Source organism: Rhineura floridana, chromosome 1, assembly GCF_030035675.1.
Source record: "Rhineura floridana isolate rRhiFlo1 chromosome 1, rRhiFlo1.hap2, whole genome shotgun sequence".
Classification (NCBI taxonomy): Eukaryota; Metazoa; Chordata; class Lepidosauria; order Squamata; family Rhineuridae; genus Rhineura; species Rhineura floridana.
In genome coordinates, this window is record NC_084480.1 from 168,135,220 (window position 1) to 168,206,151 (window position 70,932).

General features: G+C 44.4%; 3 protein-coding genes across 6 annotated transcripts in view; 2 read left to right on the forward strand and 1 right to left on the reverse strand.

Moving 5' to 3' along the window:
* Positions 1 to 1,134, forward strand: part of LOC133364369 (mitotic-spindle organizing protein 2A-like) — a 15,213-nt gene extending 14,079 nt beyond the window's left edge. For both annotated transcript variants that reach the window (XM_061584787.1, XM_061584795.1), the window contains exon 4: positions 795 to 1,134. In XM_061584787.1, the coding sequence (XP_061440771.1) occupies positions 795 to 937 (143 nt within the window). In that variant the 3' untranslated portion in view covers positions 938 to 1,134. The remainder of the gene's footprint in view (positions 1 to 794) is intronic.
* Positions 1,135 to 15,846: 14,712 nt separating this feature from the next.
* Positions 15,847 to 41,207, forward strand: HMGCS2 (3-hydroxy-3-methylglutaryl-CoA synthase 2). 2 transcript variants are annotated; one of them, XM_061584839.1, is made up of 10 exons: positions 15,847 to 16,016; positions 19,063 to 19,520; positions 25,229 to 25,354; positions 27,869 to 28,033; positions 29,775 to 29,943; positions 31,923 to 32,093; positions 33,388 to 33,494; positions 36,801 to 36,926; positions 37,515 to 37,647; positions 41,065 to 41,207. In XM_061584839.1, the coding sequence occupies exons 1-9, from the start codon at positions 15,913 to 15,915 to the stop codon at positions 37,619 to 37,621; spliced, it is 1,533 nt and encodes a 510-aa protein (XP_061440823.1). In that variant the 5' UTR covers positions 15,847 to 15,912; the 3' UTR covers positions 37,622 to 37,647; positions 41,065 to 41,207. The 2 variants fall into 2 exon arrangements, with proteins under 2 accessions (XP_061440823.1, XP_061440815.1); XM_061584831.1 differs by lacking the exon at positions 41,065 to 41,207 and adding an exon at positions 39,672 to 40,017.
* Positions 41,208 to 41,907: 700 nt separating this feature from the next.
* On the reverse strand, positions 41,908 to 58,300 carry PHGDH (phosphoglycerate dehydrogenase). 2 transcript variants are annotated; one of them, XM_061584811.1, is made up of 12 exons: positions 58,106 to 58,300; positions 51,091 to 51,242; positions 49,075 to 49,140; positions 48,059 to 48,113; positions 47,857 to 47,955; positions 47,529 to 47,661; positions 46,656 to 46,804; positions 45,943 to 46,095; positions 44,926 to 45,058; positions 43,382 to 43,509; positions 42,890 to 43,112; positions 41,908 to 42,119 (listed from the first exon to the last, which is right to left on the reverse strand). In XM_061584811.1, the coding sequence occupies exons 1-12, from the start codon at positions 58,244 to 58,246 to the stop codon at positions 41,965 to 41,967; spliced, it is 1,587 nt and encodes a 528-aa protein (XP_061440795.1). In that variant the 5' UTR covers positions 58,247 to 58,300; the 3' UTR covers positions 41,908 to 41,964. The 2 variants fall into 2 exon arrangements, with proteins under 2 accessions (XP_061440795.1, XP_061440806.1); XM_061584822.1 differs by lacking the exons at positions 51,091 to 51,242; positions 58,106 to 58,300 and adding an exon at positions 49,508 to 49,660.
* Between the last annotated feature and the right edge of the window lie 12,632 nt (positions 58,301 to 70,932).

The window sequence follows — 70,932 nt, forward strand, 5'->3', positions numbered from 1 at the left end:
CAACCCACACCCTCCCCAAAACTGCTCCAGAGGGTTGGGGGAACCCCTAGAACAGATTTAGGAGGCACACAGGGGGAGGAGAGGGGTAAAAAGTGACATGAGCATTCACTTAGGGCTACCTTAGATTCCACTAATTAATAAATATGATATGGATCAGAGAAGGAAGGTGAGACAATAAGTGCATAGAGATATTGAATCTTTTTATTTCTTTTTGAAACAACAAAGTTAATGATACAATAATTAGTCATACTCAAAGTCATACTCAAAGTAGTCCATGAGTCTCATTGGGCTTCCCTTTGGGGCACCTGGTTGGCCGCTGTGAGAACAGGATGCTGGACTAGATGGGCCACTGGCCTGATCCAGCAGGCTCTTCTTATGTTCTTATTAGCCTACTCTATTACTAATGCTGGATATCACCCATTTACTTTACTGGGTGAAGTATAATTTTGACTATGACCCCCACTAAGACAGAACTAAAGATAGTAACCATGTCTAAGATTTTGATAAATAGTAATAGTGATATATATACATTACTATGTTAACTACCAATCTGTCAAATTATATTCATTTTACATATGGCAACTCATTTTTAATGTTCAACTTAATACTTAAAATAAAAAACAAAAGCAGAGGCTACATACTTTTAAGAACATATTGCCAACAATCTATTTAAATATTATATATATAATCACCTAGACAAAACTTAGACGAATTCTAAGTATTTGAGCAACTGTAGCAATGGATAGTTTGTCATCATAAAGCTCTGAACCTAGCATATCTTTGTTTTCCCCTAGGGAGAACAAGAGCCACTTCTGCAGCAACTGGGAACCAAGCTCTGTTAGATCATAGCAACCGTGAAGGCTGTGTTCAACGAGTACCTCGGCAGCCAAGTGCCAGCAGGCTGCAGAAGGCTGGGTGTCCTGTGAAAAGTACCTAAATGCTTGGAAAGAGAAGAGCAGAAAAAATGGTTGTTCCAGTACTGCTGTGAAATTACAATGTAGCAAGTGTACCTAGTCAAGACTAATTAGTAATGTTTCAAAATGTCATATATAGCTCATACTGAGAAAATGTGCCAGGAATGGAATGAAGGTTGGTGTTTACATAACATGCTAATAAAAATTCTAATGAACCCATCATGATTGGTTTGGTTTTCTAATTTAAAATGTCTGGTTATAGTAGATGATATAAGATATACTTTTGCAACTCCCCTTTTCTTACTATTACATGTTTGTGTTACGTCATAAACATATTGTTAATGTGTATCTCTGTCTCATTTCTTAGTTTCCTTTTGGGGAGTTTAGCAATTAAACAAAACATACCACATTTTATATAGCATGCAGCTCAATCCTACGCATGTTCACTGAATCCCACTGACTTCATTCAGGCTTACTCCCAACCTTAGTAGCACTACCGTTCAGTACCACCAAGAGGGACTACAGGTAAACCTGCTATACTAGGCAAACTCCAACAGGGGGCCTGAGCTTTGAGCTTCCCTAAGAGAAAAAAGTTTATTACAATATTTTGAAGAAGGTAATATTCAAACAAAAAATAAAGGGAGCAAGCTGCTTAGAAAAGCTAGAAAGTGTGGGTCTCGCTGTGTGGTTTGAAAATGCTTGTTAAATGGTCCAGGAAGTCAGCATATGTCATTATGTACTGTGCCTTCCTGTGTATTTGTATGAAATAAAGATTGCTGCCCTTCGACCACATAGCAAGCATTTGCATAAAATGCAGCAAGTGCCATGCTATTTAGCTGTTCCAAGCAGCTTGGAAGCTGTAAAGAAATAAATAAAGAGCAGTCCTCAGATCACCAAATCTGGGAGAAATGCTAATTCCAGGTTGTACCATACTGTGACCCGCACTTTGCTTTGGAAGCTGCAGATTGGATGAATTGTCCCTGAAATGCATGCCACCTCCAAATCCCTTTCCATGCATATTGTCCAGTCTTTTAGTGTATGGAAGGGGGGGGGAAATTGAGTAGTAGGGGCGGATCTGTTAACTTGATTGTAGCAGAAATAGAAAGGGAAGTGTGACTAACTGCTTTCCCACTCAGAGTTGCTGCTAGTATAATATTATTATTATTATTACTCTATTTTTACCCCGCCCTTTTTCCAAAACTGGAACTCAGGGCGGCTTACAAATAAAAACCACACATAGGTAAAAAACATACAAAAATATACAATTAAAATAGAATTAAACTATTCGTAACATTAAAACCATGAAACATACACTTAAAATACTAAGACAATTTAAAACATTAAGAATAGGACCATAGAACAATACAACAGACTTTATGAGGTCCTATCTTAAACAGCTTCTAGTCCAAAAGCCTGTCGGAATAAAAAAGTCTTTGCCTGCCGACAGAAAGATAGCAAGGAAGGGGCCATTCGTGCTTCCCTAGGAAGAGAGTTCCAGAACCTGGGGGCAACCACCGAGAAGGCCCTATCTCGTGTCCCCACCAATCGCACTTGCGGAGGTGTTGGGACTGAGAGAAGGGCCTCTCCTGAGGATCTCAACGCCCGGGCAGGCTCATATGGGGAGATACGGTCTGACAAATAGCCTGGACCTAGGCCGTATAGAGCTTTATAGGTCAAAACCAGCACTTTGAATTGTGACCGGAAACAAACTGGCAGCTAGTGGAGCTGTCGCAACAAGGGGGTTGTATGGTCCCTGTAACCAGCTCCAGTTAGCTCTCTGACTGCAGCTCTTTGTACCAGTTTGTTTCCGAACAGTCTTCAAAGGCAGCCCCACGTAGAGCGTGTTACAGTAATCTAAATGGGATGTAACTAAGGCATGCATCACTGTAGTCAAATCAGGCGTCTCCAGGAACGGGCGCAGCTGGCGCACCAGTCTTAGCTGGGCAAAAGCACTCCTGGCCACTGCAGAGACCTGGGCCTCCATGTTCAAAGCTGAGTCCAGGAGCACACCCAAACTGCGAACCTGTGTCTTCAGGGGGAGTGTGACCCCATCCAGCACAGGCTGAATCCCTATTCCCTGATTTGCCCTTCGACTAACCAGGAGCGTCTCTCTCTTTACTGGATTTAATTTCAATTTGTTTGCCCTCATCCAGTCCATCACTGATGCCAGGCACCGGTTCAGGACCAGGACAGCTTCCTTGGCTTTAGGTGGAAAGGAAAAATAGAGTTGGGTGTCATCTGCATACTGATGACACCGAACCCCAAACCCCCGGACAACCTCACCCAGCGGTTTTATGTAGATGTTAAATAACTTGGGGGACAAAACTGAGCCCTGAGGGACCCCATATGTCAACGGTCAAGGAGTCGAACAGGAATCCCCCAGCACCACCTTCTGGGTTCGTCCCTCCAGGAAGGAGCCGAGCCACCGCAACCCAGTGCCCCCAAGTCCCATCCTGGCAAGGCGGCCCAGAAGGATACCATGGTCGATGGTATCGAAAGCCGCTGAGAGGTCCAGTAGAACCAACAGGGACACACTCCCCCTGTCCGGTTCTCTGCGAAGGTCATCCACCAAGGCGACCAAAGCCATCTCTGTCCCGTAGCCGGGCCTGAAACCAGAATGAAATGGGTCAAGATAATCCGTTTCATCCAAGAATCTCTGGAGCTGGGCAGCCACCACACGCTCTATTACCTTACCCAGAAATGGAATGTTGGAGACTGGCCGATAGTTACCCATTATAGAGGGATCCAGGGAGGGCTTTTTCAACAGAGGTCTTACAACTGCCTGTTTTAGGCACATTGGAATTCTACCTTGTTGTAAAGAGGCATTTACCACTCCCCTCACCCAGTCGGCCAGTCCCCCTCTGGCACTCTTAATGAGCCAGGAAGGGCAAGGGTCTAGCAAATATGTGGTGGCTCTCGCCTCTCCAAGGATCTTGTCCACATCCTCGGGCTGTACAAATTGAAAATAATCCATTGTTATTGGACAAGCAGGAGCCAAAGTTACATCCCTTGAGACTGTATCAATTTTAGCATCCAAGTCAGAGCGAATCTGAGCAACTTTATCTGCAAAGTGCCGTGCAAATTCTTGACAGCGGGCTGTTGAGTGGTCTATATTACCCTCTCGGGGGCCTGAATGTAAAAGACCCCTGACCACTCGAAACAGCTCTGCTGGACGGCTCCCTGCAGACGCAATGGTGGCAGAAAAGAAAAGTTTCTTCTTTACCCGCACTGCCACGGAGTAGGCCTTCAAATAGGCTCTAGCCCGTGTTCGGTCAGATTCATTCCGAATCTTCTGCCAACGTCGCTCTAGTCCCCGTCTTATTCGTTTCATCGCCGCCAGCTCCCTGGTAAACCAAGGAGCTGGTTTGGCTCCACTCCGTGAGAGGGGACACTCCGGGACAATCGTGTCCACCGCCCTGGCCATTTCCCCATTCCAGAGGTCAACCAGGGCTTTGACAGAATCGCCTGCCGAGGTGACAGGAAAATCCCCAAGAGCCATCAGGAAACCATCCGGATCCATCAGTCTCCTGGGGCGGACCATCCTAATTGGTCCCCCACCCCTGCAGAGGTTCTGAGTCCCAGTGAGTCTAAACCCAACCAGGTAGTGATCTGTCCATGGCAACGGTACTACAGAGAGTTCCTCCACACCAAGATCACCATCATCCCAACCCGCACAAAAAACAAGGTCCAAAGTGTGGCCAGCGGCATGAGTGGGCCAGATAATACTTGGGACAGTAAGCATTTAAATTAATATATTAACATCAGAGGCTCAAATCCTTAATCATAGAATCAGAATAGTAGAGTGGGAAGGGGCCTATGAGGCCATCAAGTCCAACCCCCTGCTCAATGGAGGAATCCAAATCAAAGCATTCCCGACAAATGGCTGTCCAGCTGCCTCTTGAATGCCTCCAGTGTCAGAGAGCCCCCTACCTCTCTAGGTAATTGGTTCCATTGTCGTATGGCTCTAACAGATAGGAAGTTTTTCTTGATGTTCAGTCGAAATCTGGCTTCTGCAACTTGAGCCGATTATTCAGTGTCCTGCACTCAGGATGATCGAGAAGAGATCCCGGCACTCCTCTGTGTGACAACTTTCATGTACTTGGAGAGTGCTATCATACCTCCCCTCAGTCTTCTCCAGGCTAAACATGCCCAATTCTTTCATTCTCTCCTCATAGGGCTTTGTCTCCAGTTCTCTGATCATCCTTGTTGCCCTCTGAACCTGTTCCAGTTTGTCTGCATCCTTCTTGAAGTGTGGAGACCAGAAGTGGACGCAGTACTCAAGATGAGGCCTAACCAGTGCTGAATAGAGGGGAACTAATGCTTCACACGATTTGGAAACAATACTTCTGTTAATGCAGCCTAATATAGCATTTGCCTTTTTTGCAGCCACATCGCACTGTTGGCTCATATTCAGCTTGTGATCAATGACAATTCCAAGATCACATGTTGTATTGCTGAGCCAAGTATCCCCCATCTTATAACTGTGCATTTGATTTTTTTCCTAAGTGTAGAACTTTGCATTTATCCCTGTTGAATTTCATTCTGTTGTTTTCAGCCCAATGCTCCAGCCTATCAAGGTCCCTTTGAATTTTGTTTCTGTCTTCCATTGTATTAGCTGGCCCCCCCAATTTTGTATCATCTGCAAATTTGATAAGCATGCTCTGTACCTCCTCATCCAAGTCGTTAATAAAAATTTTGAACAGCACTGGGCCCAGGACCGAGCCCTGTGGTACCCCACTTGTTTCTCCCAGTTTGAGAAGGAACCATTGATAAGCACTCTTTGAGTACGATTCTGGAGCCAACTGTGGATCCACCTGATAGTTGTTCCATCCAGTCCACATTTAGCTAGTTTGCTAATCAGAATATCATGGGACACTTTGTCAAAAGCTTTGCTGAAGTTGAGATGTATTATCTCCACAGCATTCCCACAGTCTACCTCAAAAAACAAGATAAGATTAGTTTGGCAGGATTTGTTCTTCATAAGTCCATGTTGGCTCCTAGTAATCACTGCATTGTTTTCAAAGCCCTTACAGACTGACTGCTTTATAATCTGCTCCAGAGTTTTTCCAGGGATTGATGTTAGAGTGACTGGTCTAGTTCCCCAGTTCCTCCTTTTTGCCCTTTTTGAAGACAGGGAGGGTCACAGACACTTTTTTGGGAGAAGACTGAGCCAAAGTAGGAATTGAGCACTTCTGCCTTTTCTTTGTCATCTGTTATCATTTTGCCATCCTCATGGAGTAGCTGTGCCACCATTTCTTTTCTCTGTCTTTTACTATGGACCTACCTGAAGAAAGCTTTTCTGTTGCTTTTAGCATCTCCCGTTAACCTCAGCTCATTCTCAGCTTTAGCCTTCCTGACACCATCCCTGCAATTCCGCGATACCTGCCTGTCCTCTTCCTTTGTGACCTGGCCTTCTTTCCACTTCCTGTATGCATCCTTTTTTGTTTTCAGGTCATCTCTAAGCTTTTTGTGAAGCCACATTAGCTTCTTCTGCTGTTTTCCCCGTTTTCCCTTGTTGGAATTGCTTGCCATTGCGCTTTTAAAATTTCCTTTTTTTAGAAACTCCCACCCATCTTGGACTCCTCATTAGGGTTGCTTGCCATGGAACCGTACTTACAATTGTTCTGAGTTTATTAGACTCAGCTTTCCTGAAGTCCAGGGTGCGTGTATGGCTACTCTCAGCTTTTGATTCTGTTAAAATCAAGAATCAAGTATGGTGTAGTCACTTTCCCTCAAAGTTCCCGTAACTGCCACTTCATCCACCCGATCATCTTTATTGGTTAGAATCAAGTCCAGGATAGCTGATCCTCTGGTTGCTTCCTCCACTTTCTGTAGGAGAAAGTTATCTCCAACACAAGTCAGAAATTTCTTGGAGGGGCCTTGTTTGGCAGAATTTGTCTCCCAACAGATATCGGGATAGTTGAAGTCCCCCATTACTACTACATCATGCCTCCTTGAACCATTGGCAATTTGCTTTTCAAAAGTTATATTCTCGTCTTCTCCTTGATTGGGGGTTGGTAGTAGACGCCAAGCACCATGTTCCTTTTATTACTTGCCCTACTAATTTTAATCCAGATACTCTCAGTGCAGCTACCAAGCTCATCTTCCTGTATTTCTGTGCAGGGATATATATTTTTAACATATAGCATGACTCCACCTCCCTTTTTATTCCTTCTGTTCTTTTTGAACAAGTTATATCCTTCAATTGCTGTATTCCAGTCATGGGAGTCATCCCACCAAGTTTCAGTTATACCTATCAAGTTGTAATTGTCCTCCTGTATTAAGAGTTCAAGTTCGTCCTGCTTGTTTCCCATGCTCTGTGCATTAGTATACAGGCATCGAAGACCATGTGATTTACAGCTTGGCTTCCTTACTACATTTTTCTGAGGACTGTTCCTGCACCCTATTAGAGCCGATCTCTCTGTTTCCGTTACTGTGCACAATCCATCCATCGTTACCACCAAGGTTACGTCTCCCTCCCCCTTAGGGTTCAGTTTAAAGCCCTCCTGATGCACTCTCTCCCTCTCTCTATAGATAGATATATGACCTGTGCTGATAATATTGGCATATTTCTATTAGGTGTAAATAAATGACCACAGCAAATGATCTTAGAATATATTGCTTGCTTCATTAACAGTTCTTTAATTTATCTAGGCATGGTCATCTTATAATAATATAGTAATAAACATTATTTCTACCCCGCCCTTTTTCCAGTAGGACTCAGAGCAGCTTACAGCTAAAAGATAACACACCATTAAAACATAGAAATGTATACAATTAAAAATAGAATTAAACTATGAGAAAAATTAAAAACTATAAAACATACGTTTAAGAACAGCAATAATAAGATCACAATGTAGTCACCCATCCTATGACACTTAATCCTGGCCGTTCTCTATCCCAAATGCCCATTGAAATAAAACAGTCTTTACTTGTCGCCGGAAAGATGGCAAGTAGGGAGCTAATCGCAGCTAACTCGGAAGGGAGTTCCATAGCCTAGGGGCAGCCACCGAAAAGTCCCTATCTCGTGTCCCCGTCATATGTACTTGCGAAGGTGTGGGGAGCACAAGCTATATAAAATCTTTTTTGATACCCCATCTCTCCAACTCATGGAACTTGAGTTATTTCCTTTGTTTAGGGTTGGCATTAGGGGAGTGAGCAAGGTTCTTGAGTCTTTAGCTGCAGTGTGGCAGGCAGAAAGTCAACAGACCAAGCCTTTTCTAGTATTGAAATACAGTTATGGTTATGACATTCTGTCTGTCAGACTTATTGTTTGTGATCTCTGGCTTTTTTTTTCTTTGTGTAAATGGTCCTATATAGAAAAAGGTTTCCCACCACTGTTTACCAAAGCAGAGAGGTCCAGATGGGAGTAAGACATTGTCTGACCTGGTCATGGCCTTCTCCACTATGGTTAGATGTATTTCTATAGTCATTTGTGTCTATCTACACATAAAGTAACACATACACTGTTATGCAAATATGTGAAAGATTATAATGTTTGGGGCAGGTATGATACAGATTAATAAAATTATGCCTAGTATGAAGAAAGTGGGTAAAGGGAAGATTTTTCCCCTCTCACATCTAATGGGGACCTTTAATGAAATCTGAATGGTGGGAGATTCAGGACAGACAAAACAAGACACTGCTTCACACATGTAGCCTCATGGAATGTGCTGCTACAAAATGCAAAAGCCACCAACTTGGATGACTTTTAAATTGGCATTCAACAAATTCATGAAGGATGGGACTATTGGTGGCTACCAGTCATGATGCCTATATATGCAGGCATTCCTGGATGTGACTGATTATCTAGATCCATCACAGTCTGGATTCAGACCTGGTTTTAGAACAGAATCAGCCTTGGTGGATCAGATGGATGACCTTTATTATGAGAGGGAGAGTGCAACCCTGTTACTTCTGTGGCATCTCTCAGCGGCATTTGATACCATTGACCATGGTATCCTCCTGAACCGACTCAGTGGAGTAGTTCTGCTCTTACCTTCAGGGTTGTGTCCAGAAAGTAACACTGGGTGAGTGTTCTTCTGACGCTTGGCACTTTCACTATAGGGTTCCATAGAGTACTATTTTCTCCCCAGTGCTATTTCACATCTATATGAAGCCATTAGGAGTTTTGGCGCAAGGTGTCAGAGTATGCTGATGACACACAGCTCTATTTCCCCATAACATCTGAATCAGAAGAGGTGGTAAATGCTCTGGACCGGTGTCTGAAGGTTGTAGTGGACTGGATGAGGGCCAATAAACTGCTTGAATTCTGGGAAGATGGAAGCTCTTTGCGTAGATCTTCATGTGTGGAAGATAGGCAAGTTACCTGTTTTGGATGAGGTCACATTCCCTCTTAAGGACCAGGTCCATAACCTAGAGGTACTCCTGGATCCATCTTTGTCACTAGAGGCCCAAGTATCCTCTGTGGCTAGGACTGCCTTTTTCCAGCTTTGTCTGGTTCATCAGCTATGGCCTTTCCTGGACAGGGATAGCCTGACCTCTGTAGTCCATGCATTGGTAACCTCAAGGCTGGATTACTGCAATGCGCTCTTATGTGGGACTGTGCTTGGCCCTGGTGCAGAAGCTCCAGCTGGTGCAAAATGCAGCATCCAGACTGCTGATGTAGGCACAAGGCTGACAACATGTGACATCACTCTTAAAACATCTACACTGGTTGCCCATTTATTATTTATTTGTTTGTTTATTATATTTATATCCTACCTTTTCTCCCAGCAGGAGCCCAGGGCAGCAAACAAAAGCTCTAAAAACACTTTTAACACATCATAAAAACAGACTTTAAAATATATTAAAACAAAACAACCATTAAAAACATATCAAAATATCTTTATTTATTTATTTATTGCACTTGTATACCGCCCCATAGCGAAGCTCTCTGGGCAGTTTACAGCAATCAAAAACATTAAAACAAATATACAATTTAAAACACATATTTTAAAAACAATTTAAAACACTATTTTAAAATTTAAAACAATATAAAAACAATTTAAAACACATGCTAAAATGCCTAGGAGAAAACATTTTAAAAAAGCTTTGCTGTTATATGCCTTCAAGTCAATTATGACTTCATTTATTTTTTTAAAAAGAAGGTTTAAAAACATATTAAAAAGCAATTCCAAAACAGATGCAGACTGGGATAAGGTCTCTACTTAAAAGGCTTGTTGAAAGAGGAAGGTATTCAGTAGGCGCCGAAAAGATTAGAGAGATGGTGCCTGTCAAATATTTAAGGGTAGGGAATTTCACAGGTAGGTGCCGCCACACTAAAGGTCCATTTCCTATGTTGTGCAGAACGGACCTCCTGATAAGATGGTATCTGCAGGAGGCCCTCACCTGCAGAGCGCAGTGATCGACTGGGTATGTAAGGGATAAGACAGTCTTTCAGGTATCTTGGTCCCAAGCTATATAGGGCCTTGTACAGCAAAACTAGAACCTTGAACTTAGCCCAGTAGCTAATAGGTAGCCAGTGCAGTTCTTTCACAAGTGGCAATACCCTGCCCCAGAGAGAAGTCTCACCACCACATTTTGCACCAGGCACAGCTTCCACATAGACCACATTACTGTTACCAGTGCATGGATGTTACCAGTGCATGGACAACAGTGGTCAAGCTATGGACATACAGTGGTCCAGAAATGGCCACAGCTCTCTTACAGGCCAAACCTGGTAAAAGGCACTCCTAGCCACTGAGGTCACCTGGGCCTCTGGCAACAAAGATGGATTCAGGAGCACCCCCAGACCTGCTCTTTCAGAGGGAGTACAACCCCATCCAAAGCAGGCAACTGACGAATTATCTGAACTCAGGAACCACCAACCCACAGCATCTCTGTCTTGCTAGGATTTAGACTCAGTTTCTTGGCCCTCATCCAGCCCACCACCAAGTCCAGGCAGTGGGCCAGGGCTTGCAAGACCTCTCCCGATTCAGATGTTACAGAGAAATAGAGATGGGTATTATCAGTGTACCTGCTGACACCTCACCCCAAATCTTTTGATGACCACTCCCAAGGGCTCCTTATAGATGTCAAACAGCATGGGGAATAAAATGGTTCCCTGTGGCACCCCACAGCACAACTGCCAGGGGGCCAAAAGACAATCACCCAATGCTATTCTCTGAAAATGGCCTTGGAGATAGGATTGGAACCACTGTAAAACAGTGCCTCCGATACCCATCTCACCAAGTCAGCCCAGAAGGATACCATGGTCAATGTATCAAAAGCCGCTGAGAGATCAAGTAAGAATAGCAGGGTCACACTCCCCCTGTCCTTCTCCCGATAAAGGTCATCCATGAGGGCTACCAATGCTGATTCATTCCCATAACCAGGCCTGAACCCAGAATTGGAATGAGTCAAGATCATCTTTACTACTGAGCCACGTTCAAAGTCCTTCTATTAATTTTAAAAGCCTTGAACAACTTAGGTCCAGGATATCTTAGGAACCGCCTGGACCCTTATATCCCAGCTCGATCACGGAGGTCATTGCAGTAGCGGCTCTGATTGTCCCCCAAGTTCATGAGGCTCATTTAACGCTGACACGAAGTCAAGCCTTCAGTGTCATCAACCCAGTTCTCTGGAATGCTCTGCCAACAGAGATTCAGCAGGCACCTTCTGTTTTCACTTTTAAATGGCTGCTGAAAACCTTTCTGTTCTGCCAGGCTTATGCAGGCAGTTAAGAAGATATCCTTTTGCAACAGCTGACTTGTTTTTATTGTATTTTTTATTGTGTGGTGGTGGTTTGTTTTTTTTAAAATTTGTGGTAAACAGCTTTGAAGTTTTTACCGAAATAGTGGTATACAAATATATTTATAAATAAATAAAAAGGTGCTACCTTCAGTATCAGAGGCAGTATGTCTCTGAATACCAGTTGCTGGGGAGCTTCTGGACTTCCTAGAGGCATCTGGATGGTCACAGGGAAACAGGATGCTGAACGAGATGGCTTTCAATCTGATCTAGCAGGGCTTCCCTTAACAGTCATCTTCAGACTATTAGCAACCAGACTGAGTCTAAAGTTCTTGCAGAACAAAGGAGCAAGGAGGTCAAAGCAGATGGATTATAAATACGCCATCCTCTTGAGCAAGATCTGACTATGACTCAGTGCCTTGAGAAGGTAGCCAAATAACCCGGCACGTGGCTGCCTTGAACTATGGCCTACAGCGTTTCCTCATTGCTGTCAATGGTAACAGCAGCTTGTAGGTAGTAACCCTGTCCTGTATTCCTTAGGAACTCCCACTCATTTTTCTAATCCCTTGGACTGTCTTGTTTCCTCAGCAGTTTCAACAGTACTTTTTTTACTGCCTTGACATTTCCCCTGCATTTCCTAAGTGGCCCTTTACCTGAACTGAAATACGCATCCTCTGAAACATGACATTCTGAAAGAGGCAGCTCTTCCTTCTCTTCCTCCTCCCCAATACTTTGAAACTAGTGTTCATAGAGACCCCGTGTCTTACCTTTCCTTGACAATAAGCCTCCTGCTACTACGTAAACTCCAATATAAAGATGTCTTTGTGTGCCTTCAAAGCCTGCAGGGGTGGGGAACGTGTGGCCCTTCCGGTGTTTCTAGACTTCAGCTTCCAACATCTCTGACTATGGGCCATGGGGGCTGAGGCTGATGGGAGCCCCATCAACAACTTCAGAAGGGCCACAGGTTCCCCACTACCAATCTTGAACAGCATACTCAGACCTCCTTACTTCGTTAGAGGAGCTCTGGGTCCTATGCAAGCATCCTTTTGCAGAGCTTGGAAAAGTTACTTTTTTGGACTACAACTCCCATCAGCCCACTCCAGTGCCATGCTGACTGGGGCTGATGGGAGCTGTAGTTTAAAAAAGTAACTTTTCCAAGTGCTGCTTTTAGGCCTCCACATTGTCAGAGAGAGTATATATTTTAATATAAAACAACTGAATTAAAAACATTCTTACATTTCATATATATGCATGACTAAGATCCCACTATTGCTTTTTCTAGTTCACTGGTTTGCAGAAGTTGAAGATGCTACTCCTTTCTGGACTAGCTGTCTTTAAATTTCTTTTAATTTGTGTCAGTCTCTTTCAAAGGTATATGCTGAAAAGTCACTTGGTGGAGCTCAAGACATTCTGCTATTGTCGTTCACTGCACAGCACGCACCACTACAACATTCCTCATAATTGTGCATGTAGTACATGTTGCTACAACATACTTGCACATTTTCCATATATGAGAGTGTGCACATCTGTGCCTTATTGCAGTGGTTCCCAACCTTTATGGGTACAGGACCCCCTTTGTAACCTCAAAAATTTCCGCAACCCCCACATGTTAATTGTTGTAATTTTAGTCTCCGTTAATTGAAAAAATACATAATGAAGCATTAAATAATGCCACTTCTTATTCATCACAAAAACAAATATGATGATCATTATATTTATAACCTGCCCTTCACCAGAAGGTCCCAGGGCAAGTTACAGCAATATAAACAACTTTTAACAAATTTTGAAGGAAATGAAAGGAAGGAGATAAAAGTAAACCGCCCAGAGTGGTGAGCAGAGCCTGGTTGATGCCAGGGCATTTGGACTCTGGTTTTAAGTGTTCCATCTTTATACAATGATGCCTTCTCCTCAGTACTTGGCTCAGGAAGCTCCATATGACAATGATTATAGTATGTCTAACAGACAGAATGTCAACAGGTGAAGCTTTCCCCATAATTGTATTTCCATACTAGAAAAGGCTTAATTGAATTTCTTTTTGATTTCTGCCTGCCACACAGTGTTAAAGGCACAAGAGCCCAGCTCTTCCCCAAAGTCAACCCTAAACCATGCAAAGAACTCAAGTTAAGAGTAAAAACAACAACATTTGGGCAACTTAACATATTTTAAAATATTTAAAACATATATAAAATGAACATACAACTATGTAAAAATACACTCTAAGGCTTGATAACAGAAATACGCTGATCATGTGCAATTTCACAATTTTAAAATTTACTTTACCCATCATTTTTTCCCTTCCTTACTGCTTTGGTTCAGCCACTAACCCTCAGCCTAACCTACCACATATGGCTGCTGCTCCATTGAATTCTATAGGACTTACTTTCTGAGTAAACCTGGTTAGGCTTACAGCCTAAATCCTCGTATTCAAGACATAATTTTTTTACTTTCTTTAACCAGAATGATGCATCTTTGTACTATAAAGACCCATGCCCCCCCCCACAAAAGGGGTACAGCTTCAAAGCTTCAACAGAATCTTAGTCTGGTCTGATTACTGCACTTTGATCTACCCGGGAGTAAGTCCTGTTAAATATGAAGAGACTTACTTCTGAGTAGACATCTATACATTGTACTATACGTTAACTATACAGTGAATGTTTAATGAGTGTGCAGGTGTGCATTTGTGGGAGGACGCTTTGGGACTCTGTCCCGTTACTTTTTTGGCAGGTGGCCCCCTTCCAGGGTTCCTCTGTCTCTACAGCCAGGGCCAATCAGCTTGATCAATCTTCCCTCACTGCCATTGACAAAAGAGCAGGAAGTGGCACTGGAGCTTAAATAAGCCCATCTGGCCCTTTCTCTTGATGCACCCGCTCAAGTGCTGCTCAGCTCTCTGTGTGGTGGAAACTGGCTGTGCTGGCTGGAAGGAAGGGGAGGCAGAAGCATGTGCGTGCACAGCTGTGGTGCACAGACCACCATTCATTAAGTTTTTAAATTAATATTTTGGCTCTTTGCAACTCCCCAGGGATTACTTCGCAACCCCCCTGGGAGTTCTGACCCCCAGGTTGGGAACCACTGCCTTATTGCTTAGAATCACACTCTGTGACATTTAGAAACCTACACAGAATGACAGAAATTCCTCAGGAGTGAATATTTTCAATAATAATAATAATATACTTTTGCTCAAGCCATTGTCATAGTTAGCTTTATCTCTACATCTAGCAATTCAGAAGAATGGCTAGATTCAGATGTGCAGGAGACGGTACTTAGAAATGACTGTGTTGATAGTCCATAATGTTATCCCATTCCAGAAATCAATGGGAGCCTCAAAATGGCCAGAAATGTAAACAGAAAACATGCACATACGTATCATCAAGTCAGAAGTACTAATCCTGAACATAACCAGGTGATGATTTGTGATGAACCTCTGTTCCATACCAACATCTTCCCAAGGAGCACAAAAAATAAATAAATAAAATCCAGTATATAATTGCAATATACAAAATACAGTCATTTGTCAACTGGGCCAAATCCATGGTTGTCATAAAAATACCTAAACTGCCAGTGATTCCTAACACTGGATACACAATCTGAAATGAGGGTCAATAAGAATGTGTTTTTGATGTTTTATATGTTTTTTGCTTTGTACGTCGCTCAGAGTGGCTGGGTAGCCAGCCAGATGAGCAACTAAGAAAGCGAATCAATCAATCAATCAATAATCAATCAATCAATAAAACTAGATGAGATCCATTATATTGAGCTTTTTTGCTCAAAGCACCTGGGGGTGGTGGAGGATCGGTGCTAGCAGAGGGAAGCATTTATTTAACAATTTCTTCACTGACATTTTCTTGATCTAAATTGTCTTGTGCCAGTGCTGTTTGCCTGGAAGGCAAAACATACAGATACCATACAGAAAGTGAATATTTTGTAACTTGCAAAGAACTGAAGCTAAGTGGTAAGAAAGGACAGGATGAAGAGGAACTATGTGTTCACAGGGATGAGAAGCCCTGAGGGTGACAGCAGAAGGGGTGAAGGGAAAGCCCAGCACTTAGTGATGATGAGGTTCTTTAAAGTAAGGAATCCTCAGGATTGATGCTGCAAAAAAGATGCTGTTGCGTTGTTAGATCTGTCGATTTGCTGTGACCTTTAGTTGGGAAATAGTGAAGTACATACCATTGGCTCCTTTGATAAGGGCAGGGAGGGACTTAGTTGGACTCTGCAGTGGGGGCTGAGGGAATGTCTTTAAAAACCAGTGGGGTTGGGGAGGGCATTGTTTCCATGCTTAGCTTAACTATCCAACCAGCCTGTGAAAATGTTCCGGCTTTTCAGCAACACAAAATGCTTCTTGCAGATGAAACGGGCATTGCAGAGGCCACTTTGGCCAGTCCGTTTACCAGCAGTGGTACAGCAGAACAGGTAAGTTGGGGAGGGGAGCAGCAACCTTGGGCAACCTTGTCAATGTCAATCTGTGTAACCATGACTTTTCACACAAGCTTTTATATAAGACCTTCTGCCTAGAAAGCTTTGACAAGAGAATCATGCTTTAAATAGAATTAGTGCTAGAATTATAGATTAACAAAGGTCAGCAGGTCTAAATTTTCTCTAGAATCATCTGCTACATACTTCGAAATGGAAAACTTGCCCATTTGAAAATCCTTTTCTGTATGACAATCACGCCCAGTTCTTTTTGCTTTTCTTTGTATGTCACATCTTCCAAACCTCTAATAATTTGAGCCCTTTCAAACTTGTGGAAGAGCATTTGTGGATTTTCATACATGAAGTCTGTAGGACAAAAGAATCAATAGCTTAGATATCTGGGCAATACCAGTGCAAATGTGGGGACAATGTTGCTGTTCTCAGCCAAGGTTTCCCAGGTTATGTACAATATGAATACCAAGCCCCAAACCAGATTAATCACCACTGGGGAGCATTTACCTCCAAGGATGTACATAAACAGCACAGACCAGCACTTAGCTCTTATGTGTAGAGATGTGTGAAAACACAGGAGAAGAATAGCCCATTTGTTTATTTACCACCATTTTTCCAGATCCCTATCTTAATTTTGTCAAATGCACATCCTCACTGAAGAATACCACTCTGCATGACAAAAAGAGGAATTTGGATACTCAGCTGAACTGCCCAATTACAGCTGCATCAAGAGCCCAAATCAACCAATAATTTTCCTTCCCAGAGGAAGGTATTTAATATTTTGCAAGCAGAATCCGCAAGTAGAAGGCAAAATTCCTACCCCTCCCACTCATAGATCCTCACTGCAGAATCCAGATATGGTCTTAGGTTTCCATCTTAACCTTTTGTCCACCTATTCTTTCCTGCACAGGTCTCCCTTTGTGGAGGAAAAGCTCTACATCCAAGTTGGCCTTAGATCAGGCACTAACTGATGTGAGAAGCATTGACAAAGTAGAGCCACTAGCAGAGGAAGCCAAGAACATATTTCTTTGTTTTTTATTGTTAAAATGTATTATTCCCCACCTTTCTTTATAAAATAAATTCAAAGTAGCTTACATAAAAAGCTCATAAAATATATAAAACACAGGAAAAACAGTCCACATTACTAAAATCAGTTAGTATTCAGCACAAAAACAGGGAGACAGAACTTTTAACAAATGAACTGAGTGTTTTCTTGTTAAGGGGCAATCAAATTTAGTTTTAAAAAATTCACTTACCCTTTGGACCTGAACCCTTGCCCTGTCCAGAAATGTTGACCTTGCATTAACTTAATCAAAGGCCTTTGAGTTAAACATTAACCTCCTGATAAGAGTCTATGAATCAGTGTGCACATGGAAATTTATACACAGGAAGACCTTGTTTTTAGGGTTAGGATATGGAATGGGTACCTAGATTGTGTATCAGATGGGCACCTGGTTCAAAGAGGCTACAGAAGTTAAGACAGAAGAGGGGCAGCACTGTATAAGAATACAACACAGCTCAGCCAAGATGCAAAAGCCATCACTCAAAGAGCAGTGTCAGGAAATAACATCTCTGCCATTTTTTAAAATCTTAAAATATTTCTATACTTAGCTTCATACAAGATCTCAGAGTACTCATCCATAACAATAAAACAATGGACTCATAACAGAACTAAGAACAATGAGAGTCAGTGTGGCATAGTGGTTAGAATGTCAGACTGGGACTTGGGAGGCCATGGTTCAAATCCCCACTCAACCATGAAGCTCGCTGGGTGACCTTGGGCCAGTCACTGCCTTTCAGCCTAACACCTACCTCACAAGGTTGGTATGATGATAAAATGAGGAGGGGAAGAACCATGTTCCTGAGCTCCTTGCAGGAAAGGTGGGATATAATAATGATGATGATGATGATGATGATAATTTATTTTATTTATTTATTTGTTGAATTTCTATACCGCCCGACTAGCATAGCTCTCTGGGTGGTGTACAACAGAAAAATATAAATATACACAATAAAATCCAATAAATCAGTGCAAGGGACATGTATGATGATGATGATGATGCTGTAGCTAAAACAATACAAAAGCAAACAACAAAGAGCATTAGATAAAGCAGCTTGTTCTCAGCAGTTTTCAAAGGTTTTCTTAAAAACAAAGTTTTAACTTGTCTCTGGGAAAGACAGCAGAGAGAATGTTTGTAAGGGCCTCTTTCATTAGAGTGGTACAGTAAAACATATAAAATATACCATAAATTTACAAGAAAATTTAACCTAAATTTTGGGTAAGCAGCCATGTTTTGAGCTGGCATCAAAAATATACTAATGTTGGTGGCATTAAAATTTCTAGTCCACTTTCAAAAGCATCTCCCAGTTACAGCCCATTACAATAGTCCAATACGAAAGTCAGCAGTGCATGAATGACAGTGATCAAGGATCTTTGTGTCATTGCATAGCCTAAAGCAAGTCACAGTCTCACTCTCACTTCTCCATCTTTGGCTGTGAGCACACTAGTTGCCTACAGCAAAATGTTTCCATTAGCCACACTTGGAGGGGGAATGGATTGATCTGCTGATCAGTTGCAAAATCTCTTTGAAGCTGATTTAAAAAAAATGCATTCAAGCTTCTTCCACCAGGTTTTACAGTAAAAGGGGGCAGGGTTTGACTAGCATGATGTGCCCCTGTTTTCAGAAGAGAGAAGTGGAGACACACTGGAACTGGCAGAACAGGGAGTGTGTTTCTACCCTTTGCCTGAGAAATGGAAATAAGTGTGAGCTTCTGAGGTTTCCCCATAGCACTCCAAAAGATACAAACTTGGCAGATGGTCCTGAGTGTCCCTCAGAAAGTGTCTCTTCTTGAATCTCTGGAAAGAGGTTAATGCAGCTGAGCTGCTTTGTGATTATCTATCACAGAGACAATTCTGAAGAAAGCAATGCCCCAGGGGAGTCTGCTTTGTAAGGGTGTCTATCTTTGTCTTAGCAACCCAAGATCTTCTTCCTTTGTGACAGTGAGGAATCTGTTCTCTCGGCTTGCCTTGCAGTTTCTCCATAGATTCTGTGCATCACCAGACCCAGACTGTCTCCTCCTGGCCCAAGGATGTGGGCATCCTTGCTCTGGAGGTGTACTTCCCTTCCCAGTATGTAGACCAGGTTGAGCTGGAGAAATATGATGGGGTAGAGGCAGGGAAATACACAGTGGGCCTGGGCCAGAAGCAGATGGGCTTCTGTGCAGCCCATGAGGACATCAACTCCTTGTGCCTGACTGTGGTACAGCGTCTGGTAGAGCGAAGCCATCTTTCTTGGGATTCTATTGGCCGTCTGGAAGTTGGCACAGAGACCATCATTGACAAATCCAAAGCTGTCAAGACCGTTTTGATGCAGCTCTTTGAAGATTCCGGAAACACAGACATTGAAGGCATCGACACCACCAATGCCTGCTATGGGGGCACAGCCTCCCTCTTTAATGCAGCTGACTGGGTTGAGTCCAGCTCCTGGGATGGTAAGTGATGCCTGATTGGGCCTGTCCTGGTTGTTTCAATGGCACCATCTTATTACTCTGTCTTCAATGTGTCCTCTGAAAAAGATGTACACTGACTCTACATCAGTTCTCTTCAAAAACCAACATCCAGGCATGCCCACAGGGGCTATGCTTCCAATCATATGTATTTTCTACCTACAGTAATTTTAGCTATTTTGTACCATTTAAGTATACTAAGAGGCTATTGTGTATTGTCCCCCAGGCCCATCTAGGCATGTCACTTGATAGCAATGAACACATGAGATCAAAATGTGGGTTAAATATGGCCACAGTATCATTGGTTACAGACATATCCAAGTTTGGTACATCATAGAGCAGATCCACCCATCAGGCAGCCTGTCTGTTGGCCAATGCCAACATTTGATTCCAACCCCCCTTGCTATCTATGCATCTTGCCCAGTGCCCACTCCACCAACAAACGGTGACAGGTGAATGCAACATTACCACCGATGTGCATATAATTGATATGGGAAAAGCAAAAACCTCACAACCATAGGCCAGTTGTGGTGTGCGTAAAATTCCTTCGTGGTTCCATTAATCAGTGACCAACGTATCAACAAGAATAGATAGGAGGGTGGTTGGGGAAGATGGTCACAAGTTATACCATTCAAATACGAGAGGGAGAGGCAAGCTGATCCTACAATTTTACTCTGCTTGTGGCTGCTAATATTGGCGTAATGTAGCTGTGATCCTATACATTACCAGCAGCAAAGCAGGAAGCTAAACAATGCCAGCAGAAATAAAAGATACTGTAGCAATGCCGATAGCCACTCCCATGGCATCCCTGAGAACTCTGTCATCACCCGCTATTTACAATGTTGCGCACCTATGATAATTCCCCTACAGTAACCATGCAAGGAAGGCACCAATCATTCTATAGAAAAATATGACATCATGGAACATATTCCATGCTTACTGCTCATAGCACACACCCTGTCGCAGGGCTATTCGGCCCAGCAGTTAGGTAGTAACCTGCAGGTAGAACCCCTCAGAAAGAGATGTGGCTTCTCTAGCAGCCAAACACAGCCAGCAGCAGCAGCCTGCAAACAGCTCTTTTGCCAGGAAAATATCCCAGGTCACAAAGGGAAGAAGTAATTCTTTCTCGTCACAGAGAGGTCAACCCACTGGTTGCAAGTCTGGTATGCAGGATTCATAAGTGACAGGACCCGCAGAAGTCAATGCAGCAATAAGGAGGGTTTTCTATGAACAATGTTTATAGCGGTGCATACAAAAAGTATGTACTGGTGCCTTTGTGAGGGGAATAAATCTTTCATAGGCAACTGGAGAAGAAAGAATGGATGCTACTAAAATAATGGCAAAGGCAACAACAGCACGACATGGCAGCTCAGTAGGAAAAAGCAACGTAAGGAAACTGGAGAAGTGGGTTCAAGTCCCATGCTTCAGAAATGTTAAGTGTCTCTGCAAGGAAATGGCTGTGTTTACACAGAACACTAAGCCATAAACTGTGGTTTCCCAATTAATCTGTGCACCAGCACAAAACAAATTATGTCCATGCCAATGCATGCGGCTCAAGCTCTCCTACTTTGCTCTCCTTCCAGCAGGGAAATTAACCACTGAGTAGCTGGCTTAGCATTACCTCTGAAGCAGTGCTCATAGTTTGTTTTGCTCCAAACAAACCAAAATCTGAAGCCAAGGTTTGTTCTAGGCTTCCCACTCATGGTTTGTTGGGGAGAAACAAGCCAGCCACTCCATGGTTGTTTTCCTGCTGAAGAAGGGGAGGAGCACAGCAGGAGTGCTTGAACTGTGTGTGCCAGCATGCAGCTTATGCACAGACTAATTTCCTCAACTATGGCTTGTGGCTGAGTATTGATTCAAACATGTCCATTGTCTGGCTGTTGGGTGTTCTTACACATACTGGTGTGTAATATGTAGAGAATTACTGAATGAATGTGGATGTTAAAGAATCTCAGACAAAATGAGGCGCCTAAGGGCTGTTTCACACACAAGTGTTCATACACCAACAGCTGATAACTGCCAGAGATGACTGGCAGATACCTATGGGCTACCACATATCAAACTCCACAGGCAGAATGTTCATATCACCTCATTTTACTACAAATGTAGGAGTTTTAAGTGGAAGCAATTTACACATTGCAAGTCACTCAGTGATGAGTTATTATAATGAAAATGTGGTCTGCATTAGACAAAAGCTGTACATAACACAAAGCTCTATATCTAAAACATAATAACAAATCACAGATTAAATAGGAGCCAGTGATTATGGCCAATCTTAGATGCCATTAATTCAGGCTTTTTTATTAGCTTTATCTTTTGCTGCCACTAATACAACACACACATATGCATCCACATGTTCTGATAATGTGAAGATTATTGAATCAAAGAGTGGGAGGGGGCCTTGCAAGCCCATGTAGTCCAGCCCCCTCCTTGATGCAGGAAATTCAGAGCTAGAGCATCCCCAGCAAATGATGCTCAGCCTCTGCTGGAAGACCTCCAGAGACAGAGATCTCACCACCACTGGCAATTGATTCTGATCACAGAAGCAGTAGACACCTTTTGGGGATACAGACCAAAATTGCAGGTTGTATTCAGTGCTAGTTCTACTACTCAGAGTAGACCCATTAAAATTAATAGACATGACTAACTTAGTTCCATTAATTTCAATGTGTCTACTCTGAGTAGGACTAGCACTGGCTACGAGGCTGTATTTTTGTGTGTAAGGCAATCATATAAATACTGAGGTCATTCTTCTACTCCATCACAGAGGCACAGATGTAATCCATAGCTAGTCTTGGAGTAGCAACCTTTCTCTGTGGCATAATGTGAAGCCTCAATGCCATATACATCCACCTGAAGTGCTTTTGGTACAACAGGGCAAGTGTCTCAAACAGCAAGACAGCTTTGAAAATGTTTAAGATGCAAAAGAAGTTGGTGGTGTGAGAAAACATTTTGTGACAGTTCCTGGGTCCATTCAACAAACTATAATTCCTACTCCTAGGGTTCTTTGTGCAGAAGCCATGATGCTTACATGGCTTTACCCTGGGTATTTTATCTTCCTTTAGCAATCTGTGCTGCATGTTTTTGCTGAAGGGTAGCGCTGCAGTTTTATACTCCTACCACAAGGAGACATTGTGGCTCACTTTTCTTCTCACATAAAACAAAGTTTGTTCAATTTCAATGTTTTGCTACTGGAAAAGGATGTTAGGAGTGTAGTGTAGTGTAGTCTCCTCACGGAATAGACACTCCTGTGGTACTGCTGTTCCCAGGAGTCTCTGTAAGGAACACACACATTTAGCCTGTGCTGAAAGAGCTACAATGGCTCCCAGTTTGCTTCTGAGCACAATTCAAGGTGCTGGTTTTAACCTTTAAAGCTCTAAACGGTTTGGGACCTAGGTATCTGTCTGCCCGCTTTCCCCTCATTTGTGATGCCTATCACACAAGAGCCAGAGAAGAGGGCCTGTTCCCCATGCCTACTATACATGAAGCCTGATTGGCGAACACTTGCAACAGAGCCTTCTCTGTCATGGCCCCTAGACTATGGAATGCCCTCCCCCGTGAGGTAAGATCAGCCCCCTCTCTTTCCATTTTTAGATGGCTGCTGAAGACTCATCTTTTTATTCAAGCATTTTGCTAAATTTCTAACCCTGTGTTCTGATGTTTTAAATAATTTTATGAATTTTTAGTATGTTTTGTATTTTTAAATTTCTCTTCGGTTTTTACGTATATTTTGTATTTTTAACTTGTGTTATCCTTAGGACACACACTCTGGGTGAGAGGCAAACAATAAAAATACATTTACATTAAAATACATTAAAAATACAAAAATACATTAAAAATACAAGAGAGCTGGGTAGAAAGAGCTAGAGATTAGAGCAGCACAGGTGGGAACCTCCAGTTTGTGAGCCTAATTAGGCTCACTAGGCCAACGGGTTGGACCAGAGGGCATATTTCTAATTCTGAGAGAGTGCTGGGGGCACCATTCACAAAATGGCTGTCATGGGGGATGTAACACAAATTTAGAGAGCAGTCATCATGAAACTTTATCCACTATTGTATTTCCATACTAGAAAAGGCTTGACCTGTTGCATTCTGCCTGCCATAAGTTGTTAAAGGCATAAGAACCTTGTTTGCCCCCAAAGTCAACCCTAAACCAAAGCCTAGGTTGCCATCCTGTAACCACTTACCTGGAAGTAAGCCCATTAAACACAAAGGAACTTACTTCTCAGTAGACATATATACCATTACACTGTAAGTTAACTATATAGTAAGTCCCTGGTCTTTAGCTCCCACAAAGCAGGAGCCATGCCTAAGCCTCTTTGCAAAGTTTTCACATTTGCCTTTTGGTGGGGAGGGAGGTCTTTTAACATTCACCCACATTTATTGTGTAGCAGTATTTGCAGAAGATAATTTCTAGCCACTACCTGATCTCAGGCAAACCCAGCACAGGAAAGATGCATCCTGGTTGCCAGGAAAAAAGGAAGGGCATACTATGGAGATTTGAAGGACTATAAAAAAGACAGAAGCAGGCAAAGTGCACAAAAAAGGAAAGCAAAACAACTCTTCAGACCCAAGGGATTCATATTGTCTGGTGTCCAAACAACTCACTTATCAGTCACAGCTCTGACTTCATTTCACATAAAAAAGGGTACCTGCACATTTTGCTCCATAACTCTTTTCCTTGGAGGGCTAGAGACTTTTTGTTTTCAAATGAAAGCTCAGATTCTGGGCTACCTGCTGAAGGTAAGTGTTATGGCACCCATGGGCGATGGGTTGGCAACTTCCACACTAGGCCTCCCCATTTGGCCCACAAGACCATTTTGGCCAAACCACGCCCATCTACCCCACACCTGATGTCATATATGCCACACCCACCTGTCAAGCTTGGCCTGCGAGGGTATGGGACATATCGATCTGACCCTCTAGTCAGATCCAGATCACCACTCTGTGTAACAGGAATAAAGAGGTTAAAACATCTCTCAACTGCAACCTCATGCTGTTGCAGTGTGTAGTGAGGTTCCCCAGAAACTCTCTAAAATTGTCCTTGCCTAAAAGAGTAGGTAGCCATGTCTTCTCCCACCAGTTCCTTCCCCTGGTCCTGCCATCTGCCTTCTATAGTGAGCAGGACAAGTGTAGCATGGCACTCTGAGGGGAGGAGCTTTTTAACCCTTTCACTCTGGCATTTCTTCTGCTGAATATTGTTGCCACTGGTGCTTTTTCCATTGTGGAGGAGGGCTGAAAAGTCCCTCCTCCCTGCACTGGTCTTCCAAGGCAGGCCTCAGGGGAAAACTACACATTACTCAACATCACATGTTGCTTGACCCTAAGTCCCTCCAGAAAACCACCTATATTTGGAAGCCTTTGATTTAGCCTTTGTTTGAGCTGAATTTAAGTACATATAAACTACATTTGCACATATCCACCCTGTTATTCTTGTGTTTCTTTTTCACTACTTCTGTGGGCTCCTACTGTCAAAATTATACTGCAACCTGCTTGGGGCAGGGATTTGTCTTTCTTTTTTGCTGTAGTACCAGATAAGTAGATAGATAGATACTCAGAACTAGCTGTTACTAGATTGTAGCATGCATCTGCAAGTAAATTCTCATACATTTTTATGATGCAGATCAGGAAGAGCTTTTTTTGCTTTCCTCATTATCCCTGGTGACACTTTGGTAATGCTCTTCTCATGCCAGGACGCTATGCCTTGGTAGTTTGTGGTGATATTGCTGTCTATGCCACCGGGAACGCACGGCCAACTGGTGGAGCAGGTGCTGTAGCTATGCTGGTTGGACCAAATGCCCCTCTGGCTTTAGAGAGAGGTCAGTATCAACTTTCTGTCTTGTATAACAACATTGTTTGCCTAGCTAGGGATTTTAGCCGTAAGTCAGATGGTTGGATCACTACTCATCTAAACAGTTGCACTAGCACATGGATTAGCATTAGAGCACTGGAATTTCCCCCCTCTCCTCCCCCGCCCCCATGCACCCCATGCCATGCCCAAATCTGCTCCAGAGAGCTGGGAGAATCCACAGAACAGATTTAGGGGGAGAGCAGGGGGAGGAGAGGAAAATTCTGTTGTACAAGGATAAATCCTTGCGCTGACAGATAAATCCTAGACTTAGCGCTATGTTGAATACAACTCTCGATATTTAATGCATCCAGACATTAGATTTTTCTGCTCTGACTGAAGCATGTGGATCAGTATCATATGAAACCATTCTATTAAAAACAAAAGGGAGGATGAACTGGCAACAACATGACTCCTGCTGCAACGCTGCAAACATGGTGGCACTCACATTCACAAAGTCAGTGCCATGACAGGCCCGCTGCAGTGCTGGCAATTGTGGCACAAAACATGTGCAATGTGACATCAGATCTGTGGATTTGCTTGACCGCAAATGTAAAAGACAACCAGGATGGCCAAAGACAGAATTCTGCCTGGCGTCATAAACCCTGTTATGCATACAGATTAGATATGCATGAATAATTACTTTGAGATATGCTGGGCCGGAGCTCCACAAAATTCTTGCTGGTGGGAAAGCACATCTATGTTGGTAAAATCAAATGTATCCATGTCTCTCACATTTTTCAGGAATATGGAGAGCTGCAAGTGAGGGAGGGGCTGTTCTTGCTTTTCACACACAGAGAGTGGCAAGCTTTTCATTTGGGAGAATGGGCTCCTTATGTCTGAGGCATTAGTATGCTTAAGATGTTGTTCTTAGAGTAGCTGCCTGTGTTTCATGGCCAAACCAACCCCCCGCCCAAGATTTTGTTAAGACCAACAACAACAAAAGACTCGTGTATGTTTTATTTTGGGCATGGACAACAACTTCTGGACAATACTAGTGTTGACTCAGGGTTGCATTTTCTGGGGAAGGCCACAACCAGACCTCAAACATTTGGGATTAGGGTGAGGGCTAGTTCCAGAAAAGAAAATGTGATGTCCACGTTGAGTTCAGACCTGGCACCTCCATTTTAGAAATCAAGCACAATGCAGAGAAGGAAGCAGTCTGGGATCAAAAGTATTGCTTGTAATTCTTTGTGGACCAGAGTCGTCCTCTGTATTCAGTGTAGCACTAAGCAGTTCATCCCATCAGCACAAGGATTTCTCCTGGTGCAACAGAACAATCTCCTCCTTCTGTGCACCCCCTAAATCTGTTCTGGGGGCAGCACAGGAAGAGGAAATCCCAATGTGAGCTGGCACTAACCCTTATGTTAGCACAAAATTTTAGTTGAATACCACCCTATACATTTAAAGCACATTTCCCCCTCACCAAAACATCCTGGGAACTGTAGTTTACCCCCCACAGAGCTACAATTCCCAGGACCCTTAATAGATTAGTGTCCAGGGTTCTTTGGGGGAAATGTGCTTTAAATGTATGGTGTGTAGTACGCAGCTCAAAAAGGGGCTAAATATTTATTTGAATTTCCTTGACAGTTACATCCTTTTCTATAGATTTTCATGCTAGTACTTTTACCTGAGGGAAAAGTAAATGCCTATATCCTAACTATAAAGTCTATCTGTTTGCCTTCAGGTCTGAGTTATCAGCTTTGAAGAAGTTATTTTACATAATGAAAGGAGCTCTGCTTTCTTAATATCCGGTCCACAAAGTTCAAATCTCTGTAAAGTCAACCATTTGACCATGAAGGGGTTTGAGAAGAGCAATCATGTAGTCCAGTCAATGGAACTGAAGTTTCTGTTCCATTGATATGAGTGGGACTTAGTTGCAAATTGCCTTTAACTTTATTCAGTTTATAATGGACATCACCAAGGACTCCTGTTAGTTTTCTAATTCAATGGCAATTTTGCTGGATATTTAGGGCAGTATTCTGCTATGTGTCCTGTCAGCGCACAGATTTTTTCTTGCACTACGGGAATTCTTCCCCTCTCCTTCCTCCCTGCATGCTCCGCACCCTCCCCAAATCTGCTCCCGAGGGTTGGGGGAAAACCCAGAACAGGTTTTAGGGGGTGCATTGGGGGAGGAGAGGTGGAGAATGTTTTGTTGCACAAGGAGAACTCCTTGCACTGAAGGAACTGGCCTTAGTGCCATGTTGGATTCCACCCTTAATTTTCATACAAAATTATCAAAGGTCTGAATGGGTTAGAAATTATGCCACCAAATGCCACAAACTGGGATCTTTAGAGTAAACCTTTGTTTAGAGCATAAACAAAGTGTCAGCCAGAAAATACACCAATTGTATTAAGAAAAGGTTCTCAAGAATACCTGTGGGCGAAATGCATTTTACCAGAAGTGTAATGGTTAATAGCCTGGGGATTATTTCTCCTCTCTCCATTGGTAATACTGGAAAGTCTGTGGCTTCTTCCACCCAAGGTCTTCGTGGGACCCACATGGAACATGTCTATGACTTCTATAAGCCAGACTTGGCTTCAGAGTATCCTATGGTGGATGGGCAGCTTTCCATTCAGTGCTACTTTCGATCCTTGGACCGGTGTTACGCCACATACCGCAAGAAGATTGAAAGCCAGTGGCAGAAAGGTTAGTGCTGGGAGAACGATAAACTGTGTGGCTGTGTTCACATCAGAGTGTTAATGCACACCTGGGTCTCACAGATCCAATGTGGTGTTGTCCCCTCACTTTCATTAGTCCTTCACCCTCCCTGAGTGCCAGAAGCCTGAAGTTCATTGTGGACATGCACACAGGTATTTGTTTACCTGTGCAAGTTGTTGGGTGGTGTGGTTTTTTTTGAGATACAATTTTCCAAATTGGCTTGCACAAAACAATGGTTTTAAAAATGTGTGGGTCAAGTGGGCCCCACCAGTAGGGATGGGCAAGAAATTCAATTCAGTTCACATTTCAGGCTGAACCTATCAAGTTTGCACTTTCTGAAACAGTATGAGAAGCAAACCATCCTTCACAATTTGCACTTAAATGCATTTTGCAGTGCCAAGAGCCAAACATTGTTTACAAAAATCCATATGTGAGTGAAAATAACATGCAAAAAGGCATTACAGGATAATGAAATGGCTTGCAAAAATGTGTACATGAGTCATAAGTGCCTACCAAATGTTTTTATCAGGAGAAAAAACACTAAAATGCTGGAGAATTTTCATGAGGGTTTTTTTTTTTTAATCACAAATTGAGAAATGTGGAGAACTGAATTTAAGACTGAAAAATGAGAAACAGAGAGAACTGAACCTGACAGGTCTCTCCATCCCTACACACGAGTTAGCCCACCCACCTTGCATTCTGGAACCCTGAAATCCACTATTCGTGTATCTATGTATGTGACTCATTTCTTTTTGAGATACAAATTTATCAATACACCAGACTTGCACGAAATAGTGGGTTAAAAAAAAAGGTGCGCGTCACACCTGGCCCCACCAGCAGCCCACCAAGAAGCACCTCACCAACGGAAGTAGCGTGTGGAGATAGATGGCATCCAGTAAAAACTCACCACACACATTAAAAATGTCCACAGTGTACTTCACTACGTCAGTGGGTAGCATGTAATTTTATGCTGGATTTGTTTTCTTTACTGCATTATCAGTGGATCATGAAAATCCAAATTAAATAGGAGGTGGGAGGAGTCGGGCTGTCATTGGGAAGAAGAGGAGGGATTTTACTTTGAGAGGCACATGGAGTGATTAGATATTTGCAGTAGAATGGGGGAGAGGGACAGCAGGAAAGCTCCTTTCCTCTCCTCTTTGCCTTGCTTCCACCCCACCCCACCCCACCCCGTAATTTCTTGTGGGACCCTGCTTGTTCTTAATAATAGACTTCAAGGAGAAAAGACTGAGTCATGCTAGATATGACTGTGTTTGTCATATGGTTAACCCTGGCATGCAAGATTTTTTAAATTAATAGCTGGTGTGGGAGCCCTGAGCTGGTTCAGAACCATGGAGTGGAGAGCAGGGAATGCAGCTTTAGCCCTTTGCCCCCACTGTTGTACCAACAGGATCCCGCACCCATTTGCAAGGGAGGAAAGCTCACATTGCTGCCAATGAAGCTCTTTTTCATTGTGAGAAGCAGGCATTGGGGGTCCTGATTCTGACCAGAATAGTGGATGGGGCAAAATGTTAAAGCCCCCCCAACTATGGTCCTCATCCTGAACCATGTCAGCTGTTTATTTTATAAAAACTCTTGCATGCTAGGGCCGATAACATGGTGTGGTATGTTTCTCCATCTCTACCATCACCCTTCTTTTTCCCTCTCTGGGCACGGTTGCAGCGTGATTTCCATCTCTCTTAACTTTTCAAACTCTTCTACCCCGAGGCAGCTGGGATCAACAAGCCCTGTACTCTTGAAGACTTCCAGTTCATGATCTTCCACACGCCTTTCTGTAAGCTGGTGCAGAAGTCTCTGGCACGGATGTTGCTGAATGACTTCCTTGCATCCCCCAAGCCTAATACTGAGAGTGGAATCTACAAGGGACTAAAGGACTTTGGGTTAGTGAAAGCTGCAAGGGTCCCTTCTCTAGTAAAGTGGACAAGAGGAATGGGGAATGAAAGGTGATGTAATTCACAAGCTTTAGGGCAATTTTCCCAACCCGGTGCCTCCAGATGTTTTGGACTATGACTCCAATAATCTCTGACTGTTGGAGCTGATGGGAGTTGTAGTCTGAAACATCTGGAGGGCACCAGGCTGGGGAAAGCTGCTTGGGGGGGGGCTTCTCCTTAGGGAGAGGGGCCAGGTCACTGTTGCAAACAATAGTGGATATTTGTTGGTTCCACACAGCAGTTTTAATATTCTTTCATATTGGAATCTATGGCTTGTGGTAAATATTTTTGCAACAGCAGGCAAAGGAATTTAGAGTATTTTATTAGGGGCTTTGTATGGGCAAGTTGTTAAGTCATCATACTGTCTAAATTTTGATTGTGAGTTGCTTAGGGCAGGGAGTTGTCTTTTCCTTATCCTACTCTGTAAAGTGCTGTACATGGTGATGCTGCCTGTCAACCACACAAGCATACAGGGAGGGAGGCTGGAGGTTGTAATGTGTGCACTGAAATGTGTACACTTCAGTCCTTGCTGCTGAAATGGTCACTGCCTGAGGACACGTCTCAATAGTCCCAGAGCACATGGAGGCAGCTGGACAGTCCTGGTTGGTTATGCTTTGATTTGGATTCCTGCATTGAGCAGGAGGTTGGACTCGATGGCTTTATAGGCCCCTTCCAACTCTACAATTCTATGATTCTATGTATATTATTACTTTCTTTCATATTTGCCAGTATTTATTTAGTTGAAAATGGAAATGGACTGCCTTCAAGTCGATCCCGACTTATGGCGACCATATGAATAGGATTTTCATGGTAAGCGGTATTCAGAGGGGGTTTACCATTGCCTCCCTCTGAGGCTAGTCCTCCCCAGCTGGCTAGGCCTGCTCAGCTTGCAACAGCTGCACAACCCTTCCTTGTCCGCAACTGCCAGCTGGGGGGGGCAACTGGGCTCCTTGAGACTATGCAGCTTGTCCACAGCTGCACAGGTGGCAGGGCACGTAACCCCTGAGCCACTCGCTGTGGGGTGATCTTTAGCTGGCCCTTAACACCCAGGAGACACGAGCTGGGATTTGAACTCACAGAGTATGGACTCCCAGCCAGGCTGTCCTCCCCACTGTACTATACTTTAGTTAGTTAGTTATTATTCTATCCCTCCCTTCCTCTGAGAAGGAACCCAGGGTGGCAACGGTGTAATTTGCAGACGGTAGGCAAATGTGTAATTTTGGTGGAGACTTATTAATTTGATTGTTTGTTTAGATATTTATAAATTGCCTTTCTCAAATAATAAGATGCCACCCTGGGCTCCTACTGGGAGAAAGGGCTGGCTGGCTGGCTGGATAAATAAATAAATAAATAAATAAATAGCAGGAAACAAAAGGTGAAGCCAATTAGCAGCAGCAGCAGCACTAGATCAGCATTATTAAAATTAGAAACCTGTAAAGTTAGCAGTTAAACTGGAAAAGCCACTGAAGCAATTGAAAGGCAAGTGATACATACAAAATGTTTTATGTCTTTTATGAAACTCAGTAAAAAGTAGGTCTTCTTTTCAAAGTACTCTAGAGAGAGCCGGGGGGGGGGGGAGAGGGAACAGTCATAAAAGCCCTGCTCCAGGCTCCACTTGCCATCTTAATACCATGCAACAATGTGGTAAGACAGTTCCATAAAACATTTATTTCTGTGCCAGTTTTGAATTTAATTGAACTTACCATCTCTACAGAGGAAGAGTTTTCAGGATCTTTTTAAAATGTTAGTTCATTAAAATGTTTATATGGAAATTTAGCTGAACTAAGGAAATCTGAGTGAAATACCCATGTATATAAGAGCACAGTCCTCATTCCATAAGAAAAGGGCATTTAAAAGAAGCACTACAGGAGTAATTATTACTATTATATAGGTTTAGGCCAGGACTAAATGTCCATCTTGAATTTTAGCAATGTGAAGTTGGAAGAAACGTACTCCAGCAAGGAAGTGGATAAAGCTTTTCAGAAGGCCAGCCAGGAGCTGTTCCGGCAGAAAACCCAACCTTCCCTCTTCCTCTCTGCTTGCAATGGCAACATGTACACACCATCCGTGTATGGCTGCCTCGCATCTCTTTTGGCACAGTAAGTCGCACATTCTCTCCCCTGCAACAATGCAGGCCTATCACAGCTTTCCCCTCTTCTTTCTAATAATGGATTCTTCCCACTCCAAATCAAGGATTGGCACGCAGATGAAGAAGACATGGATATTGCAAAAATATTGACGTTTCATGAATTCATTGTGATAAAAGATATTTGGACAGAAAACATGGTTCTCTGCTTTTTAAAACTTTTCTTAACCAGGATGTGAAGATTAATTTTGCTAAATAAGGGCTGAAAGTTTTTTCCGCCTTCTGAGCAGCCATACTTTTATATTAACATATAATGAATTATGAGTTTTCTATTTCTGCTCATTATATTTTGGGGATTTTATATGGTGTGGTTTTTGTTTGCTTTTATCTTGTGATAGTTGCTAGCTACCTTGTGAGCTTTCAGTCTGAAGGTGGGATTAAAAGACTTCAAAGCAGAGGTGGGAAACCTCCAGCTCATGAGCCAAATGCAGCCCTCCAAGCCTCTGTCTATCCCTTCAGATTTTCTCCTGGCTATACCCCCCTGCTCTGGGCTTTTCCCCTGGCTGGAATGTGTTTTTGAACAGTGGTCATGCTTCTTGCATAGAGAGAGAGATATTTAAAAAGTGGCAGTAACTGGTATCACTGAACCCCTACCATCAGCTTGACATCTCCCCCTCCTCACTGTGTACCTCAACACTATCTTCCAAAACATGTTTCAGGCCTGTCCTTTTCAAACTCACTTCCTGCCATTCCATCCAAACCAGAATGAACCAGAAAAGTCACTTTCAGACAGCCTGTTTACTGAGCATTCACCCTGATTTGGAGATTAGATGATGTCAACTATTTATTGAGCATTCATCCTGATATATTTTCAGAGAGGTTATAAGATGTTGCATCAAGCAATTGGTATCCCATATTTTCCTGTGCATTTTCTCATAACTTTCCTTATCACACAAAGCCCAGTTTGGAGGGGGGAGTGGGCTTGTTGTGCAAGGACACAAAAATGTCTTGAATTGTGATACCTGAATTTGCCAGTATGTGATTGAATCTCACCCCAAAATAGCAACAATCTGGAAGAAGTCTTCATAAGGCAATGCTTTTGCAGGGGCATGTGATTTCTTTCTTGTTTTTGTTTTTTATTTTCAAAATAAACAAAATATAAACATAACCAACAAAATGAACCCCAAAGCCTGCTGATTTCTAGTTGCACCTCTACTATGGATTGCTGACAGACAAGCAGGGGAAGGAAAGAGAGTGGCTTTTCCTTTCAGACATTTCTGGTAATAGTTTACTCTCAATTCCTGCAGGTTCTCTGCCCAGCAGCTGGCTGGCTCCAGAATTGGGGTCTTCTCCTATGGCTCAGGACTGGCAGCCAGCATGTTCTCCCTGAAGGTGTCCCAGGATTCTGCTCTAGGTGAGTTCCCCTCTTGATATGGAACTTCCTTTTCTCAAAAGTTTTCAACCCTTGGAGGACACTGAGAGATAGCATTGCCTGCAAAAGCCACTTGAGCTCTGCATTACTGGGGCACTGGGAGAATTCAAATGCTGCTGCCCAGAGCTCCTTTGAGCTCTGGGAAAGGGAAAACATAAAGGGGCCAGGGACCCCAGAATAGTGGGTTACCTGCGTTGGTGGTCCCTGATAGGGACCTGGAATTTGCCCAGTAATGCCTAGTGCTGATGCCGGGCCTGGCCATACCTGCTGTACCCAAACAGCAGCCTCCCAAATGGTGGGTTGGGAGGGGGCTGTCATGCAGAGTTCACAGTTTTTGGTTCTGCTTTCATTTCGGCTTCTATAAAAGCAGGTAGACTTTATAAGCCAGGCTAGTTACTTCACTGTTCGCTGATAAAAATAACAATGGCTTCTTTGGGAAACTTCACTGCTCCTGTGAGGGCTGGGGTTGTTGTGGTTCCTAGAGGCCTCAGCTCCTGTGCTTGAGGCCATGTGTCCAGCCGGTTTCCATTACGCGCAGCAGCCGAGGGTTGGTAGGCGGGGAGGGGGAGTGGCACCGCCCACCCCGCTGCACAGCTGACTCCCTGACCGAGGTGCTCGAGGTTGTCTCGGGTGTGCGGGTGCTCTCTCCGGACCTATTGGTTTTGTGGGACTTCAATCTGCACGCCGAGGCAGCTCTTACTGGAGCTCCTCGGGATTTCATGGAAACCATGACTTCCTGGGATCTGCAGCTTAGTAACATTGGGCCCACCCATGTAGCCGGTCATGCTCTTGACCTTGTGTTTGTCTCGGGAGGGGGAGGAAGTGCTCTGAAAATGGGGGCTGTTTCTTCTAACCCCGTGTCATGGTCAGATCACTATCTGGTGAAAATGGACCTCTCAGTGACATACACACCCTCCGCAGGGGACAGGGACCTATTAGGATGGTCCGCCCCAGACGCCTGATGGAGCCTAAGGGATTCCTGAAGGCGCTGGGAGATTTGGAGCTGTTTGAAGGACACCCGGTTGAAACCCTGGTGACGGAGTGGAATAGGGAGATCACCAGGGCAATAGACCGGGTGGCCCCGAAACGTCCTCTCCCCCTGAATAGAACTCAGACTGCACCCTGGTATACACCACGGTTGCGAGGTCTGAGACAGGAGGTGAGACGACTAGAGCGCCGGTGGTGGAAATCTCGCTCCGAAGACGATCGGACACTGGTTAGAGCAGCAATAGCCGCCTACCAGGTGGCAACAAAGGCAACAAAGAGGGATTTCTTTGCTGCCTCTATTGCATCCACAGAGTGTTGTCCCAGGAGGTTGTTCCAGGTGGTCCGAAACCTGGTCGGTCCAGTTGCTCAGGAACCCATGGAGCAGTCTAAAGCCTCCTGTGACGCATTTGCTAAACACTTTGCTGATAAAATCGAGCGCCTGAAGAGCACGATTCCGTACGCCGTGGATACAGGAAGTGGACCAGAGTCGGCCAGTTGCACTCTGGTCCGGTGGGATCGATTTCAGCCTCTTCCCTCTGAGGAAGTGGACAAGGTGCTCTTTACTGTGAGGCCAACCACCTGTCTGTTTGATCCTTGCCCCACGTGGCTCATTATGGGCTGCAAAGAGAGACTGGGCGAAGGGATCAAGGCAGTGGTGAATGCTTCCTTGCAAGAGGGTGCTATGCCATTAGCCCTCAAGGAGGCAGTAATAAAGCCCATCTTGAAAAAGTCCTCCTTGGATCCCCAAGAGTTGAGTAACTTCCGCCCAGTCTCTAATTTACCATTCTTGGGCAAGGTGATTGAGCGAGTGGTGGCCAAACAGTTACAGACACACTTGGATGAAGCAGATTATCTAGATCCATTCCAATCGGGCTTCAGGACTGGACATGGAACTGAAACAGCCTTGGTCGCCCTGGTGGATGATATGAGGAAGGCGATGGATAGGGAAGAATATACCTTCCTCGTCCTCCTGGATCTCTCAGCGGCTTTCGATACCGTCGACCACGGTATACTTTTAGATCGCCTGGAGGGATTAGGAATAGGGGGCACTGTGTTACGGTGGTTCCGTTCCTACCTCTCAGACAGGCATCAACGGGTAGCATTGGGGGATGAGGTTTCAGACCCTTGGCCTCTCAATTGTGGAGTTCCACAGGGTTCTATCCTCGCCCCCATGCTATTTAACATCTATGTAAAGCCACTGGGGGCTATCATCAGGAGATTTGGGCTGCAGTGTCACCAATATGTGGATGACACTCAGCTCTGTCTCTCATTTAAGTCCTTATCCGAGTTGGCTGTGGATACCATTTCCAAGTGCCTGAAGTCTGTAAGTGAATGGATGGGAAGAAATAGGCTGAAACTGAACCCCAACAAGACTGAGGTGCTGCTCGTGGGAGATAAGAGAAGGCTAGGAGATATAGACCTGGTGTTTAATGGGGTAAGATTGCCCCTGAAGGACCAGGTCCGCAGCCTCGGGGTCATCCTTGACTCCCAGCTGTCCATGGAGGCTCAGGTTTTGGCAGTGAGCCGGGCAGCTTGGTATCAATTACATCTAATACAGAGGCTGCGACCCTATCTTCCTGTCCATCTGCTCCCACGGGTGGTACATGCCCTGGTCTCCTCTCGCTTAGACTACTGTAATGCGCTCTACGTTGGGTTACCTTTGAAAACGGTCCGGAAACTACAGCTGGTACAGAATGCGGCGGCACGTTTGATTAAGAACAGCCGTCGCCGTGATCATATCACTCCGGTGCTAGAAGACCTACACTGGCTACCAGTTGTTTACCGGGCCCAATTCAAGGTGTTGGTATTGACCTTTAAAACCCTATACGGTTCCGGCCCAGTTTATCTGAAGGAACGCCTCCAGCATCACCAATTATGCCGCCTGACAAGATCAGCCTCACAAGACCTTCTCTCGGTCCCACCAATCAAAACAGCTAGGCTGGTGTGGACCAGAGAGCAGACATTTTCGATTGTGGCCCCCACCCTCTGGAACTCCCTGCCTTATGATCTTTGCCATGCCCCCTCCCTGGCAGGTTTCCGCCGGGCCTTAAAGACCTGGCTATTCAGGCAGGCCTACAAGATCTCTGGGGTAGACTAGTTTTATCTGTTATAGATGGGTGGTTTTTAGATTATTTATTGGTTTATATGTTGCATTTTTTACTATTCATGTACGTCGCCTAGAGTGGCTGCTGACCTGGCCAGATAGGCGACTAAGAAATAAAATTTTATTATTATTATTATTATTATAGAAGGATTAGGTTTTCTTACAGGAAGGTGTGTGTCCTCCTCTCTCTCTTCCAGGCTCCCCTCTGGAAAAATTGGTATCCAGTCTTTCAGATCTGGAGGCTCGGCTGGAATCCCGGATATGTGTTCCCCCAGAGAAGTTTTCTGAGATCATGAAACTCAGAGAGGACACTCATCATTTGGGTGAGCATAAGATGACACGGAGAGCGGCTTTAGCTTTACCCTGGCCCTTGGCACCCTGTGCTTTGCCTTAGGTCCTAAGAATGCCCATGAGAAGATATTGCCACAAACAGGTAAGGAGGAGACAGGGATCTAGTTTCTTACTTGCTTCTGCATTTCTGGTGAGAACATATTCAAACATACTCATTGCCGTAAGTTTTTTTACAGCAGAAAAAAATAAAATCAGATTCAGCCCCTAGGAATGCAGTTAGAAAACAGCTCTCGTTTAAACTGAAGTATTTCCCCCTCTCTGTGGAGTATCTAAAGACACTTTAACACAGCACACAGATAAACAGTTGCTCCAGGGAATAAAGGGGTTTCTCTCCTGGGGATTTGAAAGGAAATCCGTTTTCTAAAGCTGCCTCCCCCAGCACCTTCTTCTTTTACCTCCTGAAGACTTAAACTGCCTCCCATCACCAACCGCACAAAGTGGAAGGAAGAGTCGGTGTCCACAGACTGCTTGTGGGTGACACACTGCTCCATAAGATTCTGGCCCCTTGTTCCCCAGTTCCCCCTTGTTCCCCACACCCTTTTTGCTCTCTCTTTCTGCAGTGGACCACACTCCCCATGGGTCCAAGGATGACCTGTTCCCAGGAACCTGGTACCTAGAGCAAGTGGATGACAAGAACCGCAGAAAGTATGCACGGAAACCAGTCTAGAACGGCCAGTACCAGGGGTTTTCCTGGTAAGTCAGCATTCTGGTTCCTAGCAGCAGTCACTGAAGGGAAGCGTGTTGAGGTGGGATGAACTGTCACATGAGGAAGGTGAGAGAAGACAGCCGGGCTTCTGGTGAGGGAAGCAAATTGCAGTGTCTTTCCCTCAAACTAGCTTTCCCAATCCACATCCATCTAGCACTTCCTTCAGGACTGAGAAAGGGTTGCCAGAAATAACAAGAAGGCAGAGGAGAACCTTTGCCAGCTTTTGCCTGAATTGTCCTGTTAGCATTTTGCACGTCAGCATTTGCGGTCTAGTTTTCTCCCTGTCATTTTGCAATTAGCACCGTAACTACTTCTGTCCATGAGCCATCAGACTTAGGTACCCTTAACTATTTATGCGCAAGTCATGCAAGAGAGAAAAGGGGCAAGCCTGCAGCAGCATGACCCTCAAGGAGAGGGAACTGCTTAGGAGCTACTCATCTTGCATTCTTGTCTGGGATATATTGAGAGAATTACGTCCTCCTTTCCAGATAAACATTCTGCCCCAAAGGGGCTCCTATCAGCGAAAAAGAAAAACCCTATTCAGGCACTTTGAATCCAATATGTGAGCAAGGGATCCCATTCCCCAGTTGTCCCACTGCCAGGTAGCCCCTCCTTCTGGTGTCTGCAAGCCAAGAAGCCTGAGCCACCTTCTGCACAGCTGTAGAGGCTGAGGCTTGCTCCCTGCAGATATTCAAACTGATTGGGCAGATGAAAGGGGGAGGGCCTACTCAGCACCTGTGACATCAGGGACAGGGCTACTTGGTGGCAAATACTAACTTATGAATATGGCTTGAGGTGGGACTGGCTCTCTCGCTGATGAAGTGTAAAACCTAGAAACACAAGGGGAGGGCAGGAGATGGCAAGGGTAAAGGGAAAAAGCAGTTTGACAATGCTAGAAGAAAGTGGTGAGTTGTAAACCAGCATTTGCTTCCCTTCAGTCGCTGGGTTCTTGCTTTGATAGATGTGGTGCCACTATCTAGTGCCCCTTGGTCCTCTGGCTGAAGGTAGAGCACATGATTCTTTGTTTATTAGATTTATATCCCTCCCTTCCTCCCAGCAGGAGCCCAGGGCGGCAGGACACCTTAATCGGCTTCCCCTGTTCTTTCTGGAGAGGAGGGAGAAAACCTCCTGGCAGCTGCGGAGGGTGGGAGTGGCAGCTATTGGCTGGGGCCAGACTAGTATTTTCTTGCTACAGCAGCCATCATGGGAGGGAGAAGATTCAAGCTCTGTATGTCCTCCTCCTTGTCCCACAGTTGCAGAGCAGGCTGGCACTTGGAGCGGTTATCTGCTCTGATCTAGATTTCATGAGCTGGTCAGGCAGAGGACCCAGCTTCTGGGTGGGGGACTGACCTAGATGAGCACCAGTCCTTCCCAATTCTCTCTTGAGCAATTTTCCAGGGAGGGCCCCAGTTAACACAGGCAAAGTATTAACTCCATTTATCACTGGTGGCCACTGCACAATCTGCTCTTTCTGGCTATCTTTCTCTTTCACGGCACCAGAGTGAGATCAGGAAGCACTGTAGTCAATGGAATCTGGTTACATGAGGATGCCTGAAGCCAAATCAGAGGGAGGGCAATCCTTCCTTTCCTCATTCCAGCATCTTTTAGGTAAAAAAGAAAAAAATGGTACCCAGTAGAAGTGGGTGACAGTTGCTATAATCACAAATAGGTGGGAAAGAGGAGGCAAAAAAGCTGAGCAAAGGGTGGGGGGCTTTCCTGAATCTTTCATCACCTTCCAGAGCCCCCCCCTTTTGAGCTGAAAAGTATGATTCAATAAGAATTTGTGCCACAGGCTTAATGACATGAAGTGTCTGATTGTTTCATGGTCCAGTCTTCTCATTCTGTACTGCCTGTGACCCAGAATACAGTATGGGGCATGGCCATTGGGCTCATGTCCCCAAGACAAGTAGCCAAAGCACACAATACCTGTGGACTTGGAGGGGGGCTGTCACACCCATTTTATCCCTCTTGAAGTGCCAGCTAGTTTAATCAGACGTTTCTCTTTACATAGAGTCTCCCAGCCTTATGGACAGAGCCTGGGGTGATGGCCTATCGGGAAGCACAGCAAACTGACTCCTAAACCTGCACTTCTGAAGATGACTGCTGGGTTTTTGTTGCACGTCACTGTTTCTTATCCATGCTTGCTGGGGGGGGGGGGGAGAGATACAGTTTTACTGCTTCCTTTGCTGCCCACCCCAGGACTTTTGCAAGTCCTGCTGAACTTCTGTGTCTTGTAATGGCTGAGCTCCCAAGCTTTGCTTTGGTGCAGGCATCTGCTTCTTCTCTTAGCACTTTTTTGGACTATACTCTTTGTTGTTGGAAGAAAGATTTACGTATATAAAGTATTTTAACACTGATGGCCAAGGAGTATTTTTATACGGGGAGAAGAGCGAACGTTTGTGACAACTCCAACCAAAGGAGATCCTGCAAATGCAGAAATCACACAACTCCATGGTAGTTTCTTAGGTACATTCTCAAAAGACTGTTCCCAGTTCACCCGGTCCTAATTTTTTGTACTGCTAGGGCATTTGTGACAACTAATGAGGAATAATTCTCAACTATCTGGAAATATGATTAAAGGGTGACAGAAATCCCTGTAAGTAGATAAGTAACTCCAGCCCCGTGAGGCAGCTCATCTGCACACAGCTTTAGTGCTCTGTGACAGTTTGTTCTTTAGATACACTCAATAAATCTAAATAGAGCAGAAGAGATGGGGCTGACACGAGAAAGCAACTCTTCAAGGCCAGAAGAAGTGAATCCTTTTATTTCCAAAGTTGTAAGATACAGTTTTCAGCAGCTAGTCCACTACTGAGATTCTGCCAACTCAAGCTAGAACTGCAACTTAGCAGAACCCATCAACAAAGCACAACATCCCCAAATGAGTCCCATTGGCTTGTGTCCGACACAAGACGTTTCTTGTTTGGCAGTGCATGGTCCTCGCACCTTCTCTGCAAAGCCATCCTTTGGTAGCTAAGAGGTTGTTTTCCCCAATCCTCCAAGATGGAAATTCTTGGGGAAACTCCAGCTGATCAAAAGCCATTAACAATCAGAATCCATGGCTTTGACGAATGGTTGAGTTGGAAGGGACCTTGGAGCCCATCTAGTCCGAACTCCCTGCTCAATGAAGAATGCAACTTCACCAACCCTGATAGATGGTGGTCCAGCCTCTACCTAAATAACTTCAGCAAAAGAGACCTCACCACCTCCTCAGGCAGTCTGGTCTACCTATTTAATAGCTCACACTGTTTTCCTTAAATGTTTAGCCAAAATCTCTTTCCTTGCAGTTTCCACCCACTGGTTCTAGTCTTGCTTCTGGAGCAGCTGAGAACAAATTTGCCCCATCTTCTATGACAGCCCCTCAGATATTTGAAGACCACTGATGTACCTCTTAATCTCTTCTCCAGGTCTTTCAACCCTTCATCCCTCAGCATCCTGGTCACCTTTCTCTGGACATGTTCCAGGTTGCCAATATCCACCGTGGCGCTCAAAATGGGACACAGTACTCCATATATTGGCTGACCAGTGCAGAATAAAGCAAAAAATATTACTTCCCATGGTCTGGATGTGATGCTTCAGTTAATTCAGCCTAAGACTGCATTAACTTTAAAAGCAGCTGCTTCACAAGGTGCACACTGCCAAGAGCATGATCAGCTAAGGTATCTAGATCATTTTCACATGCATGGCTGCCAACCAGTTCTTCCACTCTTATACTTGTGCCCTTGAGTTTTTGGGTTCTGCATCTAATTTATTATTAAAACATTTCTATTCTGCCTTCCACCGGCAGTCTCAAGCCAGGACTTTACATTTATCCCTGTTGAATTTCAGCTTCCTCGTTAGTTTCGGCCCAAAGTTCCAGCCTGTCAAGATAGTTTTGAATCTTAGCTCTTATGTCATCGAAGGTGTTAGCTATTCCATCCCCCTGCACCCTCATTCAAGTTATTTATACAAATACCGAACAGCACAGGGCCCGAGATAGAGCCCTTCCCTCAAGACCTCTCTACAGTTTGACACAGCCATTAATGAGCACTCACTGGGTATGTGACTGCTCAATCAATTGTGGAATCCTCTAACAACAGTATTGTCCGGCCCACATTTGACCATCTTGTCAACATGGGTATCATGGAAGACCTTGTCAAATGCTTTGCTGAACTCAAGACATGCCACACTGAATAAATCCTTTCTACTTTTTATCCCTGTAGACAGGACAGCTGTGGCTCTTGTGACTAAAAGATGCACTGAACAACAGCTTCTGCAAATTCTTTTTATTGGAATGTATAAGATTTTATTAAGGAAACTTGCTCAGCTTAAAGGGTAACCTGAACAACTTCTGTCACATGTTGCATCAGTTCCTGCAGGCTTTGCAGAGCAGAAGATATATTCATGACATTCCACTCCTGCCCAGTTACGATGCTGGAATGGTTGTATGACAACAACTCTACTTTGGCCTTCCCCAACAGCCCTGCAAACAGAAGAACATTTAGTCCAGGCATCTTAGGAGACAGGCATAGAAAGTTTTGGCCTCAGACTTCACAAGTGTGCTAAACTGAACAGACCTCCCTTGGCTAAAAATGCTTTGATGAGGGGGAGAAATATGTTTGGGCCACAGACTGTGGGACACAGTAATGGCTATGAATACCCAGGTCTAGCCATCTTCCTGAGGGAGTCTACCGAGGGTAGCCCAAGCCTTTCCCTATGAAATAGGGACAATTTCTTCCCTTGCTTATCACAGTTGCTCTCTACACCTGCTTTCCCAGAAGCCCTTCCCTGCATCTACTCCTGGTCTAAAATGTCTTCCTCACTCAGTTTTCCACATCCTCTTTATATTACTTTGGAGCCCTTCCCCCCAAATTTTCATTCCAATCTTTCATCATCGATGGGAAGTTATAACCATGAAAGATTTGCACATAATCTTGTAGTTCTCAGGGCATCAGTTGGGGGAGTTTGGCTACGAACAACACTGCAGAAATACCAAAAGTGGGGGAGTGGCAGCCCCAGGAAGGGAGTCGGCGGCACCTGGGCAAAGGTGCTGGCATGAGAACAGCCATTCCAGAGTAGTAGTAACACAGTCATAGCAGCACAGCTCCTCAGAAGACACTCTTCTGCTAAGAAGTGGCACTGCTGATTACAAAAGTACTACTCAGCTCCAGTTCAGAGACAAGGGCTTTTCCAGCGCCAATTGTTAGCTAGACTCTGTAGCTTGGAAGGAGAAATAGGGATGTCTCTCCTTACCGATAACAGTTGGCAACAGACTGGTAGGGGAGGCCTTGGATCTGTAGAAGAGCAGAGTGCCAGTGAGAGGAACAAGCTGTTTGAAGACTGTTCCACTGAGTTCATGTAGGACAGGAATGCTGCCTTGCACAGAGCCAACTAGCACATAAGGGGTATCTTGTGCAGCAAGTTGCAACAATCCCTCTTCATCACTCGGTGCTCTGTCACTGTGGGTGGTGGCAATCTGCAGGAAAAAACAGTGAAAGTGATGCAGGCCTTTACAATGGAGAAGAGATCCGTTTCCAGATTTTCCCTTCGTAATACTCAAGGTCAAGGACAACTGAGCCTAGCAGGGCAGAGGGCAGCAAGATTCCTGTGAGATAGTAACTGCAGCCTCTGCTGAGCAGATCTAAACAAAAGCTCCAAGAGACACCACCATGGGTGATCTTGCAGCTGCCTCCATGCTCCCAAATGAGCTTGCCTTGGGGCCTGGGATGGAGGGGGTCCATGTACCTTCAGTCCAGCCTCCTGTGCCAGGAGCAGCCCATTCACAAGGTTCACATCCTTCTGTGCAGTTTCTTTAAGGAGACCAATTGCCACCGCAGGGATCAGGTAACTGCCTGCCCTCTGCAAGGTCGAGCCTAGTGAGCATTACAGGCACAATCAATTAAAAAAGAAGAAGTCTTGGTTTTCCTTACCCTGCAATCAGAAGAATGAACAGACTGGACAATTTGATCTAGGGCCATGCCCGAACCAGCCACCCAGACAGGACCACCACCTGTTTCAAACTGCTTCTTGGCAGAAACTATGAAAAGCAACACTTGGACTGCCTCCTTTTGTGCCTCACCTTACCAGCTTCATTCCTCTGGGGACGTATGCGACAAAAGCAGTCTGCTAGAATGATCAACTCTCTCCCCCCCCCCCAATTCCTTTTTACAGACCCTACTGCTGTGCATTAAATAGCAGCCTCACACACATAAATTTAACAGGTAGCGTTTTCCTGACACAGAGATAAGGAATGGGCATAGGCTCACTTGCTTCATTATCAGGCTGATGTTAAAAGGGACAGAGTCAGAGCCAGTAAAAAGCCCACAAGCCTAGCAGTAGGCAGCAACTACACACATTGCTTCAGGTGGCCTTTTTCTCCAGTACAGCCATGTAGCAAGAGAACAGTTTCGAGTCTCTCCTGTGTTAGTTAATGCCTCCCAGGACTGGCTAGAGGTTAATGTTTACATAGCAGCCAGAGCAGAGCAGAGGGGAATCCTGAGCAGTCGGTAACAGGTCTCCCACACAAAGGCCTTGCAAACTGGGCAGAAGAGCAGCGAGGACAGATATGGGTTAACACACTCGGTTAACTCCCACTAGACAGCACTGAGGAGAGCTGAGCCCCTGTTATGACACAGGAGAGGACAGTGGCTTTGGAAGGTCAAGGAGGTTGAGGAAGGAATGCTTTTCTGAAGAGGAAACAGCATGGACAGAGGGGACAAAGGCCAGAGTGGAGAAGGAAACAAAAGGGAACATTTACAGGGAGGGTGGAGCACATCTAGTAGGACATGGGTAGGGCAGGGACCCTGTGGTCCTGGAAATGTTGCTGCTACAGCTCCCATGATCCTGTGCCACGGGCCATGTTAGCTAGGAGTTGGAGTGCAACAACATCAAGGGCCACAGGTTTTCCCACCCTTGCAGTGGAGTGAGAAGGTAAACAAGTAGGGCTCTGTCTACCTTTCTGCACAAGCACTGAATGGAGTGCCTGATGCAGGATTCAGCTCCCTGAGAATCTTGGTGTTCCTACATATTTAAAACCAAGTTTCTAGCCATCATGGTTACAACAATTAGCTTGCAAGTAGATGGACAATAGGTAGCAAGAGAGAATTTATATGGGTTGCAATATTCAGCTTTTCTTCACACAGAACAAAAAATGTTTTTAAAGCACAAATAGACACAACTCTGCAATAAGGAGAGATGAGAAAGCAAAGGCAGAGGGCTAAATAGCCATATAAGTTTAAAAACAAAAACAGCATCTAAAGCACAGTGCTACTCCTGATCTCTCATCTCACCATGAGTGACAACCTGCACGCCTCCATTCATTTGGTGGGTCAATGCACGCAGCACAATCCCCAGAGCTCTGGCCAATGCAATCCATGGCTTGGTATGAGATGCATACGCGCTGCTGAGAGCTTGCCCATTTACCTGAGGGAAAGAAAAATAAGACTGCTTGCAGGACAATTCTTTGTTCCATTTATTCAGTTTACAGTGGCTGGGACCTAAATTCTATTACACTTCATAAAGGATGCACACATCCACCCAAAGACCTGCTTTTGAATGGAAGATTAAGTTTTAGGGACACAGAAGATCAGCCCACTTTCAAATCTGATCCCTCAACCTTGCCTACGTGTTTGTCAGTTTCATGGTTGCTTTCATTTGCTAAAGAATAATACAGGCATTTAAACTGCGCAAATGGTGGGCTTGCCAGATCAGAGTACAGTATGGCCCCGCTTCTCTGAGACCTGCTTTACGGCATTCCGCTAATACGGTGCCAGCGGGCCAATCAGCTGGAGGGGGGCTGGAGCTCCCCATGCTCCAGCTGATCTCACCGGAGGAGGGGAAGATCAGCTGTAATGCGCTACAGCTGATCTCCTCCTTTGGCGCAATCAGCGGGTGAGGTTCCAGACCCCCGTGCTGCAGCTGATCCGCTTTTCTGTGGTTTTCGCTTTTTGGCGGGGGTCTGGAACCCAACCTGCCGTATGAGTGGGGCCCTACTGTAAGACCCTTTGCTTGCAAAGAAGCCAAGCAAGGCTACAAAGTTTGTAATTAGCACCTGTTTCTTTGCAAGTCAGCTCAGGAACCGTTTGCTTTATCTAACAAGCCCACCTCTTAATAAGCCTTACCAAAAACACATCACACCATTCTAAAGCTTTGCAAAATAGCTATTTGGTTATTAAATCAAACTTCGCAAAATAGCTCAAATTTTAGAAACCAAAATAAAAATACAGAGTATTAAATACAGATGAGTATTAAAATTAATGTTGCAAATGAAAAGATACTATATAACAAAAGCAACTTAAGACACTCACAGCACCAACCAATGCCCTTCCCTGGGCTAAGTCCACTATTTGCACTGCAATCTCCCTGCCGCAGCGACTTTGAGCTTCTCTGGTGCTGGCACCCAAGTGGGGGCAGCTGATTACATTAGGGTGGTTTACCAAAGCCTTGTCCTTGGGTGGCTCCTAGATGGGGAAGAAGAACAGCCAAGCTTGTTACCAATACCTTCATCACATCCACAAGATACATTGTTGCTTCAAACCCAGGTTAAGCTGTACTAGAACCACATGCCAAAGGCTGCAAAGATTGCAACACTCTGACTAGTCTTCAATTGCCATCTCTGGAAACCAATAGGGAAAGAGCTGGGACCAAGCCCTAGAGCAATACATGGCTGGAGCACTCTTTTCTCCTTCCACCATACAGCACGAAGAGCTCATGGCATTCTTCTATTACAATGTGGAGAAATAGTATTCCAAGTATTCTGGCTTTCCCACTCCAAATGCTTCCACCACCTGGAGCTTTTCCTCCACAAACCTCTTCATAGAAGCCAATCTATGGATAAGGGCTGAGTGGACAGTCCTGCTTCATAGCAAAGGGTTGGACTAGGTGGTCCTGCCACATGTTGGCATTGTGACTGTCAAGCAAAGGCAAGCTGGGCTTCCCCACAGCCTTAGGCATCAGAAGGAATCCTCATCCGTACCCAACGGAATTCCACGGGGCGAAATTAAGTGTCCAAAAGCCTCACCTCTGTGAAAACATCTAGGGCTGCTCCCCCACACTGGCCAGACTGGAGGGCCCGGAGAAGAGCCCCTTCATCTATAATGCCTCCTCGGGCACAGTTGATCACCTGGACCCCACGCCGGCACTGAGCAAAGGTGGCATCACCCAGGAGCCCTAGAAAGGAAGCCAGCATGAAAGCAGAGAACTGATTGCTCCCATTCCACTCCAGCCATGGCATTCTTCCTGGGGTGGGGATGGAGGTCAGCCCACCATTCTCCAGGGTGGTTTTTAGACTGCAATTCTGTGATTACAACCCCCCCCCCGAATGGGAAGACTGGTATCATCCTGGGAATCTAAGCTTTCAGTTTTAGAAAGAAGCAGGACGTTTCTAGTACTTAAGGCTGCAAAGACAAAGTTGAGAAATGTGCCTGGAGCTTGGATGGGACTGAACAGTGGCCTGCATAATTCCAGAATCATGCAAAACAAGCTATCATATAAACATTTTTCATTATTCCATATAATCCAGCTTTTCCTGACACAGAATTTTAATACTGGGGCTACTGCTCCATCTGAACTCCCCTCACTCAAGTGATCCATTGACCCTTCCTATCCCACAGGTACCCTTCCTTGCACTCCTGGGTCTTCCTCACATCCGCGACTGGCCTTCTCCAGCCCCATTGGTTGGATTTCCATTGCCTTCCCATCACCAAGCAAATTGTTTTGGCCTCTTAGCCCACACTTGCAGTTTCACTCTCCTCACGCAGCCCTGATGCCAAATTAGTTGTGGAACCAGATATGCCTCTTCAACTTTCCAACAGAGCAGAGTGCAGGTGCACACACAGCCCCATACCCCGTACAGAGCAAGTGGCCTCTTGCAGTCCCAAGGGGCACCTCCTACCTGTGGTGGAAGGCAGGAGTGGCGTGTGGACAGTGATGAAATCACACAGCGGCCAGATCTTTTCCAAAGGCAGCTGTTCAACACCAAAAGCAGCAGACTCCTTGGGCGTGATGATGGGGTCATAGCCTATAGTCTATGGATTGAGGTGAAAAGAGAGAGTTCTTTAAGATGGTTCAAATTTTCCCCACCCTGCATCATCCCATAACACATGGAAGAGTAGCACAGGATATCAACAGCCCTTTTGAAAAGAGATCCAGGGCAGCAGAGAGGGACAGTTGGTTGTGTCTTCTCCATTGACCATAGGTGGTCACCTTAAATGTAGTCTTACCTTCATGCCAAAGGATTGCATCCGGATAGCCACTTCTCGTCCAATCCTGCCTAGGCCTAGAATGCCCAGAGTCTTCCCCTGAAGCTCCATCCCCATGAACTAAGGTGGAAAGTACACACCAATGTGAGCAAAGTCCAGGCTCTTCTTCCCCACATCCCAGCAATATAGCCAGGGATGGAGACCACAATTACCAGCCTCTCACCTTCTTTCGATCCCATTTCCCTTCCTTCATTGAAGCTGCAGCCTGTGGTATCTGCCTGAAATGACAAGTCTCATTTTAGAAGGATCCAACAAGGGACCAAACCTACAATGGAGGCACTCCTGCATGCTTTCCTCTCTTTGATGTGCTGGCATTGAAGATTTTTTTGGGGGGGGAGGTTGGTTGCAGGGTGGAGAGCTAATCTTCCCAGTCTGCCAGAAGCTGGAAATGATGTTATGTGTCCAAATGACAGCAGGAGGATGTGAGCAGCATGGACACCTGAATGTCTATGCCAGACAGCTTGCTGACCTGGAGAGCCAAGTGGCAGAGATACTTGTTGGTGAGCAGTTTGCTCCTAGAAGCTTTGTAGAAATCTAGAAAAGTTGTACTCAGAGACAGGTTTTTAAGATATGGCTAGATCAGAGTTGGACTAAGCAAAGGGAGAGGTTGACAGCAGAACTATTCACCGCATGTGTGGGCACGTGAGCAACAAAAACCTAGCAACTACTTCCACACGGCAAAGGGACTACAGGAGGGGGACATCTGGAGTGGAGACGTCGCAGGAGAGTGGGGCTGCTTAACCCTTCTCTCCCCCAATCCTTAACCCTTCCCCTACATGCTATTTTTCTCCTAGAATCTGCCTTCCTGCAACACTCCCTGTCCCCAACAGGATTTCAGACTTGTGTCTGAGGGGGCCCTTTTTCTGCACAGGAAAAAGCATAGCTTGAAGGGATGGATTTCAGCAGGAGGGCAAGGTGAGGCATCCTCTTCCTGACACTCTTATGCTCCACATCACGCCCTCCCAAAGCTGTCTGTCTGTTAGAAGAAGGGGGATTCCCTTGTTCTCTAAATTGTATTTGCATATGCTGAGAAGTTCCCTGTGTAAGTGTAGTTGGAGGAACTTCAAGTTACTCCCCAGGCCTTTGAGACAGAGAGGAAAAGATGTAGTTACAGATCAGTGCAATGCAGCATCTTCTGTTGGGATGCTCCTATTCTTTCCCAAGAGCCACGTCACTCACCTGGCCAGACTCATGATCATACCACATGTCAGCTCTGCTGCACTGAGGCTGTTGCCGGTAGGTGTGCTGAGGAGCAAAACAAAAGGAGAGAAAGTTGGGCATGGCACCTGGCAAAAGCTGTGGCAACTCCTTCAAAAAAGCTTCCATGCTTTAGGCATAGTTATTCAGTGCTTGGGGGAAAGCACACACAACATTAATGTAGCTGTAAGTGCCAAGCAGGGTAATGTCTAGCTGATAGCAAGACTCTATACATTGCTATGCTTTCATTCCATTTGCTCAAGTCCATTTGTCAAAAAATCCTCAACCCTTGGAACAAGATTGTTTTTGTGGGATACAGAATATGAATTGATGAATCAAGACTAAGTGATTAAAAATCATCTAAAAAGGTGCCTCCAATTAGCTAGGGAACAACCTTTAAAATACAAATACTTACAAAAGTTGCTTCCATATGAGGGCCTTCAGTGAGGCTGAGAGATTACTTTTGTAATCAGTTGGAAGTGGAGTAATAGCTGTCATTCCACATGGCCCGCCATAATAGCACTCTATCGCCATTAAAGGCAAAACCTAGTGATGCCTGCAGCTGAGGTAATGTAAGAAATGTTGAGTTAACAAATATAATGAAGTCAGAGGGAGAGGGTGTGCATGCAATTCCACTCTTGAACATCAACTTTTTTTTAAAAAATGGCAAAATGTATTTTGCAGAAAAAGGGCTGTGGGTTCCAGAAAAGAGTAGAGCAGGTACTTACATGAGGCAGTACAAGCCCAGCAGCTGACCCCACAAGTAGCTTTAAGGTTGGTCTCAAAGAACCTCCTCCAGAGCCAGATGGAGGTCAGAGGGAATTTGCCTCACTCACTGCTGTCTGTGTCCCTCTGGTTCTGACAGAGGGATTTACCAGCCTCTACTCAAACATTCTTTTTTTGCAAGCTGAACTGGGTGGTACCCTAGTATTTGTCCCTGTAGTATCTAGAAGCAGGAATAAAATGAGATGAATCTAATTTTCCTCCCCTGGATGGCGGGGGGGAGGGGAGAGGTTGGTTTTAATATATCTGAGCTTTGTGCCTTTGGGGCCATTGTATAAAGCAGGGGTGGCTAATCCGTGGCCCACGGGGACCCCCCCCATTTTTCAACAGCAAATTGGTGGTGGGTTTCCCCCTTTTAAATTTTTTTTACTGTTTTCTGTGGTTCTTGATATTCACTAGGCTTCCCCAAGTACCCTTGGATACCTTTTAGGCTATTTCCATCTCTAGGGGCTCATCCTAACCTGATTGTTGTCAATGCACATTTACTTCTCTGCAAAAAGCAAGTGCAATGATTGTATGATTTTCATACAAAGACAGAAAATCACAGCAAACCAGGTATAAAAAGAAAAGAGTGGGGAGGGCACTCAGTAGTTCAGCTGACGCATCACCCTCTGTGAAGGCGACAAGGGGAGCCCTTCAGTTTAGCACTAAGGAGGGGCGGGGATTACTCTGAACAGTTACACTGTGCTCGGGAGCACAGCTCAACGACAGGGAGGCTCCTCATTCCTGAGGCACATTTGTTTGGCACCAGGTGGTGGAGGTGGCACTGCCTGCCTGCCCAGCATGGCAATAAGCCTCAGCCTTCTACTTCAGAGACAACGGCTGGTGCTGTCTGTTTTGGTACTAGAGGTGCTCACAGCGCAGCACCAAAAAAGCCCAAGCGTCCCCCTTTGGCTCCACTGGGTTGCTCAAATGCTCACAGTGCCTCTGCAGCCCAGCATTAAACAATCCCCTTCCAAGTTTGGAGCTGAAGAGGATGCTAGGATAATCCCCACAGCCTGTGCTGGGTTTTCCCAATTGCAGAGACAAGTGCCCCACAAGTCCAAACACTTGAATACAATAGTTTGGCAACTATATTATGTGTGCATGCGGAAAAGAGGGCACCTTTTGGGGTCTCAAGCTATCAGTAGGCTGCGAGGCCCATTCTTTACATCGCTGCCTTGAGTCTTTTGACACCCACACATGCCCCATGTGGGAAGCAGCTGGGCACCTTACTTCATGACCAGGACCCCTCTCCTCGTAGCAGCCTCAACATCCACATTGTCAACACCAGTGCCAGCTCTTCCAATGACCTGTAGCTTCTCAGCAGCATTGATGACATCTGCAGTCACTTTGGTTGCTGATCGTACAATGAGCCCATCACAGTCCTAAAGAAATCAGAACTGGAATAAGCAAAGTGCTGCCCAGAGAACTGGAAGCCAGGCAGAGCTCACAGCATAAACTTTACTTATATGGTTCTCCAGCCCCGCAGGGACAGCTGCACACATTACGAACAGGGCTTAAACAATTGAAATTATTTGCCAAGGCAACAAACAATGATAGCCAAATTCAATTATAACACTATTGCTTCTAATTATATAATTATGTAAATACAGCTATTTTGCATCATTTGTTTTTGGTGTCAGTTATAAGAACAAGGAACAATGGAAAGCCCATTGCCCCTGACCACTGAAAAAACATATTCATCAACCCTTAAGAGATTTTGGCAAGTACTGCTACACACTCGATAAAAAGTCATCATACGTAGCCATACTGATCCATTAGGGCATATATGGGAAACCTCCGGTCCATGGGCCAAACACGGCCAGCCAGGCTTCCCCATTTGGCTCACCAGGCCACTTTGGGCAAGCCACACCCACCCACCCTACACATGGCATCATATATGACATCAGGAGCGGGGCAGGTAAGGCCAGGGCTTGGCCAAAAGGAGCTTCCTGTGCCTGCAAAGCCCCCTTGCTCAGCTTCTAAAGCACCCAACAACCAATTGGTTGTTGAGAGCTCCTGAAGCTTGCACAAAGCAGGATTATACCCCTGTGTACCACCTTATACGTGGGGAGATCAATTCTGCTTGGCCCAGGAGCACAAGGGAGCTCCCTGCAGCAACCTTTCTCCTACACCCAAACCCAGCAATAAGCAGGACTGCCCAACACAAAACACAAAACACAAGAAGAGGTCAATCCAGCTTTATTCAGGTGCAGGAGTGAGCTCCCTGCAAGAAACTCTTGTGAACCCAGACCCAGCACTAAGCAGGAATGGCCTCACCGTGCATCCCCAATTTAATGATGCTTGATTTATTAGATATATATCACGCCCTTTCTCCTAGTAGGAACCCAGGGCGGCATCTGGGAAAGGGGCTTGCACTGACCTGGCTGTTTAAAACAAAGAAAACCCCTTTCTTTTAGCAGTGCCTTGCTACCTGCAAGGTGCTTTGAAGTCCCAGTTTCTAGACTTCAAAATACCAAATCACCTGGCATCATTGGTGACATCAGGTGCTTGACAGGTCAAATTTGGTCCATAAAGCCAAAACGCTTCCTCACCCCAGCATCGGGAGGAAAACAAAAAGGAACAGCTATGATAATACCTGTATTAATAGCTGTAGACAATGTCACAGAGTGGTGAGCAAACTTTCTTTCTCCAGAACTCTAGGCTCTGTGTTAAGTAAAAGTGGGATGATTGGGGAGAGAGAAAGAGAGAAGAAAAAACTGGGCACAATAGAAAAGCCCCAAAGGTAGTAGCAGTAGATGATCATCTGTCTCCAGTTCTAGGATAGCTCTCCTGGGCAGGATCAATTCAACAGAACTGGAGTAGACGCCATTCTACCAACAAAAGAGGAGTCAGCTTTTGGGGGCTATATGCCAAGCTAGTATCCCAGCATCTGGCCCCAAACACAAAGGCTGAAAGTCCAAAACGCAGCCAAAATATGGCCACTGAGAAATCCAAACTGCAAATTCCTTGTGCCTTTGAAATGACTGCCATGCAGCTCGCATAGGTCTGCTTTTGATAGCTCTCCAGATACTTCAACTGCTGCAGAACATGCCTGCCTACAGATATTGGCTGCCAAGAGCATATTGATCCAGGGTCTGTAACATCTTCCTGCAATTGTCCAGGCTTAATAAATTGAAGCTGCTGTTTTGATGTAGAGAGGCCTTAACGTTTGGAACCCAAAAAAACTGCCTCCTCCCTGTGACCTAACATCTTAAAGTTCACAAAACTATCTATGAACTACTTTCAGACACAGTGGTCACAATCATGTGATGAATGGCCACCCATACAACAAGTGTGGACTTCTTTCTCCTGTGTTGGAACATTCACTTTCAAACATTTTCAGTTGGGATGGCCTTCAGCGGTGTTCAGCATTAGCACATAAAGAGTTCGCATGCACACATAAATTTACTGTTCAGCCTTTGCAATTCACATCTGGGCTAAATTAATACACTTTTACATAAAAAGAACTCTCACCTCCCTCCTCACCAGAAAAAGCTGAAGTAGGGATGAGGAAGGAGTTTTCACCCAATGTGGCCTAAGGGGCAAAGAGCGCAGAATGCCAGGACATCAGGAGGAAGGTTAATCTAATTCTCTGCTTTTAGTTTTACAAATTCAGAGGTATGCTGTAAAATCAGACAGGTGGAGGCAAGTTTCACTCCTGTTCCACAAGATCCAGGCCAAACAGATACTCCACTGCCCCTCCCCCACTTCCAAACCAGCAGAACTGAGAAACAGGGAGAGGCAGCATTTCTTTAGCACAGTCCAACCTCATTTTACAAACCAAGCATTCACTATTCTCCTGTTCCATGGTGGGATCTGTGGAGTGTTTTCCAATGGCTCTCCCAAAAGCCCCTCCCCATAAGAGAAATAAAAATGGAAGATCTTGTATAAAAATACCCAAGCATCATCAAAGAGGAAAAGCAGAGAGACAACCTGCATGAAAATACTTGTTTGCCTTTACTAACATCTATGGTAAGACTGCAGAGAAATATAAGAAAGGTCGGGTACACAATTCACCACAAGCCCCACTGAAAGGAATGGGAACTGCACAAAAGCATACACAGTGCAGCTTGTACAGGAGAGCTTCCAGGTGGATTGTGCCTTAGGTCTTCATCCAGCTCCTGGGATGAGTTTTCCCAAAATATTTTCACTGCCCTTAAATTGACTGAGGTATTTAGTCAAAACTGTATAAATATCTCAAAACATTTTTCCAGTAGCCAAAAAGAATTGAAATATTTGATTAGGAAAAGAAAGTCAGTGCCATGCACTTGGCATAATATAAATGTTATGTTCCAACAAATGCAAACATTTACTTCAAAAATATATTTATTAGATCCCGTGCAAATATTTTAAGACATAATTCAATAGCATACATTTATCTTACACAGTTTGAGAAAGAAAAGAAAATGAAGGCAATAAAAACAGTTAGCATACTAAATTTACTATGCCTGAAGAGCTGTATGTATGTGCTTGGATAAATTACCTGAAAAAAGTTAATTACAATTTTAATTTTAGATTACTTTTGTATTTTATCCATTATGCTACAAATCAATTTTATGAAATAGCATTCCTAAAAGTTAAATGTTCATCCTATATCATTGCATCTTACAGAAGAACTGTCCATGAAATTTGGGATTTGGTGAGAATTTTGAAATTCTTCAGACTGCTAATTCAGCAGTTTCTATTGCATAAAGAAAATACACATGCACGCACACACACTCCATACGAAACCTGAACTGTAACCCTTCACACCTACTGGCTGCTGTTGGCTAACTCACTCAAGTATGAAGAGGCAATGGGATCCCCCCACCATGATCGCATCCATGTTTTGGTTTGCTCTGTACCAGGCTACTGTCCTGTGCCAGGAGGAAAACCTGACATCATAAGCTTTAACTGTTAAGTATAAAAAAATATTCCGTTTAGGACTTCCGGGAAGGGTGACTTAGCCTGTGCCTGCTTTTGAGACGGGCTCCTGCCTCAAAAGAAGCTTATTCAGATATATCAGTCAGTTTTTTCTTTTTTTTTTGACTGATTAAACTTCTCCCGGGTAGGGAGAAACGAAGAGATTAACCTCAAAGCCTATTTTTGTTGGGACGACCAGATCTCATTAATTTATGGGACGAGGTCCAGCCGACGAAGGTGGGACGGATTTTCAACAGCAAGCTCTATCTGTTAAAGCGAACGTTCATCTTATCTTCTAAGAGAGAACGCACTAACAGGCAAGCACCCTTCTTTCTATATTTTTCTTTTACTTGACTTAAATTGTTGCTGTTTAAAAGAGATTTGCCAGATTGATCAGTTTTTGACATCTCACTGGGGAGCCATAACTTCTCTCTGCTACGCACTAATTAATAGCTTATCTCTGTTTTTGTTGCAAAAAGCTGTCCTGGATTTGCATTCTAAAGATATACACAGAAGAGGGATTTCTATTCCAGATTTTTATTTTGAAAAATATTATACTGTTTTGAGACTACTCTCTTTTTGGTCTATTTTATTTTGACGAATCTGTTTCTTGACGATTGCCATTAATTGTTTCGATCCTGGGAACTGCATTTTGTTTACTTAACTATTGGAGAGATAAGGCTGTCTGCACTGTTTATACTGTGATGTCACCAAGTTTGGAGTATTAACCCAATTGTTGCTGAAATAAGAAGTGGTTTTCCTATATTTTTCTTTTAAAATGGCAATTAAGAAAGTGGCTGAGAAGCTGGAAATAACTATGTTTCAGAAAATAATGGATGAGATTGAGATAACGAAAATTGAATTGAGTAAAATGAAGCAGGAGATTAAAGATATAAGGGTCCCTGTGAGAGAGGTGACCCTGGAAGGGGTCCCTGTGAGAGAGGAGACCCCGGAGATTGGAACAGGGGTCCCTGTGAGAGAGGAGACCCTGGAGACTGGAATAGGGGTCCCTGTGAGAGAGGAGATCCCGGAGATTGGAACCAACGTGGAACAGGAACAAGATTTGGAGTCTATGGACTTTAGAAATAAAATCTATTGTTTGGAACTCAATGTTATCTCTGAAGAAATGAATGAAGATTCTAGAGATAAAGTTATCAATGGCATGGATAATCTTCTGGACTGGAATGATGTGATGGAGCCCAATATAGAGAAAATCTATGGAATTAACTGCAGCCATGTGACAATGGAAAAACTTTTAAGAGATGACCCAGTGCATTTTGAAAAAAAGAACAGAGATATGATTTTACAGCTGTATTTCAGCAACCTATTCAGAATGGATGGCAAGAAAATATTTGGGATAGAGGTAATTCCCATTAGACTCTTACTATATGACTATGGCTTTGACAGCAAGATTATTATGGAATACTGATAATGGAAGATTGGATACTGAAATTACTGGACTTAACAAGACTACTGAAGATGGAAGATGGAAAATGGAACTAATAGGGATAATAGAACAATGGCTACTGAAATTACTGAACCTAACAGATTCTGATGTGATGGATTAATTGAAATGTTTATTTTGACTATGGTTATGACAATAAGATTATCATAATTAGTAATGAGATGGATTAATCGATATGCTTATCTGGAAAAAAAAATTGATAGATATATTTCTTAAAGAATTGAAACCTCTCTTTGACTTTTTGTGGAAAGAATAAAGTAATGTTTATGAGATTTGATGATTAAGTAAGATAACTACTGGAGGAAAGTGATTTTATAATATGACTTAAGAGACAGGATTGTTATATATTATAGACTTATAACTGATTTGATCTTTGACAAATGGGAAGTCAATATTTTACTCTTTATTTTTTATTTTTGTTTTTTTTTCTTTTTCTTTTTTTCTTTTTGTTTAACTATTTTTGATTTTGTTTTTTGTCTTTGAATGTTTTATGATTTTGTCTTGTATGTTTTATGAAAATCTGAATAAAAATTATTGAAAAAAAAAAAATATTCCGTTTAAAGTTCCCTAGTAACTTGGGTGTCTTGGACTATGTTTGTACTGGATACCAGTGTTCTAGCAAGTGTGTGAATGACTTAGCCATTGGGGGGGGGAAGGAAAAACACCATGCATTTTGAGAAAGAGTTGTATAGATGTCAACTCTTGAGTTTTCTTGGTCTGTGTGTAATAGTCGTCCACTTCCTACCTAATGCTGAAGGATCTTAACTTTTTAAGCCCTATGCTTGGTGCCTCATGCCTTAGAGAGGAATTGTAAAAAAAAAAAAAGGCAAAAATTTCCAGATTTTTTTAGTGCCTGGACAACATGTATTAAATTTCAGATCCGTGGGTCATTGCAAAACCTTGTTTTCTGTAATAATGCACAACTAGTAGATCAAACTTCTATTCTGCAAGCATAGACAACCGCTCCTGGCTACCACATGGAGTTTGGCTTGCTCTGTGCTGAAATGTTGGCCTACAGCACTTACCGCTGCGGAGAGATGGCCTTTTCCAAAGGCTCCCACTGAGTTCTACAGATCACAATAAATGGGCTACAATTAGCACACTGTTAGGTAAGGGGCAAAACTTCCCTTCGAGAAAGTGGCCTCAATGAAGCCGATTTCACCCCCATGCCAATAGCGATCTTATGCCTTTATCTTATGGGAAAAGTAAAAGGCTGCACTTGGGCCTTCCCAACTCAGCAAACTCCACTGGAAGAGGCCAGATGTAGAGATACAATGTTCTCCCACAGTCCTGGGCACTGGAATAATCCATGCAGTGGGTGTGAACGCCCTCTGCCCTGCCAAAATAATACAACGCATTTTGCTAGTTTTAACAGTAAAGAGCATGCCTCTGAGGATGTGCAAAGAGCTCTCATTAACGCACAGCCAGTCCTAACACTATGCGTTTTATGCGTAGTGGCTTCAATATATAGTCCAAATAAGAGGAGTTATTCGTTTGCGCGTTTCTTTTCCCGATATTTCGTTTTTAACCACAAGCAGCCTCAGAAGGCTCCGAATTTTAGCAGGGCAAGGGAAGGAGCAAAGGAGCTGCTTAACCCTATACACACACACACACCCCGAGTGGCCCCAAGCCCAGTGGTTTTCTTCGCTCCGTAGAAAAAACACATCGTCCTTTAATGTCAGGTTTGGGCTGCGTCGCTCTGTGTCAAGACGCCTGGTATAGGTCAGTAGGGTCAGGGAAAGGTGGCTTGGTGCGATCTGGGCCAGTTCACTGTGGGCTCCCAGTTGCTCCCAAGAGAGGCCAGGGCTTCTTTCGCGCACGGAGGTGGGAAGCTCCCTCAGCCCTCTCGCGGTCCCCTTTAGGCTTCCTTTGTCTTACCTTGATCTCAGCTAACAGCTGCTCCTTGCTGAGGTTGGCCTTCTCCAGGACACTGATGCCGGACGCCTGCAAGATCTGCTTGCAACAGGGGTCCAGGCTGTCGCTGATGAGTACTTTCCTCAAGGTTGCTGCTGGCGCCATCCTCGCTACTCGCTTCTCCAAGCTGCTGCAGGCGAAAGGAAAGAAATGGGGCCGTCCCAGCGCGCGATAAAGACGCTCCCGTCTGTCCGCTCCTTCATTCTATTGGAGCGGAGCGGCAAGATCCCGCCTCCTCCGCCGCCGCCCTCTTTGCCTTGCCCCGCCCCCGAGCTTTCCCAGCGCCAGAAGAGCGAATTTCTTGGCTTTGCGTTGCTCTCCAAGGCAAGGTGGGCCAACGTGGAGCTCTTCTCTTTTGTCTCCGCACACTCGGCTTCCCAAAACGCACGCGTTGTTGTGCGGTCGGGGAAGTCACTGGTCTCCTTCGCTGTGGCTCACTCGCGGTAGGTCTGCCCGTGGCACCGTTTTCGGCTCCTTTCCCCGGCATGGCACGCTCCTTCACTCAGATTTGGCAGGCACCCCAACGAATTAAACGCGTCTCTCCCGCCCACGGAGGGGTTTACCACGTCAGCAGAAAACAGCCGCCGCTTCTTGTCGAAGGAAAGCCTGTCTCCAAAATGCTACAGGAAAATCCTGCTTTTTCTGTGTACTAAAATCCTGTGAGTGAAAGGCGCTGACCCTCCTGAGTTCTTTCCACGCTATGAGCTGCACCGAAGAGTTTTACATTTTAACTTTTATATTGTGTTATGGTTTTAGTGTGGTGGTTTAACTGTTAATTCTTTATTATTTGAAACTGCATTGCTGTAAATTTTTAATCTCTTAATTAAATGTTATCGTTTTCTTATATGCTCCTTCTAAATTTGTGTCGTTTGAATTGTGATTTAGTTTTATTTAGTTTTAATTTGTTTTTACTGTGTATATCACCCAGAGAACTTGTTATTGATTGGCTGATAAATAATCCCATATTTAGAAACACGTTTGAGAAAAGGTGTGTCAAAGGATGAACCCTGAGTCCTTCACTTGCAAACCCATCCCAAGGCCTCAGCAGCTGACATTGCAGGAAACACAGCTTCTTGAAAGTGACATTTGAAATCAGCTGTAGATATAACCCTAAAATCTATTTATTCCCCAAACAGCTCTTACTGTAGTGCAGTATTTAGAAATGCAGCACTCAAATCAGATTTGCAACCAACCTCATCAGGTAGGCTGAAAGGTGCAGAATTCCTGCTCAAAGTTTATTACAATGAGCTTGGTGGGCTCCATTTAAAATGTTTTATAAGTTTCTTATACAAGCAAAAGCTCTTTTGCCTTCATCTGTGACCCAGGAAAGAATGTTGGATTCTCTTCACACACTGTGGTAGAAGCTGATGCCTGAAGCACCTATCCGTCTATAATGTGTGAAGGCTCCGTGTCTCCTTTTCCCTACACGTATGCCACAACTGTTGCTCCAGAAGTTAGAGAAGAGCAGGTAATCTCTCCCCTCTCCCTGTTTGCCACTCCCACTTCAGCATACTGTTTTTTGGCAGTTTATACACATAATAGTCATCCTTCAAAACCCTCTTTTCTCCATTTCTTTCCACACACATTTTTATTTTTTATTTCTACTGCTGTGATTTGCAGAAATGCTACAAGATGACATAGTTACTATGGGAGAAACTGGGTGGGATATGAATCTAATTAATTAATTAATTAATAGTCCTGGCTTCTCAGTGCATATTTCCACAGTACAGAGCTAGCTCTTTTTGCTGTCCTAGTATAAGTTAAGAGTATGCATGTTTCACAGCATTATGCACTGACATTGCAGAAGATGTTAGGGTGCACTGTTTAGGGAGCTCGCCATGGTGGAACTCAGACTTGCCCTCTCGGTGCCCCTTGAATTGCCCTTACTCTGCCTGTATGGTCAAGCTGGACCTGCTGTTGGACCTGGACAGGCAACACAAAAGATGTATAGCTGCTTCATATATTACAAGTAGATGCAGACAAATGCTGACATATTTCGTGTCCACTCACTTCTACACTAATATACAAAAGCAGCCTTTGATATGAGCTCATATCTCATTTATGCTCAGTGGAAATAAAAGGGAACCAGATTTCATTAGAGTGACTTCTCCAAGAGTTGCACAAAGCAAATAGTGACCCTAGCCTTTTGATAAGAAAGGTACATAATCTGTTGGTCACAGCAGTTAATCGTCCCATGATCTCTCTGGAAAATCAAGGTCAGTTTCAAGATCTTCAGTCATGAGTTTATACAGTGGAGGTATGGAGAGAGACACCAATGTGTCTCTTGAGCCCATTTTAGTTCTGCCCTAAACCTGTGACACCTGCCAGGCCCAGCCAATCTGCCAAAGAGTCCCCAGCCTATACTGTCCATCAGAGGTCACAAGTCGCAAAGTTAGAAGTGCCTGGAAAGAACAACACGAGTAATGAAAAGGTTGATTATGAGCCCACCCTAATTTGATCAATTGATGGGCTTAGTGGAGAAGGAAGTACATAGGGAGACAAAGAAGGCTCCTTCTTCATATGCTTCCTCCTCCAAAAAGGTTTTAGGGAGGAATCCCACACCTGCAACCTCCAGGACCCCTTTTTTTCTTTGCATGTTTTTTTGTTCTGTCTAGTTTTGTTTTTCTCTTAGCTCTTTCTAGAGCAACAGGTGGCCAGCATCAAACAGCTGTACCTCAGATGTCATTGTGCATAATCAATTTAGGGAGGAGCATTGATAGGGAGGAGGGAAGGGAAGAAAGGAGGAACAGTTGCTGTAAATCAAGGTTGGAGAACCTTTCTGGCCTAGTGGGCCAGATCCTTACCTTTCTCCCCCCCTTCTGTGAGCCAACTTTGACAGGTGCGATGGAGAGCCTGCTTGTCAGGCATATGACATCATAATTATGTCAGGTGATTGACACCTGCAGAAGTCATTTGTGTGGCACTTTCCAACCAAGTGGTTGTTGGGTGCTTTGGGAGTGCTGCACAAAGGCTTTGCAAGCCCTGTGCTCAGGGCTTAGAAAGTGTTGAGCACAGGGCCTGCAAAATACTGTGCAAAGGGCTTCACAAATCATGCGCTCAGTGCTTCCTAAACACTGAGCATAGAGCTGGCAAAAGTACTTTGGATCGTGGTTCCCAAATGTCTGACAGCCAGTTGCTGCAAAGCCCCTTTTGACCAAGCCCCACTTTTACCTGCCATACACCGGGCAGGTGGGCATAGCTTGAAATGGTCTTGTGGGTCAAACTGGGAGGCATGGTGGGCCAGATTAGGTCCATGGGCTGAAGCATCCCCTCCTTGCTGTAAATGGATAAGTAAGTTGTTTGTGCTTCACTGGCACTATACAACAAACTTAGTTCCTGGGAGGGTGCAGATGCGATATTAAGACACAGACCATTTTAAATCCAAGATCTAAATGAAAGTTGCAACTTTACACTTAATAAGGATATAAGAACTGCAAATCATTTTTAGCGGGTGGGGCATTCCAACTCTTGAAGTCGGCACAAGTTGTGCTGGAACAAGAGAAGCCGGATTAAAGTTCCGCCGCATCCAGTTGCCATTCAGGAGTCTCTGGGTTGGCTGAACACCAGCTCAGCCGGGAACTGTGTGCAGAGACCAGAAAGTAAAAGCCTGCTCTCCCAAATACCTCTGCCAGGGAGTAAGCCCTCTTTGTTGACTTCTGTTGCAATTATTTCTTAGACCAAGCTTTTTCCCGGCATAACTTTTGTCTGGATTGGGAGCTGTAGCAGCACTCCAAACACGAGTTGGATGTGACCTAAGTCCCCTCACCTCAGCCCCTCTGCTGATACGCCCCAGGAATGCCCCTTTTTCTGGTCTTACACTGGCCTCAGCTGAGCTGGGCTGAGGGACTTAAGCTGTAGCTTAGCTGAGCCAGGATCCAGCCAGCTCAGCTGGAGATCTGCTGCATCCAACTCCCCTCAGCCTGGTATACATGTGAGTTCAATTACATGCAGACCAGTTTTTAAAAAATCACACTGGCTGACTTTGTACCCCAATGTGATTTCCAATGGAAGGATGAGGGAACTTTGTCCTCAGCTACATTTTTGTCTGTGTTGTCAGCACAAGTGTGCTTGATGATACCAAAGGACCTTGAGCCAAAAAGCACTTACTCAGAGGAGGTAGAATTTTCCTGAGCAGGCCCCTTTCCCATACTTAGTAAACAACACAATTTGCCCCCAGGGCTTTTTGCTGGGGTATGTTTGGATCCCAGTGTTTTTTTGTTTCCAGAAGGAAAACAGTAAGTGGTAACTGGCTGAAATTCGGGTACATTGTGCAGGTCACATTTTGCGACAATGTCCTAGAAGGAAAACCCTATAGGTATACTTAAGTGTAAATTACAAACTAAAAGGCAGAAGTTTGCCCTCAGGACTTTTGGCTGGGGTATTTTTGGACCCCAGTGGTGTTTCTTTTCCAGAAAGAAAGCAGTAAGTAGTAACTGGCTGAAATTAGGTGGTGTTACACAGATTACAATTTTTGACAGTGTCCTAGAAGGACATCCCTGTTGGTCTACTTATATGTAAATTACACAATGAAAAGTGCACCTGTGGTCGAAAAGCACCCCATAAGTGTGCATGAGGGTTAAGAATAGTGACATATTTATACTGTACTTTGTAGAGAGTAATTCCTGTGTGATTTTTGTTGTGCCTGTCTCTGGAACAGAATTTTATTTATGTTTTAATTCATGTTCAAAATTTAATTTTTTATCTTATGTTCTTTGTATGTTTCTATGGATAAAATCAATTAAAATAAGAGAAGAAAAAAGTTTGCACAATTGTGCAAGATGTGTAATAATAAAAACAAATTGAGGCTGCTTAATGCTCTGGGTGGGGGGGGTGTACCCAGCCTAAATTAAGAGAATTCCTTGCTCCTTGTCTTCTTCAACTGATGCGCAGCTTCAGCATAAATCACCCAGGTATCCAGTCATGTTGCTGGGGAAGGGGGAGGGGAATCAAATCAGTACTGAGCCTCTTCTCGTTTTTTCAAACTTCTCCGAGAGTCTCCTCCAGCATTGGGGTGGGGATGGGGAGCCAGCAAGAGGTGGCAATTCTTGCTGCACAGAGACACATGTCTCTTCCTGCTGTTTTTTCCTCAAATAGCTCAGCACAGCAGGGCTCCCTCTTGATGTCAGACTTGTATCCATGTAGAAAAACCTTTCTATATTCTGTGATAGAGTCGCTGGCTGATGACAGCATATACTGCATCATGGTGGAAGTGGAGCAGGTCCTGTCACAGTGTTGTCTGAATAGATAAGGGAGCATGTAGATTGTACACTACAGCTGGAGAGGCTGAGTTCTGTCTGATTCCCAGAGCAACAGAGATGTTAGGCAGGGCTTCCAAGAGGTATAGAGAGCATTGCAGCAGATACAGAGAGTATAAAACAAAGAATGGACACTAAGCAAGGGCAGGGGAGGCCAAGTTCAGAAGCGTTCTACATAAAGAAAAAGTAACTGCTGGTAACAGGCAAGAGGAAAGCACAGTCTTGCCATCCTTTAAAAATGCTTAAACCTAAAGGTAATGGCATGTTCTATTATTTGGGGACAGGACAACTGCTAGTCAGCAAATATCTGCTGTTGCTACAGATGGGTGTAGTGACGGCATAGTCAGGAGAAAGTCCAAGGTAGCTGCAAACAGACAATGGAACAGATTACAGAGCTTGATCTCAAACAGGCCTGTTTTAACCTGGCTTCATTTCTACACTCACACACACACACTGGCCAGTAGGTTCAATCTCCCATCAATTTATCCAGTGGGTTATTCTGTCACATGGCTCTGTAGTAGATTCCACATTAAACACAGCACAATAAAAAGGGCACAATCCACAGACAAGTTCTCATGCAGCATCCCCGTTAAAATCAACAGTACCTGCACAAGAGTACAGAAAAGCTCCCAGTAAATTGTGCACCAAGTTTTTGCTTTTGGGAATGAACCATCTCCTTGGAAGCAAAGGTAGTCATGATGGTCATTAGAACAAAATTGTCAATGACAGTAAAATAATGTGGGTTTTTTAAGTGATGGATGAATGGAAACCATAATTAGAAATTTGCTCATCAAATTATGAATCCAATATTATAAACTTGGATATAATAAATAAGAGATCCTGAAGCATCTTCACATTTAATTTTCAAGCAGTACTATGTGGTCTGAAGGCTTTTAAACCGTTTTTTCCCTTTAATGCCTTTAAAGGTGAAAGCTCCTGCCATGAGCTTTCAGAACAGAACCAGAAATGTGTCTGCATATTGGTGCCATGTGATTGCATAATGCTGTTTCCAGGGGCTGTATAGAAAAAAAGACAGCTATCCCATGGGCCCAGCTGCTTCCTTGGTTTACAAAGGAGCTGAAGGTTTTTGGGTTGCAGCATAAACAATTACAAAGCAGTGGGGGAAAGCTCATTCTAAATCCAACTGAGGATAAATACAACATGGGCTCCTACTGGGAGAAAGGGTGGGATATAAATAAAATAAATAATAATAAATAACCCCATTTGAAGGTCTACAGTGTGCAGTCAGGAAAGAGGCAGTTCTGGACTGTCCACATGGCATCTTCTGACTGCATCATAGGAGTCCTGAAGCAATTTTTGGCAGGGCTCCGTTACCCGTTTTATTCAACATGTACACAGAGCTGCATATCCTCTATCAGACTGGTTGTCCATAGGAAAATCTCAGGGAAGGCCCTAGAAATGAAGTTTACATGATGTTTTTGTAACAATGTGGAAAGTGTTTCTTTTCCTTAATCACAAAAATCATTTTCTACTGAAGGATAATATGAAGATGAATTACACTTGTCTGTGTCTCCACATTAACTGGAATTTATCGGCTGATGTTTTTCTTAAAAATAGGAAAATTAAGTATTAATTTAAATATTATCATATCAGAAAAATATTATTCTATGCCAGAAAATGCTGCCTAGCCAGTAACAGCCTGTGGAGTTAGTTTTCCAAAATCAACCAAATATAGACAATAGATGTTGACATATTTTTTTCCACTAAAATTTGACCATCAGGTAAATCTTACTATATAATAAAAATGTAAGCCATTACACCAACACGCCATCATGTTATGCAGCAAAGATGGCTGACAGGTTGTAGGGTGCCTGTTGTGCCACTGCACCAGCCGTGGCAAGTGGGTTGGGGGGGGTGACTGGGTGCCGGGGGGGGCAAGTGAGAGGGGGTGCTATGTGGTGGCAGTTGCAGCCTGGGTGGGTGGGAAGCTGCCAGTGGCAGCAGCGCAACAGCCGTGGCAAGTGGGTTGGATTGGGTTAGGGGTGTAGGTGCCTGGGGGATGGCAGGGGAGAAGTGAGTAAGCGAGCGAGCAGGTGGGCTGTATGGTAACAGCAGCAGCAGCCTGGGAAGGCAGGAGGGGAACAGCAGTAGCCAACAGCCAAGGCAAGCAGGTTGGGATGCGGCGTATGGGTGCCTGGGGGTGCAAGGGGAGGGGATAGCAGGGGAAGAGAGAGGGTGGCAAGCACTGGTAAGCTGCTCATGTGGGGTGGCAATGGCAGCAAGGGCCTATGCGGTGGCAATGGCAGCTTCAGTGGGAGGTCAGTAAACAGCGTAGTTGGGGCAGTGTCTTTGCTTCGGGCCAGGGGGTGTGGAAGGCCGGTAAGCAGCCAAAGGAGGATGGTGGCAGTAGTAGCCTGGGCAGGTGACAGGCCAGTAAGGTTTGTGAGTGCCCAGGAAAGGGGAGCGGTTTATGAGTGCTGGGGCAGGGAAATAGTGTATATCCCCCTCTGTGTGTCTCCATGTGTCTCCTCTGTGTATGTTCATCCCCTTGTGTGTGTGAGGGGGTGAGTGTGTGTGTGGGAGTGCCTGGGGGGTGTTTGGGGGTGGGGGTGGTGAGCAAAGCGAGCACAGGGGCTCTGCTCCCCTAGTATTACAATATTTTCTAAACCATAAAATTTCATTCATTAAATGCATATATAACTCTAGTCATGTCATGATTATTGTGTGGGTTTTGGCACCAGTCTACACATTTGCAATCTGCTGTGCATCTCAGCTGGCACAAACAATGCCCTGTAGTACATTGACATGCATTTGTTGTGTACCCTGGTTTGTAATGTTCAATCACTCAGCTGTAACACCTTTTGTTGTCGTCAGCAGAAGCATCGACAGACCTTGTTCAATGTGATATCCACTTTCTGTAGATATTACCAACAGTTATTTGCCACTACTGCCCTTTGCCTAATTAGGGTTTGGTAGTGGGCTGAATGGATGTGAGGAAGTAGCACATCTTGTGTTAGTGGCAGATTATCAAGCTTCTTTCCCTTTCTGAATTGAGTACATCACAGAGTATGAATTGAATGTGTTTCCCTTGTAGCTTCGTCTAATCTATGCACAAATTCTTCAGCTCTGGCTAGTGCCAAGTATCTGGTGTGTGAGATACTCTAACCTGAGACAAAAGTTGGGGAGTTTCACAGATCTTCTAAGCAGACTTCTTAAAAATCTTGCAAGCTGGCTTTGATATTGCACCCCACAATGGCATAGTAGTTCATCCCTTCCTTACTTCATTGCCGCATTTTAATATAAGGATATACAACTCTGTTTTTCTTTTATAATAGATAGCGGTTCTGAGAGTTCTTCAGCCAGTTCCTTCAATACTCTCGGATGCACTTCATAGAATCATAGAATAGTAGAGTTGGAAGGGGCCTATAAGGCCATCAAGTCCAACCACCTGCTCAATGCAGGAATCCAAATCAAAGCATTCCCAACAGATGGCTGTCCAGCTGCCTTTTGAAGGCCTCCAGTGTCAGAGAGCTCACTACCTCTCCAGGTAATTGGTTCCATTGTCGTATGGCTCTAACAGTTAGGAGGTTTTTCCTGATGTCCAGTTGAAATTTGGCTTCCTGCAACAAGAGGCCATTATTCCGTGTCCTGCACTCTGGGATGATTGAGAAGAGATCGCAGCCCTCCTGTGTGTGACAACCTTTCATGTACTTGAAGAGTGCTATATCTTCCCTCAGTCTTCTCTTCTTCAGGCTAGACATGCCCAGTTCTTTCAGTCTCTCCTCATAGGGCTTTGTTTCCAGTCCCCTGATCATCCTTGTTGCCCTCCTCTGAACCTGTTCCAGTTTGTCTGCATCCTTCCTGAAGTGCAGAGACCAGAACTAGACGCAGTATTCAAGACGAGGCCTAACCAGTGCTGAATAGAGGGGAACTAATACTTCATGCGATTTGGAAACTATACTTCTGTTAATGCAGCCTAATATAGCGTTTGCCTTTTTTGCAGCCACATCACACTGTCGGCTCATATTCAGCTTGTGATCAACAACAATTCCAAGATCCATCTCACATGTCGTATGGCTGATCCAAGTATCCCCCATCTTATAACTGTGCATTTGGTTTCTTTTTCCTAAATGTAGAACTTTGCATTTATCCCTGTTGAATTGCATTCTGTTGTTTTCAGCCCAATGCTCCAGCCTATCAAGGTCCCTTTGAATTTTCTTTCTGTCTTCCACGGTATTAGCTATGCCCCCCAATTTTGTATCATCTGCAAATTTGATAAGCATGCTGTGTACCTCTTCATCCAAGTCATTAATAAAAATGTTGAAGAGCACTGGGCCCAGGACCGAGCCCTGTGGTATCCCACTCGTTACTTCCACCCAGTTTGAGAAGGAACCATTGATAAGCACTCTTTGAGTATGGTTCTGGAGCCAACTGTGGATCCACTTGATAGTTGTTCCATCCAGTCCACATTTAGCTAACTTGCTAATCAGAATATCATGGGGCACTTTGTCAAAAGCTTTGCTGAAGTCGAGATATATTATGTCCACAGCATTCCCGCAGTTTACAAGGGAGGTTACCCGATCAAAAAATGAGATAAGATTAGGTTGGCAGGATTTGTTCTTTGTAAATCCGTGTTGGCTCCTAGTAATCACTGCATTGTTTTCAAGGTGCTTACAGATTGACTGCTTTATAATCTGCTCCAGAGTTTTTCCAGGGATTGATGTTAGGGTGACTGGTCTGTAGTTTCCCAGTTCCTCCTTCTTGCCCTTTTTGAAGATAGGGACATTAGCTGTCTTCCAGTCATCCGGCACTTCACCAGTCCTCCACGATTTCGCAAAGATAATAGACAGCAGTTCAGAGAGTTCTTCAGCCAGTTCCTTCAATACTCTAGGATGCAGTTTATTGGGCTACACCGATTTAAACTCGTTCAGAGTGATTAGGTATTCCTTGACCATTTGTCTATCAATCTCAAGTTCCAATCCTGCCCCTTCTACTTCATGTTTCCCAGGAGGGTCATAGAGTCTTTTTGGGGGGAAGACTGAGCCAGAGTAGGAATTGAGCACTTCTGCCTTTTCTTTGTCATCTGTGATCATTTTGCCATCCTCATTGAGTAGCTGTGCCACCATTTCTTTTCTCTGTCTTTTACTATGGAAATACCCGAAGAAAGCTTTTCTGTTGCTTTTAGCATCTCTCGCTACCCTCAGGTCATTCTCAGCTTTAGCCTTCCTGACACCATCCCTGCAATTCCGTGATACCTGCCTGTCCTCTTCCTTTGTGACCTGGCCTTCTTTCCACTTCCTGTATGTGTCCTTTTTCGTTTTCAGGTCATCTCTAAGCTTTTTGTGAAGCCACATTGGCTTCTTCTGCTATTTCCCCCCTTTTCTCCTTGTTGGAATAAATAGGAACTGAGTTACAGCAGGAACTTCTCTTGCGGACAAACTAGTGTCTGCTACACAAAATCCCAGCTACATAAAAACTTTGGATTTCTCCATTGATTTTGGGCGAATATTTAAAAATAACTTTTTTGTGTGAACCAAGAAATGACTTGTCCTTTTTATCTTTATGTGTCTTTTCCTTCCTCTTCCCTTTCCAGCCACTCAATTCTATACCCCTTCCCACTCAGTGGTCAGGTTTTTTTCCCACTCAACAAAATCACACTCCCACTCCTCCTTCTATCTCTTGGAACATGAAGTCCACTAGAGTGATCAAAACATCTTCTGTCACAGAATCAGGCTGAAAGGTAATCTGATTATCAGTATAACGTAGGACAGTAGTTCCCAACCTGGGGGCTGTGACTCCCAGGGGGCCAGTGAAGTAATCTGGGGGGGCATGAACAGTAAACAAATGAATTATTTATTTCTTTTAAAACAGTTTTCCCTCCCTGGATGTTGTCTGCTCCCCACTGCCGCTGCAGACAACACCTCCCCCTTGCTCCAAACAAGAGGGGAGGACTTTTGCTGAAGCGGCGGATTGTCTTTCAGGTACATTGAGGGCAGGTGTCTGCCTATAAAACACTTGGCAGATGCTGAAGGAGGCTGAGGGTGGAGCTATCAGGAAGAAGAGGGGATTACTATTGCCAACTCCCGACCCCTTGCACTGCCGCTGCTGATTACACCCTTGCTCAGAACGAGAGGAGAGTGCTTTTTGTGAACGAAAAAGAAGGTAGGCTACAAGGAAAGGCTGTTCCCCCTGGCCTGCCTGCCTTTCTTGGCTCCTGCTTCGCTGCCACCTCCTTTAAAAATATATTTGTGAGGCTGCCCAGATCTCACCTTCAGACCAGACAGAGCCAAGAAGCAGTGAGGAAACACAGGACTTGCTCACCCTCCATTTCTGAGGCTGTGTGTGTGCCAATATCCCTCTTTTCTTCCACCTATACTCTGCCCTCCAATCTCTCTCTTCAAGATGCTGCAGCAGTTGAGGGTTTCCCCCTCCCACATGCCCAAATGCATGTATGCCTGCAGATTCTTGCAGGAGGGGCAGGTGTGTGTGTGCTGATCTGTCTTCTGCTCTGTTTTCATTCTCCAAGTGCACGCTAACCAAGTCATCAATTCTGATGATCATCCCAAGGCCTAAAAGCACTAACCCCCCCACCTCAATCTGTGCACCTTGTTGTCTGCAGTGCACAATCTAGGATCCCCATCACCAACACATTGCTGCTTCTTTATTATTAAAAAGAAAAAAAAGCTCAACAGGTTGGCTGAGGCTGGGATCCTGGTATTGCAGCAGAAATGTATTTATTTATTTATTATTGCATTTATATCCCACCTTTCCTCCCAGTTGCTCAAGGTGGTGCACATGGTTCCCTCCCCTCTTTCCATTTTATCCTTACACCAACCCTCTGGGATAGGTTAGGGTGAGAGACTGTTTGATCCAAGGACACCCAGCCCTGGGCTTCATGGCTGGGTGGGAATTTGAACCTGGTTCTTAGTCCAACACTGTAACCCATTGATGTTGGGAGACATCTTACATCTTAAGACTGGGGGGGGGGGAGGGGGATACCAATTTGATTGGATTTTTGCATTAAGATAAAAAAGCAACACCTTCCTGTCTGCAGGCTTTTAATGGAAAGGGATATTTGGAGATATGATTTTGCCACGCACCATTTTTTCAATTAACAGAGACAAAAATTACAGTTAACAGGGGGATCATGAAATTTTTTAAGCGTACAAAGGGGGTCCCATACTCATAAAGGTTGGGAACCACTGATGTAGGAAATGCTGGTATGGGGTCACCACAACTTGCTTGAGCACCTTGTACCAATCTTGTATTGGCTTCACTGTGTATCACTTTGTTTCCAGGTTCAATTCAAATTAAGAAGGGAAATATTGTGGTGCTCAGATTATGGAACAGCTTCCCTAATGAGATACACCTGCTTTAGGGGTAGTGAAGACTGGGCTATTCCAGGGCCTTTTTAAGGCACTGAGAGGCCTGGGACAGAATGTAAATTTGAGGCCTCTCCCTGCTGCCTCCTTCTCACAGCACCTTGCGTCAGTGTCATTTTTTCCCTCAGCTGGAAGAAAAATATGCATATAATACTTAAAAAAACCAGCTATATCTGACATCAGAATGTTAAGA

Coding starts and splice junctions, on each gene's coding strand:
- HMGCS2 (XM_061584839.1), top strand. CDS start 15,913: ATGTTCCGGCTTTTCAGCAACACAAAATGCTTCTTGCAGATGAAACGG. Junction 25,355..27,868: donor CCCTCTGGCTTTAGAGAGAG/GTCAGTATCAAC, acceptor CTTCCACCCAAG/GTCTTCGTGGGACCCACATG. Junction 33,495..36,800: donor GTCCCAGGATTCTGCTCTAG/GTGAGTTCCCCT, acceptor TCTCTCTTCCAG/GCTCCCCTCTGGAAAAATTG.
- PHGDH (XM_061584811.1), bottom strand. CDS start 58,246: ATGGCGCCAGCAGCAACCTTGAGGAAAGTACTCATCAGCGACAGCCTG. Junction 51,243..58,105: donor AGCTGTTAGCTGAGATCAAG/GTAAGACAAAGG, acceptor TGATTTCTTTAG/GACTGTGATGGGCTCATTGT. Junction 43,113..43,381: donor CACAGGAGGCTGGACTGAAG/GTACATGGACCC, acceptor TTTTTCCTGCAG/ATTGCCACCACCCACAGTGA.